Source organism: Schistocerca gregaria, chromosome 1, assembly GCF_023897955.1.
Source record: "Schistocerca gregaria isolate iqSchGreg1 chromosome 1, iqSchGreg1.2, whole genome shotgun sequence".
NCBI lineage: Eukaryota > Metazoa > Arthropoda > Insecta > Orthoptera > Acrididae > Schistocerca > Schistocerca gregaria.
The window spans coordinates 1,100,400,509-1,100,472,597 of record NC_064920.1 but is presented as its reverse complement, the minus strand read 5'-3'; the positions used below and the strand labels follow the sequence as shown (position 1 = coordinate 1,100,472,597).

General features: G+C 43.4%; 1 protein-coding gene across 1 annotated transcript; it reads left to right on the top strand.

Moving 5' to 3' along the window:
- The first annotated feature begins 18,773 nt into the window (after positions 1-18,773).
- LOC126315565 (uncharacterized) lies at positions 18,774-71,130 on the top strand. The gene is made up of 5 exons (XM_049992705.1): positions 18,774-18,866; positions 51,013-51,133; positions 60,403-60,485; positions 60,580-60,709; positions 70,639-71,130. Exons 1-5 carry the CDS (start codon positions 18,792-18,794, stop codon positions 70,752-70,754), a joined length of 525 nt encoding a protein of 174 aa, XP_049848662.1. The 5' UTR covers positions 18,774-18,791; the 3' UTR covers positions 70,755-71,130.
- Positions 71,131-72,089: the final 959 nt, after the last annotated feature.

Here is a 72,089-nt window from a genome sequence, read left to right as displayed (position 1 = left end):
GCTAATATGCCACTTGGCGGAAGTAGGCTGTTCCAAATGAAATGACGTTAGCCACACCACTTTTGCAGTCCAAAACACTTAAATGCCACTTTGGTATTAAATAACCCACTGTTTATGGCCAAATCGAGTGTCACTCGCTACAACTTAGGCACAGTTGAAAGGTGGGCCACAAACTACACTCGACTGATCTCTTGCAGTGTAGGTTGTTCGAGCACAGGCCGACCGTGGTGGCCACGCGGTTCTAGGCGCTGCAGTCCGAAACCGCGCTGCTGCTACGGTCGCAGGTTCGAATCCTGCCTCGGGCATGGATGTGTGTGATGTCCTTAGGTTAGTTAGGTTTAAGTAGTTCTAAGTTCTAGGGGACTGATGACCTCAGATGTTAAGTCCCATAGTGCGGCGAGCCATTTGAACCATTTTTTTCGAGCGCAGTAAACTGACGTAGGTGCACTGATTAACGATAACCGACATGTTGCAAGCATATCACTAATTCATTCGCTGATTACACTGTGCTTCAAAGTAGATATTCACGTCAAGAACGAAAAATACGTGCACGGTAAGTATAATTTGGAAATAACACAGTTCACCGTCCAGCAGTATTGTCACAGTTTATAGAACGCATTATTGAAGTTCGACACAGTCCTTAATTATTAAATACAGTCACTGAATAAAGTCTCTAACGCGAAATTTAGGTAACGTGCAGTACTTTTTCGACTTGTATTCCGTATTAAATCATCTGCAGTACACTGCGCAGTAATATCTGGAACATACTTTGTTCGTTTAATAACCTTTCACAAACTGATTAAAATGGCTCCCGAAACGCTTCTTTTATAAGTTTACAATAATTAAGGCTACTCTCAGATATTGTTGTCCACTGCCTTTTTACAAGTCACAATTAAACTTTTGGAATCCTGATTAAGTGAATACTTTTCTTCTGAACGTGAACTTTAAGGTACAACAACAATTGCTACTGAACTGTACTGCGTAAGTTGCCAGAACTTGGGATTCTACTTTAGCAACAAAGTTTTAGATAAGAATGCTAATTACACTGAACCTAATTGAGGGCAAAAGTTACTACCACGTTACCAACATTTAGCTCTGTAAATGCTATAATTATTCATCTGTCTTTTTCCTCTACTCCGTCCAAAAGTTAGTAACAGGTTATATGTTTGCATGTGAACAGTGACAACGAAGTATTTTGCAGATAGCACAGTTCTTAGGTAAACTGATCACACTTACAAGGGTTCTAAGCACTATGAGACTTAACTTCTGAGGTCATCAGTTGCCTAGAACTCAGAACTAATTAAACCTAACTAACCTAAGGACATCACACACATCCATGCCCGAGACAGGATTTGAACCTGCGACCGTAGCAGTCGCTCGGCTCCAGACTGCAGCGCCTAGAACCGCACGGCCACTCCGACCGGCAATCGCACTTACAGATTCTGATTAACTAAATGAATGTACTGGATAATAAAGTCGGGTTGGCTAAACCCTGAGTTAACAATCAAGATTTTGTGTACCGTGCAGGTGCCATATAAGTGATAACCTCGAGGGTGTTTGAAAAAAGAAAGAGGGGAGAAAAAAGAACAGGGGAAAAGCATTCACTTGCGTTACTACAACCACGTAATTCTGTACTGAAAAATTATTCTGTGCAGTAAAAAAAGCTGTAAAACAGTGCTCTGGAGCGGCATATGAACCTGGAAGCATTGCGTTTCACGGACAAGCACTGAACCAACTGAGCATGACGGAAAACCCGTGCTTACAGCTTTACTTCCGCCAGTACCTCATATCCTTTCTTCCATACTTCACGGAGGTTCTCCTGCGAAACTTGCCAGGCTAGCACTCGTGGAGGGAAGGATACAGCGGAGGCTTGGCTCAGCTGCAGCCTAGGAGATTGTTTCCAGAACCAATTTTGGCTCTGCAGCAGCGGCGAGCGCACAGGCGCACGTGGCGAGTCATCTGCACCTCTCGCTGCCAGCACGTTCATACTCCAGCGATGTTGAGATTTACGGGCAGCACCGACGGTATAGCTCGCGATGAATTTAATAACCCGCAGTAATTTCAGTCAGGCTCTACTCGGCCCCTGGGGCTGGCGCAGTTGCAAAACAGCTTCAGTTGTATTCCATGCGCAAATGCAATCACTTTTGCCGAGTCGCAGGTCTGAGCCAATTAGAATTTAATATCATAAGCTGCGACATTGTCGCGAAAAAACAGTGACCCGTATATGTAATAAGTTTCCTTTAATTTACCTCTATGGTCACAAACTTTTTGTTAACAGATTACCGGTTTCGGTCTTTAATGACCATCATCAGACCTGCAGCAAAAATGGGAAAAAACACAAATGCACTCGCAAACTGTCTACAGCTTAAGAACTATGCATAGACCATAATGAAAAGTAGTACTGGCAAAATTTACATTTGTGCGCTTTAAATATGAAGAGGCATATCTGTTTCATAAAAAACAAAGTCCTAATGTACTGCAGTCATAGCGGCATCATCAAATACGTGTAAATAACATCACATGTTCCAGACATGGTGTCAGTAGTAGTACTGTTTAAAACAAGCTGCCGTACAGCAGCCACAAGATGTTTGTGTTGTAAGTTAGGACTTTGTTTTTATGAAACAGGTATGCCTCTTCATATTTAAAGCGCACAAATGTAAATTTGGTCAGTACTACTTTTCATTATGGTCTGTGTATTGTTCTTAAGCTGTAGACAGTTTGCGAGTGTATTTGTGTTTTTTTCCCATTTTTGCTGCAGATCTGATGATGGTAATTAAAGACAGAAACCGGTAATCTGTTAACAAAAAGTTTGTGGCCATAGACGTAAATGAAAAGAAACTTATTAGAAAATGTCCAAATGTGTGTGAAATCTTATGGGACTTAACTGCTAAGTTCATGAGTCTCTAAGCTTACACACCACTTAACCTAAATTATCATAAGGACAAACACACACACCCATGTCCGAGGGAGGACTCGAACCTCCGCCGGGACCAGCCGAACAGTCCGTGACTGCAGCGGCGCAGACCGCTCGGCTAATCCCGCGCGGCGAAACGTATTAGAATTTAAAATGTTACAGAGCTCAAGTATCGGGTGTTTTCTTTCCCCAACTTCGCCAACCGTACGTCACTTCTTGAGTTTATTATTTTTCTCGTTACATCTGGAGTAACTTTTACTGAACTACTTGACAATGTTTTTAATGAAATCAGTTTGTTAGTTTATTAGTAAACTCAGGAATTTGTCGTAACTTTGAATTTTGTTTCTTAGCTCGCCATCCCTGTTCATATTAAGGAAACTATGTGATGTTACCACACCAACTGATCTATTGATGGGCCGAAAATTAGCGTTTATTAACTCTATTTCACACAGATTAATCAGCGTCGTTCATTGGGGGAAAAATCTAGATAGATAACTAACTAGCTTTAATGGCGACAGGGGGAGGGTTCGCATAAATTGGCCGATCCTGGTTAGGATTTCGGGTATTTATGTGATCCTTTGTGAGACAGTTAAGGTATAAACATTCAACTGACAACATATATTTAATGGTAACGAGTTAAAATTGCTTTTTACTGGAGTATATTGTAGATACATTTCAACTGTGTTATTATACACACATCAAAAAAGTTTTGCATCACCACGCTTCCTAGAGTTCCAAAAACTGTACACACAATTGGAATAGAGATCAACATAAACATCATTTCCGCACTTTTTTACTGCCCATGAAAATCACACGTTGCATGTTGTACCAGCATACGGCGAGACCTCCAGAGGTGTTGGTCCAGATTGCGGTACACACCGGTACCTCTAATGCCCAGTAGAACGTCCTCTTGCATTGATGCATGCCTGTATTCGTCGTGGCACACTATCCACAAGTTCATCAAGGCACTCTTAAAGGGCGATTCGGTGTAGATCCCTCAGAGTGGCTGGTGGGTCACGTCGTCAATAAACAGCCCTTTTCAATCTGCCCCAGGCATGTTCGGTAGGGTTCATGTCTGGGGAACATGCTGGCCACTCTAGTCGAGCGATGTCGTTATCCTGAACGAAGTCATTCACAATATGTGAATGGGGGCGCGAATTGTCGTCCATGAAGACGAATGCCTCGCCAATATGCTGCCGATATGGTTGCACTACCGGTCGGAGGATGGCATTTACGTATCGTTACGGCGCCTTCCATGACCACCAGCGGCGTACGTCAGCCTCACATGATGCCACCCCTACACAGCAAGGAACATCCACCTTGCTGCACTCGCTGGACACTGTGTCTAAGGCGTTGAGCCTGACCGGGTTGCCTCCAAACACGTCTCCGACGATTATCTGGTTGAAGGCATATGCGACACTCATCGGTGAAGAGAACGTGATGCCAATCCTGAGCCGTCCATTCGGCATGTTGTTGGGCCCACCTGTACTGCGCTGTATTGTGTCGTGGTTGCAAAGATGCACCTCGCCATGGACGTCGGGAGTGAAGTTGTGCAACATGCAGCCTATTACGCACAATTTGAGTCGTAACACAACGTCCTGTGGCTGCACGAAAAGCATTACTCAACATGGTGGCGTTGCTGTCAGGGTTCCTCCTAGCCGTAATCCGTAGGTAGCGGTCATCCACTGCAGTAGTAGCCCTTGGACGCCCTAAGTGAGGCATGTCAGCTACAGTTCCTGTCTCTCTGGATCTCCTCCATGTCCGAACAATGTCGCTTTGGTTCACTCCGAGACGTCTGGACACCTCCCTAGATAAGAGCCCTTCCTGACACAAAGTAACAATGCTATCTCGATCGAACCGCGGTATTGGCCGTCAAGGCATCGTTGAACTACATACAACACGAGCCGTGTACCTCCTTCCTGGTGTAATGACTGGAACTGATCGGCTGTCGGACCCCCTCCGTCTAATAGGCGCTGCTAATGCACGGTTGTTAACATCTTTGGGCGGGTTTAGTGATATCTCTGAACAGTCTGTGATACAATATCCACAGTCAACGTCTAGCTTCAGGACTTCTGGGAGCAAAACTTTTTTTGATGTGTGTAGTTTCAGTTTAAGTTGCTGGCGCCAATGCTTAACTGATGTATCTTTCTTACAGATTTTCTCTTGTTTTGTGGACTTTCCTCCTCATGTTGTGATTATCGGCATCGACCCAGCATTGAAACTTTTGGACTGGTTTATAAACGATGTTAAAAAAAAAGTGTCGTATACTTTGAGACGTGTTAGTACTCATCCAAACAAGGAAAGTTAGCCAAGTAAACATGGGTCCAGAAATGCATACTTTTTGCGTTAATGTTTTTTTTTTTTTTTTTTTTTTTTTTTTTTACTGGATGTGTTCAACGTGGCGTCCATTAATGACAATGCACCCCTCTGCTCTCCGGCGTAAGGAATGATGCACCCTTCGAAGTATACCCGGTTGTTATTCTAACTGCTGGCACGCATTGAGGGCGCGAACCTGTAGTGTCAGAATATCGTTGATTGGAATATTGCAGACTAACTCCTTCAAGTGATTCCATAACCAAAAGTCTAAGGGTTGAGGTCTGGGGAACGAGCAGGCCGTGTGCCCCCCCCCCCCCCCCCTTTCTTTCGATAATCCGGCGTCCTGAAAAGTTTGTGTCAGATATTCGCACATGTTGTGACGAAAGTGTGCTGGTGCCCCATCATACATGAACCACATTGGTATTCGTTGCTGCAGTAGCACAGCCTCCTGCAAGATGGGCAATACATGAATGAGGAAGTCCAGATAATGCGCCCCAGTTAACCTTTCTGGTAGCATGTATGACCCTATTAATCTATCACCAAGTACATCTGTCCATATGTTGATCGAGTATCGGTGTTGGTGCTCTCTTTCCTGAATTGCTTGGGGATTTACATCTGTCCACACTTGCCGGTTATGGAAATTAACAAAATCACCTCTTGTGAACATTGCCTCATCGGTAAATAAAATTTTGGACGTGAACAACGGATCTACGACACACTTCTGCAACAGCTATTGACAGGAACGCCGTCTGCCATGATGATCCTGTGGCCATAGCGCCTGAACGCGCTGTAGATGATGTGGGCACAGCAACTGTTCATGTAGTACCCTCCCAGATAAGGGCGTGAGAGACTCCATCTGCTGCTGCTAATCGTCGCACAGTCGCCTCAGGGGTTTCTCCCACAGAACGTAGCTCACACTCCTTCATGTCAGGCGTGCGGATCGTGCGGGGTCTTCCACTATCAGTTTTCCGAGGTGCAAAGGTACCTGTAACCCTCAGACGCTGGAAAATTCTGCCGAACAGCTTACCAGAGGATACCCTGTTCTATTGATTTTTTCAGTGTAGAAGGGCAAGGGCTCGAAGGCTACTTTCATTTGCCAAATCATAGCAGAATATCATATCTGCCGTTTCGCTTGTCGAGTAGCAGGCTTCCATCGCTAATAAGTGGTGGAAGAGAGAAAATGTAAATGGACTATACCATTTGTACGTACAAACGGCGCAATAACAGCAGACACAAAAGTGAATCCGCGTTTGGAAGAATGGAAACACCATGACATGTATCCACAGTTGGGAAACACCGTGACATGTATCCACGGTTGCAGTACCATACAATAAGGCACACAAACGCGACGAAAACTAACGTAGCCTACAACACGACGCGAACCACACAACTAACTGCAGACCATCTAATGGTAGGTATGGTGTTGTGTGTATGACATCACAATACCCTGCCGACACGTTTGTCGGAGAGCCACTGCAACGACTGTGCTAATATCCGCACCCAAGCATCTCGCAGCCCTTCCTATAATCATGTGTTTCTCTCGGAAGGTTTCTGGACTCATGTCTATTGGACTTGTTTTTCTTGTTTCAATGAGTACTACCACCTCTAAAAGTATTCTTAACTTTTTTTTACAACTTCTATATGTGTCTTACCCATTGTCCTTATTTGTAATTTTATTGTGATTCATTTCTTCAAACATATTTAAGAAGTTTGTGATTTGAATGAAAACGAGAAGCTAAACGAGGTTAGCAAGGGACTAGGCTAATGTTTGTCAGGTAACAAACGTGGAGCAAAGTCAGGATAAGGAAAAAAATGGAATATCAGAGCGCATCCGAAAATGAAACAGGGAGAGAAGAAAGCGTGGAGTTAGCAGGCACTGTGGATTATGACATCTAGGGAGAGGCCACGGTCGCGTTGGACGCATCGACACTAGTAAAAATCAGCGATTACGAGGTGGAGCAAAGCGATAGCCCAGACACGCCACAACAGCCGCATACTCGATTCAGTTTGTGGGTGTCAGCTCTTAGTAGAAGAGATGAGCAGCGAGACATAGATTGTACTGTATTAGAATTGGATGAGATGGTCAGTAAGGCTTGGGTGGTAGACATCAAGAAGTTGACACAAAAATTAGAAGAGTTTAGGAAAGAAATGATGGAAAGGGTAAAAAAGGCAACGAGGGAAATCAAGGCAGAAACAGAAAAGACTAGGAGAGAAGCAGAAGAAATTAGGAAACGTGGCAGAGGAGGCAAGAGGAGAGGCTAGGGAGGTGAGAAAAGAAGCAGAACACGAGAGAAATGAAGGCAAGAGCTAAGGAAAGAAGCGAGAGAGTAAGCTAAAACGCCCAGAAAAGAAATAGGGAAAAGTGGATAATACGATGGCTATCCACAGAGTAGTGCCTAAATTTAAATGGCAACTATGTAGAAAAGTAGTATTTAAGTGTGGCTTTCATCTGTATACAATAAAAAAATTTCAATACTTTATTTATTTTTAATTCCAAAACGTAATGTAATTTGTGGATAGCCCTCGTAATAACATCAGAAACGAAAGAGGCCAGAAAAGTAGCGAAGAAAGCAAAAGATGAAGTTACAGAGGCTTGGAAAGAAGCCCAAGGAGCTAAAGGTTTGGCCAGGGAGACAAAAGAGGCGCAGGAACAAACGAATGTTAGGTTAGCACAACTTACATTCATAGAGTGAGACCTTTAGCAGATTAGAGGTAAGCAGGAAGAGCAGGGCAAGTGGTTAGGCAGGGCAGAAGGGCGGCTAGACAGCACTGACGAATGTATAATCAGCAAACTAGGCGAACCCATGCAACAGCGAGAGTCGTGTAATCAGGAAATGATGGAGCGAGAATTGTGCAGGAGTGGTGTGTGGTCAGACAGCTCAAACACAGTTTTGGCTGCAGTATCAGAAGGAGTTTAGTCTCTACTACGTTCCAAAAAGATACAAGAGTGAAGAAACCAGTATGTTGACGAATTCACAGATCAAGTAACACATATGCTACATTAGAGGCAGACACAAGGGGAAAACAGAATTGTATGCCGCTACAGGAAGAAATAAATAAGTTTAATGTAAGGGCAAGCCACAGTAACGAATGCAACGTGGGAGGCAGGTGCACCAGAGAGGTAGAGGTGTTTGATTTCTGCATGGTGTAAAAAATGGCAGTTGACCCTAAATAACGAAAAGAGTGAAGTCATCCACATGAGTGCTACAAGGACTCCGTTAAACTTCGTATACACGATAAATCAATCAAATATAAAGGCCGTAAATTCAACTGAATACCTAGGAATTACAATTACGAACAACTTAAATTGGAAGGCTCAAATGGGTCTGAGCACTATGGGACTTAACATCTGAGGTCATCAGTCCCCTAGAACTTAGAACTACTTAAACCTAACTAACCTAAGGACATCACACACATTCATGCCCGAGGCAGGATTCGAACCTGCGACCGTAGCGGTCGCGTGGTTCCAGACAGAAGCGCCTAGAACCGCTCAACACCGAGACCGGCAAATCGGAAGGAACGCATAGAAAATGTTGTGGGGAAGACTAACCAAAGACAGCGTTTTATTGGCAGGACACTTAGAAAATGTAACAGATCTGCTAAGGAGACTGCCTACACTACGCATGTCCGTCCTCTTTTAGAATACTGCTTCGCAGTGTGGGATCCTTACCAGACAGGACTGACGGAGTACATCGAAAAAGTTCAAAGAAGGGCAGCACGTTTTGTATTATCGTGAAACATGGGAGAGAGTGTCACTGAAATGATACAGAATTTGGGGTGGACATAATTAAAAGAAAGGCGTTTTTCGTTGCGCTCGTACGGAAAGATATAGGTGTTCGTTCTTTCCGCGCGCTATACGAGATTAGAACAATAGATAATTGTGAAGGTGGTTCGATGAACCCTCTGCCAGTCACTTAAATGTGATTTGCAGAGTATCCATGTCGATGCAGATAAAAACATTTCTTTTCTGTATGTTAACTTCAAGTGTACAAGGAATTTGGGAACACTCTCCACCCGATTGTAGACACAGTTATTTAGATTACACTGTATGGCACCACAAAGTGGCTGGATGTTGCTGTAGATGGGTGTGGAGGCACTACTATCTGCTGACACGTTGTGTGCATTAGAAATACTGCATAAGAACTATTTAGTAGACGCATCACAGTGTTTCATTCACGGAGGTATTGTACACATACTGGATGTGTGGCTGGATTGAAGAGTTTTTAGCAAAAAGAACACAGCATGTTGTTATCATTGGAGAGACGTCTACAGACGTTAAAGTAACCTCTGGTGTGCCACCATTGCTTTTCACAATATATATAAATGACCTAGAAGATAGTGTCGGAAGTTCCATGCGGCTTTTCGCGGATGATGCTGTAGTATACAGAGAAGTTCCAGCATTAGAAAATTGTAGCGAAATGCAGGAAGATCTGCGGATAGGCACTTGGTGCAGGGAGTGGCAACTGACCCTTAACATAGACAAATGTAATGTATTGCGAATACATAGAAAGAAGGATCCTTTATTGTATGATTATATGATAGTGCAACAAACACTGGTAGCAGTTACTTCTGTAAAATATCTGGGAGTATGCGCGCGGAACGATTTGAAGTGGAATGATCATATAAAATTAATTGTTGGTAAGGCGGGTACCAGGTTGAGATTCATTGGGAGAGTCCTTAAAAAATGTAGTCCATTAACAAAGGAGGTGGCTTACAAAACACTCGTTCGACCTATACTTGAGTATTGCTCATCAGTGTGGGATCCGTACCAGATCGGGTTGACGGAGGAGATAGAGAAGATCCAAAGAAGAGCGGCGCGTTTCGTCACAGGGTTATTTGGTAGCCGTGATAGCGTTACGGAGATGTTTATCAAACTCAAGTGACAAACTCTGCAAGAGAGGCGCTCTGCATCGCAGGGTAGCTTGTTCGCCAGGTTTCGAGAGGGTGCGTTTCTGGATGAGGTATCGAATATATTGCTTCCCCCTACTTATACCTCCCGAGGAGATCACGAATGTAAAATGAGAGAGATTAGAGCGCGCACGGAGGCTTTCAGACAGTCGTTCTTCCCGCGAACCATACGAGACTGGAACAGGAAAGAGAGGTAATGACAGTGGCACGAAAAGTGCCCTCCGCCACACACCGTTGGGTGGCTTGCGGAGTATAAATGTAGATGTAGATATAGATAGGTGAAGAGTGCGCCATATAATGCAAAGCAAATGCTCTACAAAGCTGCAATTTCAGAGAACAGTATAAATCACACCGCCGAAATATTTAATATAATTGTGCACGGAAGGCAGTGCAAGACATGTTTCCTCATAACATTGCTTTCTGTCTCGTAGTTAGAGTGGGTATTTGTGTAATAATTCTGCTACAATCTTAGCAAATTACAGAAAATGTGCAATACTTTTCTCTTACTTAAGGCCTGAAGCTTGAAGGTAGTCAACAATTATGGTAAGATTAGCTAGCAATTTTAGGTGGGATAGCACCATATCACACTTGCAGCTCGCCTAGGGGACAAACATTTTTGTGGAATTTGTTACATTGTTAATTTATACAATGCACTGTACTGTCAAAGTCTCTTATATAAATATTTACCACCATGATGTCATTAATTTATACTGTCAGAGTATATTAAATTATTAAATTATGGTAATATTTGCAGGTAAGATAACTCCACGGTCAATGGCCCTTCAAGCAGCATACAGATAGCGAATAAAAAAACTGACATAACTGCAATAATAATAATAAAACTGATTTCTTATTTTAAAGAAATATCCACAGCCTGATTCCCTCACTACAAGGCACGGAGCTAGCATCAAGAGCAGACTGCCTGAGAGTGGTGGGGCTCTCGGGCAACTGTTGAGAAGAACATGATACTGCTGGCAGAGAGCAATGCGTGGGTAAGGATGAGAGGTCAGTGACCTCAAATACACTAGTTAGCCAGAACATTAAGGCCACATGCTTAATAGCCAGTACGTCCAACATTGGCACAGATAAGACCAGTGATACATTGAGGAATGGAAGCAATGATGCGTTGGTAGTTCACTGGAGGGAGTCGGCACCTCATTTGCACACATAAATCTCCCAATTCCGTAAATTCTGGGAAGGGGGCATTGAGCTCTGACACCATGTTCAGTCACATCCTAGGTGTTTTCATTTCGGTTCAGCTGGGGCGTCCGCACATCAACAGGAACTTATCACTGTCTTCCTCAAACCACTATATCACACTCCTGTGACATGGCGCATTATCTTGTTGAAAAATGCTACTGCTATTGGGAAATATCATCATCATGAAGGGGTGTACATGGTCCGCAACCAGTGCACAATACTCCTTGGCCATCACATTGCCATGCACAAGCTCCACTTGACCCAGGGATCCTCATGTGAATGTTTCCCAGACTTCTGCCAGCTTGTCTCTGTCCCACAGTACAGGTATCAAGGAGTTGTTCCCCCAGAAGATGCTGGTTCATGCCTTCCCATCAACATGATGAAGAGGTTATCAGGAGTCATCAGACTGTGCAACGCTGTATCAGTGCGCCAACATCCAGTTCCAACAGTCATGTGCCCATTTCATTCATAGTTGCTGATGTTGTGGTGTTAACATTGGCTCTTGCATGGGTCATTGGCTGCAGAGGCCCATAGTTAGAGCTGTTCAGTGCACAGCATGTTCAGGCACACTTTTATGCTTCCCAGCGTTATGTCTGTAAGTTCGATCGCAGTGTGCCACCTATCCTGTTTTGCCAGTCTGCTCAGCCTAGGACAGCCAACATCTGTAATGAGTGGTGGGCATTAAACCCCATGATGCCTGGATGTGGTTTCACCTTGGTTTCGCCACATGCTGAAGACACTCACTGCAGCACTCCTCAAACACCCAAAAAGTTCTGCAGTTTCCGAAATACTCATGCCAAGTCTTTTAGCCATCACAATATGCCCTCAGTCAAAGTCAGATAGCTCACACACGTCCTGCACTCTACATTTGGGTACCACACTCTCTGGTCCTACATGCCAGGTGACGCAGCTGTCAGCTGGATGGGTTTATATCAGTAATGGGTTGGTGGAAATAATGTTCTGGCTGATCAGAGTATAACAACCATAATTACCTCAGAAGTGCAACTGACAGGAAGCTTGCACTGGAATGCGCTGATGTCGCCAGTCCCTGTAATGCTGACACCAGTAAAGTGCTGACAGTAGAATTTATGGACAGAACCTGATTTGCCCTACTACTAACTGTGATGCTACATTCTCGGAATATTTAAGCTATACTGAAGGAGAATATTATCGAAATGTGCATGATGTCAACCGCAGAAAAGCACATGGCAACATGCAGCATATCATGATCAAGGAGTTCACATATGTGCTACCCATCACGCCTGGAACTTCATAATATGACTCTATGTGAGGCAAAAACCGCACATCACTCTATTAAATTATTATAGCTCTTTCATGCAAGTGATACAGGTGTGTGCATGAAGAAATAGAAGAAGGCAAACAAGGAAAAGTTCTTCAAAAGACTCTCTGAAATCGTGAAATTCCTTGTTCTGAACTTTCTCTGTGAGAGGGTTTCTAGCTCACTAGCTCACTCGCTAGCTCAATACCACGATTTCTGACTAATTCCACCGATGTTTTAGATTCAGTCTATTTAAATCATTCCCACCGATTTCTGAGCTCTAGATCCTCAATTTTTGAGTAACTCCAGCGATTTTAGCTATTTACCTCAGTTTTTCGTTCACCAGCCGATTTCTGAGTTCTTTATTTCATATAAAAGGTGAATGTAAGAGAAAAAAGTGAACGTCAAATTCACCCATTTTACATCATTCTATAGAAGGTGACCATAAGAAAATAAATAAAATGAATTTGTTAACAAATGTAAATTATTTAAAAATTATAAAATTTAATGGGAATTCACATCATGAACTCTATATCATGAAATTCATTATTTTTATTTATAAGTTACAGCATTCCCTTATATTTCAGTTTTAAGCCCCTTTCTTTCAAATAATTAAAATCCCAATTAGTAATTAATTTAGAAAATCTGTCTGGTAAAATAATCTCAAAATCATTATTGAGCTCTACACAAAGTTTCTCTCCACATCTAGTATTAAGATATTCAGTTCCTGTAACATAATACAAAACATCTATATCTAGCTTACTTATTTTTTAAATCTCTTTCGATGCATTTGCATTGTTGAGATTCTTAATTAGAGTCTCCATTTATACAGAAAAAAATTGTATTAGATTTATATAGAAATTTTCTTATTAGGTTTCAGTAATGAGTAATGTCGATAAGGTAATGTATCTATTCCATTTTTCAAGACATATCTCTTGTTGTCATGTGTACTCAAAGGTTTCTTGTTTATTTCAACTGTGTAGATTTCATTTTCCTCACTTCAAATCATATTAGTTCTTCTGTACTGTTCTCTATTGTTAAACAAACAATCTTCTAGAGCTTCTAAACATACATATTCTGTTTTTAACAACACATTTCTTAACTCCTTTTTCACTGTTTTGTCGCCTACTTTATAAGCACACATATTTTTGCTCTCAAACCACAAAACTCTACCATTTTTTTCCATTACATTCATCCATCATTTTTCTAACAACTTTCTTGTTTACTCGTGGAATGCCCATAAATATTATCTACTGGATAGTCACTTGTATCAAATTTATCAATCATTGATTTCATGTCTTCATAGAAATCTTTAGTTTTAATGTTGTAAATATAATTGTCCTTATCATGGCAGTTACAATAACAGATTTTATAAATTGCAAAGGAGAAATAAAAAAAGGAAAATTTCTTGTAAAAGACAAAGCTTGTGGTGGTCTTAATAGTATTTTAAGATCTAGATTTTTCTAAATTTAATTTGGCAAGACATGGAGTTAAAGCAAAAATTCCATATTTATTAGATTCCACTACACAAACAATTAAAGGTACTAAACAAATTATTAACACAGATATAAAAATTATAGAACAAAAGTACAAAAATCTTGTTGTTATTCCTTACAAAATAGAATTAGCAGATGTTAAACTCGATACACCTTTACAAGAATTATCAGAAATTTTAGAAGAACTTAAAAAGGAACACTTTTATTTATTAGATTTAGATATAATACAATATTTTGCAGGAATTTTTAATAAAGAAGAAATGTGCAAATGCTTAACAAATAATTTTAATTTTCGAATGCAAGGAGAATATAAAGAGGAATGTAATGTTATAGTTAACAACAACAGTTCTGCTGGAAAAGACTGTTTAACATGGATAAATTGTAATTCTAGAGTTAAAATCTACAATAAATATATTTGCCAGTTATCGAGTCCTGGAGTTAATAAACCACCACCATTTGTATTCTTTCTTTTTCTAATGTTCATCCCCAGTAGCTGAGTGGTCAGCGTGACAGAATGTCAATCCTATGGGCCTGGGTTCGAATCCTGGCTGGGTTGGAGATTTTCTCCGCTCAGGGGCTAGGTGTTGTGTTGTCCTGATCATCATAATTTCATCCCCATCGATGCGTAAGTCAACGAAGTGGCGTCATATCGAAAGACTTCCACCCGACTAATGGTCTTCCCGACGGGAGACCCTAGTCACACAATATTTATTTTGTTTTATATTTCTAATTTGAAATGAGTTTCTTAAACTTACAAGGGACATCTGTTATGCAAAATGCGTAAATAAAGTATGAAGGTTGCACGAACATTTTTTTGCTTATTTTGCTTTACCGCTATGTATTTTCTCAGGAAACTAAAAATCGCGTTGCAGTTTTCGGGAATCATTTTAGATAAGAGCACTGAATTTGAGGTCCTCGTAACCTCTGCCAAAAATCGTAATCTAGCCAACAGCTCCTCCTCGCAGTTTACAACACCTTTCATGACTGTATTCTTTAACGCTGGAAATGGTTTGATGATGTTCAGCAGCTCCTAAATGCATGTTTCATCCATTCTTAGATAGTTACGAAAATCATCGGCTTCCAACACCTTAACTAGCACAACGTGGGTGAATTTCTTACTCTGCATTAGCCACTTCTTCACCCACAGTTTTCTCTCGGCTTATTTTTTTTTGGTCTTGTTACAGCTAAAACACCAAGCCAAACTCCAGTCTTTCTTCCTGTGTCAAACCAAGCGGGGTGTCGTAGAACGTGGGCTCAGTGAACGTAAGATAAACAAATCACAACGACAGGGCGGCGCTGTCATCGCTGTGTGTTTTCGGTCGGGACGTGTGTAAGCTATAAAAAATTGGTTGATCTGTTGGTCGTCCGATAAACTGGTGCGTGTTTAGGGCCCTTTAATCATGCATGCTGGTCAAGCTTGCAGTTGCGTGTGTGGCCGCAACCAGTCGGAACAAAACACATTCCTTATTAATTTATGTATGGTTGTAACATAAAAGATGACCTGTAAGAATAAGAAACTCATTTCAAATTGGAAGAAGAAAAAGTACACACATTGGTGGTGAACATCATCTAATAAATATGAGAGACACGTAAGAAATGAACCATTTAGCAACTGTTAGATTCGAAAAAAAAGAAATCCCATACTTTTCTCATCATAGCAGAGGTCTTGAATACACATCGGCTGGACTTTTTTAACACTTATATCAATGAAGCAGGTATATTTCAGTTTTTAGATTTTATTTCCGAAAAGTATTGGAAATAAAACCTAAAAACAGAAATACGAAAAGTCAAAGGGCTCTTATTCTCTCACTGTGCCACATGGAACAGTTGAATCACTGATGGAAAAAGGAAGGAAGTCCATTTTTCTTCGGAAATAAGCTGAGATATACATTTAATTTTGGAGCTGTCCACTTGTCGATATGTGGAAACAGGAAGAAAAAAAACAGTAATAATACAGATAGTACAGCCTTTTAAAGTCTGTAATTAGTGAAACAGAATCCGCCTCCGTAACGTAGCAGCAGCGTTACCGCCTACCACGTAGGGGTCCATCATCATTGACTCGCAAGTCGCCGATGTGGCGTCACGTAAAAAGGACTTGCAATACGGCTGCCAACTCCCCCGAATGGGGCCTCCCGGGCAACAATGCCATGCAATCATTTCCATTTTTTTAGTGGAACAGAGAAGAATGTCCGGACATTCTTCTATTTTCAACTCACTAGTGTAAGCAGCATCACCAGATGCCGGGCAAAGAATGTTACAACAATACTACAAAGTGGCATTTAAACACATTGTTTCAGTTTTACTGTCCCACATTATTATCGGTGTGTTTACGTAAGTTACTGTTTATAGACTCGTAGCATAATGAGTGAAAGTGACTCTGAAATTGAAAAAGTGCATTGGAGAAGAAAAGGTGTAGGAAATGTAGATGACTATGTCAAAGAAAGGCGCAAGAGATCTAGATCACTAGGACAAGAATACGTTACCTCTGAAGGATTAGTTGTGGTAGCAAAACTGTCTGGTCCACCATGCAAGTAAGTTTTATGTAAATGCTTTCATGTGATATTGGTCTTCATTTTACTGCTAAATATTTAAGTGAAGTACATTGTATCTTGTTCCATCACTCTGTTTTGATGCAGTTGTTACAAAATGTGTTTTTAACATTTCAAAGATGAGGATAAAATGGAAATAATTTGGAGATTGTACGATGGTAAAACTAAGGAGGAGAAACATCTGTATTTAAGGGGACTGATAGAGCATTCACCTGTACAAACGAGAAGGAGCTGAAAAGAAATTCCGACATTTGTGAAGAAAGATACATACAGAGTCTTTATTACGAAACAGACTGAAAGGATACAGGTATGTCGCAAAACATTTTGCAATTTGCGTGCAGTGAGTGATAAAGCTGTTGTACGCTTAACATCGCTCCGTGTTAATGGTCAGTCTCCTGTTGACTGTAGAGGAAAGCATATTAACAGGCGAAATACAATTGGATCTGATGTCATTGCTAAGATCGCTGCTCATATTCGATCTTTCCCATCGATCAACCCATCAGTCACGCTAGAGTGGCAAAAATATTGTGTATTTGGATTGTAACTTAAATGTGAAAAAGATGCACTACTTGTTTCGCGATAAAAACCCAGAATTGACAGTGAAGTATGAATATTATCTCAGTAAATTCAATGAATATTTTCATTATAGATTCGGTCTCCGAGAAGTAGATGTATGTTCTGCCTGTGAGGAACTTCTAGCCAAAATTAAATCTCCGTTCCTGAATGAAACTGCAAAACAAGTGGCCGTCGCAGAATTGATGGTTCACAAGCGACGAGGATCTAAGTTTTATAAAAAACAACAAGAGGTGATAAAACTGTGTGCTGAAAGGAATGATGTAGTCGGACTGTCTTCCTGTACATGAAATGTTCTACTTATGAAAACTGTGGCTTTTTGTGTTCGAAATCCAAAACCTGAAAGACAATACAGCACAGTTTTACTGCCACCATAAAGGACAAGACAATCGAGGTCCCAATGAAGTGTGCACACTTCTCAATGACTACATAAGTGACTACGTGACTCAGTGAAAGAACTACATGTGTTCAGCGATTCTTGTGGCGGGCAAAATAAAATGAACACTGTTGTACAGTACCTGATGTATCTTGCAATGACTGGGAAATTTCAAATAATTCAGCATTATTTTCCTTTCGAGGTCACTCCTTTCTCTCATGTGATAGGGATTTTGCTGTAATTAAGTGATTCATACGACAACAAGGTAGAATCTACTCTGTCAAACAGTACGTTGAAATGATACCTAATTCAAGAAAACACTGAATTCGTTTCAAGTCAAAATTATTGAACATTAAGATATTAACGACTTCAATTGCCACAAATTATCAAGCATAGGAAAGATTTTCGCTTGCCAAATTTCGGCATTTGACCTATAAGCATCAGAATTCCAGCTATGCCGTTTGTTGGGATTGGATAGATGGACTGCTTCGCAATACGTACAGGGTTTTTAAAGGAAAACAAATACCTGATTATCCCAGAACTATGGCATACAGCAAAAACATTCCTATAAATACGAAGAAGCTGCAAGATCTTAATAAAATAATGAAGTACACTCGATTAGAGTATCAAGAGTTTTTTAACAACATTCTTTAGTGGCCCACAGGAAATAATGATTTCCAGTCTGATGGAGAAGATTAGCACTTCCAAAACGACAATTAGTACAACCTGATGAAGAAGATTAAAATGTGTTAAAGAATATTGTTAATCAAAATTATTTTATATTATACACAGTACATTGTTATTCTTAAGATGTTTTACTAAATAAATATCAATGTTTTCAAATGGTTAGTAACAAAAATAAAAATAATTAGCTGTGTAAACCCATGTTACACACGGAAAAATTTGTCGGGTGGTGTTGTGTGTGTGTGTAAGGGGGAATGTTGGCTGTTTTGCTATCCTACCCTCCCTATATCCGGAGGAGGAATTTTTGGTTGGTTGGTTGGTGCCTCTGTAGGGCCCTTAACATGTGTGGCCGCAACCAGGCGGAAGTCCCCCGTGACGAAGCGTAGCTTTGCGTTTCCGTAGCACGGGGGCGCTCCAATAGCAGCCACGTCACGTGTCCAAACACCAGGACCTAGAGTCGAGTAGTCACGAGACAACGGCCTTCAGTGAGCACAAAATGTGCAGATTTGGGCGAGTGTGCTGGCGCGCTTGCCAGGAAAGTGCAGTCTTGTGGTTTGCGCTGACCGCCTGTGTGAGTATCGTCATATGATGTCATTCCCTATCATAAGCCTTGACAAAACGAATATAACTTTATGGAAACTCCAGAATCCCTGCTACGAATAAAAGTGTGTTACTTCACCGTCTACTACATCAATTTCTGAACTATGGAATCACCTAACGTAAATTCCGTTTTAGGCACAGTCCAAAAGGAAAACTGCTGTATCACATCCGATTTAGATTGTGTTCTACTGTACCTGCTGCTGAAGTTGTCAAAACTAACGTGCATTCACGAAATCCACGTTAGTTCGCCGCTGACGAATCATACTTTCATTCAATTCGGTAGGTTGTTTGGGTCACGAGTACTAGTTAATGACACAAGATAAAATGAAGAGGCGTAGTTCTCGAACTTCGCATTCTTTTGCCTCCATTGCACGAGATGGCCGTCGCGATACTTAGAGGGTTGTGTGTTACTTAGGATTTCTCTTTACTTACTTGGGTAGCATATCTGGATGAAAACTCGCACAGGCTTTCGTTATTGAAGAGAAAATCACACTTATGTTGCCTTTGGCTCAGTTCCGCGTACTTCTGAGAAAACAAACAGCTTTCTTTGTTATATGTCAATGACGACCGCTCATCAGAGGTAACCGCATCATGCAGCAATTCGACAACCGTGGTTTAATTCTGCCTCCCGATGTTGAAACCTTTTCTTGATCTAACGTAGTAGATAAAGGCGGTTATTCCAGAGCTATAGTTATTGATTGCACGAGGGAGAGTTTCTAATCCGGCATTCATTTGCAACTTTTCGTGGAGCGGAGGGTCATTTCTATTTTTGTAGCATACTCACGAAATTAGGCTTACTGAATGCGCAGTTTAGACATATGACAAATGTATTACCAGTAAATCTCATGTTGTTCAAAGGATGAAACTCCACCCTACAAGAGATTAAAATTTCGGTTTTTTCATGCTTTCGTGAATACATATTATACATTGGTTACCTGTAAGTTGCCCTAGGCTGAACAATTTACAAATTACAAGCGTGTAGCCATAATCTTTGCGCTACGTATTCGTGTTGTAATGAAACTTCCGTGAAATGTCCATCTGGCGCATTTGTATTAGCAGTTGTCATGGGTGTTTGTATTTCCCCAGTCAAAAACGTTGCACTGCATTATAAACCACTTTCGTTCCGTCACAAAACATGACAAAGCTAGATCTTTTATATGCCTATACTAACAAAACTGTAAGACCGCCGTGTCTGTCTGACCACGCTAATCTCCAAAGCTACTACGTAGACGAATTTTCAAAGGAAACCTGAGCGTAGGTTGGGATCACAAGAAAAAAGTAGTTGTAAGTTTTAGGAGTCTGCCCAGCTTAGTAGTTCGGGTCATTATTACTGCCGCCTTAGTACACCAAAGAACCAATAGCTGGTGTCGGTCGTTAACCTCAGTGACAGCAGTATTTCTCGAATTTTACGTCAGTGATAGAAATAAGTGCCGCACTCTTATCTTTACGAATAGAAAGTAACATTGAACCAGGGGAGAAATGTACCTATTGGAACACAAAAAAAGGCTAATATGCTCTTGTTTAAATGAAAACTAGGGTACCAACTGCCAAAAAATAAATTCCTCAGCACCTACAAAATTGTTTCCAATAATTTTAGCATGCGAAGATATTCGCACTTTTAACATGGATCTCACCTCGCACTTCAACAGCCTCCCTAATTAACTCGTTGGCACCCAATAATCTATCGCTATAAGCCGCTCATATCCATCCACTCCCACTTGCCCATTTCCCCTCATTCAGCTCAACTCATTATCTCTGTCTACTGTATCACAGTCCTTTCGTTCCGTCCTACTGCTACCATCATTCGTTCCTTTCCACTGTTTCCTCTCCCTCGTCACTGCCACAGACCGCCTCTGTCATTGGCTCAACCATTCCTCTTTCTCCTCTTTATTCCTGTCGCACTAGTGCTGTCTCCTTCATATTTTTCCTAGCACTGTTCTGTCAGTCAATTATCTCTCACCACACACACACACACACACACACACACACACACACACACACACACACACACACACACACACACTCTGTCTTCTGTCTTCAAGTATTAAATTTCGGCCTCTTTCCTACTCATGCTGTGTCCTTCTCACCATAAAGTGAAAATATGTTCGCATGCAAGGAACGTTTGGGAAAATTTTTTAAAGGTATCGAGGCAGCTGGTGCTCTGTCTTTTAAACAGGAGAATATTCGGGTTTTTTCTTCGATGGGCGAGTTTTCCGCTGGTTCCCTTTTCCTTGCTACTGCAGGGCATGTACTCATAAGGAAATATCTTAATAGATGAATAAAATTGATACTTTATACTTCTGTGGACTTGAAGAAATGCAATACTAATCGTACACTTCAACTGGATTTTAAGTGCAAAAGAATTTGCGTGTGCTTTAGTACAAAGTGAGGTTTCCACAAACCTGATAAAGGAGACACTTTACAGCATATTTCTCTTTGCTGCATAACTTTATAAACTAAATCTTCGACTCACACCAGGTTTTATGTGGCTATATTTCGTGTACGTGTAGTGTAACTTCAAACCTCTGTATATCAGAAACGGATAAAAATATAAAAACTTTCCAAGGTTGCTCGACATTGGGATGTGAGGAATAAATTGCAGCCATTTCCCGTGCACACGCCGTCTTGAAATCTGCGGTTCGGGTTTCATACCCAAAAACTATGTAGTGGTCTTTTCAGTTAATGGGTAAAGATTTCTGAAAACGAGAAGATAGCACTTCTGGATAAATTCCTAGAGAACATACCATCAAAATTTAAGCCATTTTCTGCTGACGACAAAAAATGGTTAAAAGGTTCTTTTCGGGTTTTCTAAGGAACTGTCCAGGGACTAAATGGCACCTCCACAAGCCTCTTAAGGCGCATCGTAGGTCGTATCTAGAGCAAGAAGAACCAACCAATTTGCTCCATTTGCCGAAGATTGTGGAAGTGTGTAATATTCAAACTTTCATACTGTACTGTTGGTTAGTTACAGTAGGACGACACTTCTACTGGATAGACAAATCGTCTCTAGCCCAAAGACTAAGCGAAACAATTGACCCTACCTTTGTATCAACAGAACCAGAGGTATGAGCATCGGAAAGTCCCTTGTCTATGCGCGTCGTTTTTGGACATATTCGGGTGATCAAAAAGTCAGTATAAATTTGAAAACTGAATAAATCACGGAATAATGTAGAGAGAGAGGTACAAATTGACACATGCTTGGAATGACATGGGGTTTTATTAGAACCAAAAGTTCAATAAATGTCAGACAGATGGCGCTTCGTCTGATCAGAATAGCAATAATTAGCATAACAAAGTAAGAAAAAGCAGAGATTTTACAGGAAATGCTCACTTGTCCATCTTTCAACAATAGCTGTAGTCGAGGAATAATGTTGTGAACAGCATTGTAAACCATGTCCGGAGTTATGGTGGGGCATTGGCGTCGGACGTTGTCTTTCAGCATCGCTAGAGATGTCTGTCGATCACGATACACTTGCGACTTCAGGTAACTCCAAAGCCAATAATCGTAAGAACTGAGGTCTGGAGACCTGGGAGACCAAGCATGACGAAAGTGGCGGCTGAGCACACTATCACCAAACGAAGCGCGCAAGAAATCTTTCAAACGTCTAGCAATATGTGGTGGTGCGCCATCCTGCATAAACATCGTACGTTCCAGCAGGTGTTTGTCAGCCAGGAATACCTCTCACCCGTCGCGGTAGCAGTTTTTCTGTCCAGCGCCATCTCTCTGACATTTTATGAACTTTGTTTTTTTTGTTTGTTCTAATAATACCTCATGTCATTCCAAGCATGTGTGTCAATTTGTACCTCTCTATATACATTATTTCGTGGTTTATTAAGTTTTCAAATTTATACTGACTTTTTGATCCTGTAGATAGTGCATATTGCATGCGTACCGTTTACATGCCTAGGATATACAGATTTGTTTGATTATACTTTGTGTATTAAACACTTAAATTTATTTCGATAGGTTTCATTTTTACTGCAGTTCTTGACTAGGAAAAACTAATTTGACGAAGTGATACTATAATTTCCGTTTTTATCGATTGAGGTATGGACTTTTAAAAAGCGACGGTATGCGAAGGCCCTCAGCCAGTTTAAATAAATAAAACTTCGTATATGAATGCATGGGGGGGGGGGGGGGGGGGGGCTGGCTGGCTGTGTGGATATTTGACTGTAGTTCAGTGTAATTTCTACATACAAAAAGAATTAGTGGTAGAAAAGACTAATTAAAAGACTATCTTAAAAAGGGTTAGTAAGTTGTCATATTTTTCGCTATTAACGGGCATTATGAGTGTACAATAACTCGGTCGACATTACAGGGAGATACCGTATTTATAATCCATTGCACAAGCAAACAACCATTATCTGCGAATAACTCCAGGGAATGATGACCGATAACATCGAAAACCACCGATATCTCGACAAGTAGCAGTTACTGTCATTTTAGGGCCTTGTCCAGTTCGTGCCTTGAAAATGGCAGGGGTTTATATGAGGAAATATCGGACTTTTGACGAGTTTATCCAGCTGAATTCTCGCTTGTTATTAGAGCATACAACATGGTGAGAGAAGCTTAACTTCTCCTTGGGCAATAAGTTGAATATTATAGTCTGCATTATTCAAAAGATACGAAGTCCTAATGAAAAAAGCTAGGAGGTTCTCATTATGTAAGCAAATGTTATCTTGACACACACATTTTTAAACCATAAGTCTTTCAAACTAGTAAATATTACTTTGTTCCGAAGTCTTCATAGCAATACGACCGATACTTCTATTTGTTTCCGAACAATCTGATCGTAAATTTACGATGATAGGTTCAAGGCTTGTATCATCACTTCCCTGTCAAATTGTTCGTTCTGAAGCTTCCCAGCCTGTCACACAGACTGTGTCCACGCTACAGCTGGGTTGTTGTCTACTGCCTCATGCACAAGCGATTCAGTGAATGTTATCTTAAATGTGTTTTTTCTCCCACATAGCCATGTCCTTTGCCCAAATTAATTCAATAGATCTAAATTGACAGTGACTCGTGGGTAAACGCAAAACTGTGACCCTATTCACGTGCAAGGAAGTAAAGTTTGTACGTTCTGTCACGTGACTTGTTTATATTAACGAACTGCAGGAGATCGACATGAGTGGTTTATACTGTGCTTAATATTTTTATTTTTAAGCTAGGGAAAAATATCTGCTTTGCTGGTGTTAATAGTCGTTTTCTCTTGAATTATTTGGCGAGGACCGACTTCCAAGCAAAGTATGACAATAATTGTGAATCAGGTCACGAAACAGACAGCGCTAATTTCCGAATGGTAGTCCTTGCTGTTTTTCTTACATGTAAATAAAAGTTTACAAAACCAGAAGAGTCGGCATGCCGAATAATTATCCCAGGACCAATTTCTTTGAAAACTTTAAAACCGTCAGTACCATCACTCATTTTCCAGCAGATCTTCTTGGAATTATACTAATTGACCCATGTTTCATCAAGGTTTCTCTGTTGAAATATCTCCTCTTATATCGTGAATCTTTGTGTGAGTTTGTGCTGTACCTATGTCATTTCTTTGAACTAAAATCTCTTCTTAACATGTCTGGAACGAACGTCTTTTAAAAGTCTTTGCATTGACGAAGCGCTTACCATTGAAGCTAATTTTCTCCTCCTCATCTGTAACACTTTTTTGTGATGTGATGCATTCATCATTCACATGGAGCACTTTAAAACATCGTTGTTGTTGTTGTTGTTGTTGTTGTGGTCTTCAGTCCTGAGACTGGTTTGATGCAGCTCTCCATGCTACTCTATCCTGTGCAAGCTTCTTCATCTCCCAGTACCTACTGCAACCTACATCCTTCTGAATCTGCTTAGCGTATTCATCTCTTGGTCTCCCTCTACGATTTTTACCCTCCACGCTGCCCTCCAATACTAAATTGGTGATCCCTTGATGCCTCAGAACATGTCCTACCAACCGATCCCTTCTTCTGGTCAAGTTGTGCCACAAACGTCTCTTATCTCCAATCCTATTCAATACTTCCTCTTTAGTTATGTGATCTACCCATCTAATCTTCAGCATTCTTCTGTAGCACCACATTTCGAAAGCTTCTATTCTCTTCTTGTCCAAACTATTTATCGTCCATGTTTCACTTCCATACATGGCTACATTCCATACAAATACTTTCAGAAAAAACTTCCTGACACTTAAATCTATACTCGATGTTAACAAATTTCTCTTCTTCAGAAACGCTTTCCTTGCCATTGCCAGTCTACATTTTATATCCTCTCTACTTCAACCACCATCAGTTATTTTGCTCCCCAAATAGCAAAACTCCTATACTACTTTAAGTGTCTCATTTCCTAATCTAATTCCCTCAGCATCACTCGACTTAATTCTACGACATTCCATTATCCTAGTTTTGCTTTAGTTGATTTTCATCTTACATACTCCTCTCAAGACACTGTCCATTCCATTCAACTGCTCTTCCGAGTCCTTTGCTGTCTCTGACAGAATTACAATGTCATCGGCGAACCTCAGAGTTATTATTTCTTCTCCATGGATTTCAGTACCTACTCCGAATTTTTCTTTTGTTTCCTTTACTGCTTGCTCAATATACAGATTGAATAACATCGGGGAGAGGCTACAACCCTGTCTCACTCCTTTCCCAACCACTGCTTCCCTTTCATGACCCTCGACTCTTATGACTGCCATCTGGTTTCTGTACAAATTGTAAATAGCCTTTCGCTCCCTGTATTTTACCCCTGCCACCTTTAGAATTTGAAAAAGAGTATTCCAGTCAACATTGTCAAAAGCTTTCTCTAAGTCTACAAATGCTAGAAACGTAGGTTTGCCTTTCCTTAATCTTTCTTCTAAGATAAGTCGTAAGGTCAGTATTGCCTCACGTGTTCCAACATTTCGACGGAATCCAAACTGATCCTCCCCGAGGTCCGCATCTACCAGTTTTTCCATTCGTCTGTAAAGAATTCGCGTTAGTATTTTGCAGCTGTGACTTATTAAACTGATAGTTCGGTAATTTTCACATCTGTCAGCACCTGCTTTCTTTGGGATTGGAATTATTATATTCTTCTTGAAGTCTGAGGGTATTTGGCCTGTCTCATACATCTTGCTCACCAGCTGGTAGAGTTTTGTCATGACTGGCTCTCCCAAGGCCGTCAGTAGTTCTAATGGAATGTTGTCTACTCCGGGGGCCTTGTTCCGACTCAGGTCTTTCAGTGCTCTGTCAAACTCTTCACGCAATATCGTATCACCCATTTCGTCTTCATCTACATCCTCTTCCATTTCCATAATATTGTCCTCAAGTACATCACCCTTGTATAAACCCTCTATATACTCCTTCCACCTTTCTGCCTTCCCTTCCTTGCCCAGAACTGGGTTGCCATCTGAGCTCTTGATATTCATACACGTGGTTCTCTTCTCTCCAAAGGTCTCTTTAATTTTCCTGTAGGCAGTATCTATCTTACCCCAGTGAGACAAGCCTCTACATCCCTACATCTATCCTCCAGCCATCCCTGTTTAGCCATTTTGCACTTCCTCTCGATCTCATTTTTGAGACGTTTATATTCCTTTTTGCCTGCTTCATTTACTGCATTTTTATATTTTCTCCTTTCATCAATTAAATTCAATATTTCTTCTGTTACCCAAGGATTTCTAGCAGCCCTCGTCTTTTTACCTACTTTATCCTCTGCTGCCTTCACTACTTCATCCCTCAGAGCCACCCACCCTTCCTATACTGTATTTCTTTCCCCCATTCATGTCAATTGTTCCCTTATGCTCTCCCTGAAACTCTGTACAACCTCTGGTTCTTTCAGTTTATCCAGGTCCCATCTCCTTAATTTCCCACATTTTTGCAGTTTCTTCAGTTTTAATCTACAGGTCATAACCAATAGATTGTGGTCAGTCCACATCTGCCCCTGGAAATGTCTTACAACTTAAAACCTGGTTCCTAAATCTCTGTCTTACCGTTATATAATCTATCTGATACCTTTTAGTATCTCCAGGGCTCCTCCACGTATACAACCTTCTTTCATGATTCTTAAACCAAGTGTTACCTATGACTAATTTGTGCTCTGTACAAAATTCTACTAGGCGGCTTCCTCTTTCATTTCTTAGCCCTAATCCATATTCACCTACTATGTTTCCTTCTCTCCCTTTTCCTACACTCGAATTCCAGTCACCCATTACTATTAAATTTTCGTCTCCCTTCACTATCTGAACAATTTCTTTTATTTCATCGTACATTTCTTCAATTTCTTCGTCATCTGCAGAGCTAGTTGGCATATAAACTTGCACTACTGTAGTAGGTGTGGGCTTCGTATCTATCTTGGCCACAATAATGCGTTCACTATGCTGTTTGTAGTAGCTTACCCGCATTCCTATTTTCCTATTCATTATTAAACCTACTCCTGCATTACCCCTATTTGATTTTGTGTTTATAACCCTGTAATCACCTGACCAGAAGTCTTGTTCCTCCTGCCACCGAACTTCACTAATTCCCACTATATCTAACTTTAACCTATCCATTTCCCTTTTTAAATTTTCTAACCTACCTGCCCCCCCCAGGGGGCTCGCGGTCCTTTCGTGAGTACGTGCGTGGCGAGCACGGGGCCCCGAGCTATTGCAGCCTTCCTTCTTTTTCCGGGCTACATTTCCTTTCCCTTCCCCTCCTTTCCTGTCCTTCATCCTTCCCTCCGACCTCTCCTCTCCCTTTCTTGGTGTCCCTACTTATGGTGTCCCTCCTTATGTTGGCCCTGCTATTCTTCTGGTTCTGTTGACCTTGCAATTCGGCCTTGTTCTGTAATTCCTTCATCCTTTTGGTATTCTCTGGTCCCCTCTGGGGTTTGACCTCCATCACTAAATTTTCTTCCGTAGTGTGAGCCATTTGGGGAAGAGCACCTTACCTAGTGTCTCCGGCGTGTGCCATCATCATTGATTCCATCGTTTCCTTTACGTTGTTTGACGCTAGGGTCCATAGCCAGCACGGTAGCCAGCCCGTGTGGTGGGGTCGCTATGTACCCTTTTGGTTGAGCCCCCTGAAAACACAGGGGTCACACGTCTGATACCTGAGCTGTGACCTCCTCATGTAAGCCTAGGAGTGGTTGCTTGTCGTCCTGGAGCATCGGAACTCCCAGCAATGGCCGTCGTGCCAGACGGCCCTTGCTGTGGCTGGGTGGCGCCCATGAGGAGAGCCCCTGATCGGAGTGGGTGGTATCAGGGCGGACACTATGCTCATGAAACGCATAAGAGTCCACAACTCTGGCCGTTCTCCGGCCGTCTCTTTGACTGGAAAAGATTCTTCACGTGCTGCTTCCTCTGTCCCTTCCGCCTTCCCTTCCGTGGCTACCCCCTGGGAGGAGGGCCAGGCTCGTCGGCTGGGGGCGAAACCTTTCCCTCGCTATCTGGTTTGCGCCAGAACTGATGGGGATACTTTTACTCATACGAAACCTATGTTTTTTGTTGAACACATCGAAGACAAGTTTGGCGAGGTGGACTCTATCAGCAAGATGCGGTCTGGGTCGCTGTTGATTAAAACTGCTTCAGCTACCCAGTCTGCAGCTCTCTGTGCCTGTACCCATCTTGGTACGATTCCTGTGTCAATTACCCCACACCAGTCCTTGAACATGGTGCAAGGTGTAATTTTCCATAGAGACCTCCTCCTTCAATCTGATGAGGAACTTCGGGACAATCTAAGCCGGCGGGGGTTCACTTTGTTCGGCGGGTTCAGAGGGGTCCGAAGGACAACCGCGTTGACGCTGGTGCCTTTATCTTGGCCTTTGAAGGGGACACCCTCCCTGAGAAGGTCAAGATTATGGTCTATCGGTGTGACGTGAAGCCATACATCCCACCACCTATGCGATGTTTCAAGTGTTTGCGTTTTGGCCACATGTCTTCGCGCTGTTCGCAGGCCCCCCTCTGTGGTGACTGTGGACATCCGTTCCATGAGGGAAGTTCCTGTGTTCCCCCTCCTGTGTGCGTAAATTGTCGTGGGAATCATTCTTCACGGTCACTGGATTGCCCAGTGTATCAGAAAGAAAAAAAGATACAGGAGTATAAGACTCTTGATCGTCTCACCTATACCGAGGCCCGTAAAAAGTATACACGCCTTCATCCGGTGACCCTGACAACTAGTTATGCTTCAGTAGTATCTTCACCCCCTCCTCCTCATTCCTTACCCCAGTCCCGAACCCCTTTCCTCCCCCCTCCCCCTGCGGTTCCCACACCATCCCCTCCGGGCACCGCTTCCTCTCCCCGGCTGGAGAAGTGTCCTGCTTCTTCGGCGTCTGCCGGTCATGGGCGCCCCTCGCGGGATCCCCCTTCCCGGCACCTTCCAGGCCAAAGGTCTGCTGCCACGCGGCCACCACGAGAACCACGGTCTGCGGGCCCCCAGATCGCCCGCTCTCTTTCTGTTCCCGATCTTGCTGTGGCTGGCTCCATTTTGTTGCACAGCCCTCCACGATCCCAAACAGAAAGAAAGAAGAAGGGTTAGGGTTGGTACAGTTTTAAGTTCTCCGCGAACCCAGGAGAATGGCATCCCTCAGGGTTCCGTATTGAGTGTACTTCTGTTCCTCATTGCTATAGATGGACTTGTGGCCTCCGTCGGTCCTTTGGTCACTCCTGCTCTGTATGTGGATGATTTCTGCATTTGGGTTAGTTCCTCTTCGATGGCCGCTGCAGAGCGGCAGCTCCAGGGTGCTATACGGCGTGCCTCTGCATGGACCATCTCACACGGATTTCAGTTTTCTCCTTTAAAATCGCGAGTGGTCCACTTTTGTCGCCGTGTGACAGTCCACCCCGATCCAGAGCTCTATCTCAATGCACAACGATTACCTGTGGTCCCACAGTTTCGTTTCCTTGGCCTTCTTTTCGACAACAAGCTCACTTGGCTGCCTCATATCAGACGCCTGAAGATAGGATGTTTCCGTAAACTAAACGTCCTTCGCTTCCTTGCCCACACCTCTTGGGGTGCTGACCGTTCCACTCTCCTCCACCTTTATCGGGCCTTAGTGTTGTCTCGCTTGGACTATGGTTGTCAAGTTTACGGTTCAGCTGCCCCTTCTACATTGCGCCTCTTGGATCCGGTCCACCATCGTGGTATCCGTTTGGCCATCGGTGCCTTCCCGACTAGCCCTGTTGATAGTCTCCTGGTTGAGGCTGGGATCCCCCCCCCCCCCCTTCCGTTCGGCGCTCCCAGCTTCTGGTTTCGTATGCAATCGCTGTCCGTTCCTCTCCCACTCATCCTTCCTATTCTATCCTGTTCCCTGCCCAAGGAAGTCGCCCACCTGACTCCCGCCCTCGGGCGGGTTTACCGGTTGGGCTCCGCCTAGCGTCTCTTCGCCGTGATTTTCAGCTTCCTTCCTTTTCCTGTATCCCACGTTCCCTCCCCAACACACCTCCTTGGTTAGTTCCTCGGCCCCGAGTTCGGATGGATCTCTGCCGAGGTCCGAAAGATTCCGTTCCCCCGATGGTGTTCCGTTGTTTTTTCCGCCGCATTTTATCTGAGTTTCGGGATGCTGTTTTTTACACTGATGGCTCTAAATCTGCTGATCGTGTGGGCTATGCCTTCACCTCCTCTGTAGGCATGGAAAATCATCTCCTGCCAAATGCATGTGGGGTGTTCACTGCGGAATTGATGGCGGTCTCTCGGGCCCTGGCCTTTATTAAACAGTCCAAGCTCAATCGCGTTTTGTTATGTACAGACTCAATGAGTGGCCTTCAGGCACTTGACCAGTGTTTCTCCCGTCATCCCTTGGTCTCCTCCATCCATGACCATCTCGCTGATCTCCACCATGCTGCTTGTTCTGTTAGCTTCCTTTGGGTCCCTGGCCATGTGGGCATCCAAGGAAATGAGCTTGCTGATCGTTTGGCTGGGGGAGCAGTCACTTATCCCCCATTCCCTGTCACCCCTCCTGTGGCGGATTTACGGCTTCATCTCAAATCCCTCTTTGCGCAATCATGGGCCACATCCTGGGAGGCTACCTCCTTGTCTAATAAACTTCGTGCGATTAAGGTGACACCTGTCCCATGGCGTTCTTCCTTACGCCTCTCGCGAAAGGACTCAACCACCCTCTGTCGTCTTCGCATCGGCCATACCAGGCTGACCCATGGTTTTCTTTTGCGTGGTGAGCCACCCCCACTTTGTGGTTGTGGAGCTTTCCAGTCAGTGGCCCACATTTTGGTGGAATGCCCCCTCCTTTTAGCTTTGCGTACTAAGTACAGACTTCCCTGCACTTTACCCTTAATATTAGCAGACGATTCCCGGATGGTTGAACTGGTTCTCAGTTTCCTCCGTGAAAGTGGTTTTTATTCTCAGTTTTAAGGATTTTCATCTCCCTCTGGAGTAGGGGCAGGGCGGTGAGGGTTGGGATGTCTCCCACTGTAGGCTGTGCTTGGAGATTCCTGACTCCCCTCCCTGGCCATGTTCCTTCTTTTTTCCCTTTTACTGTTTTTATCGCCTTTTAGGTTTGTTTAATCCCTTCTACAATCCGCCCTTTTACACTCTGGCGGTTGAACGCTTTTAAATAGCATGTGGTCTTGCTTGTACTGCATCACAGGTGGGATATTTCCTCTCTTGAGGTTGCCCATTTACTGACTTCCCTCCTTGTGTCTTTATCATTGACGACACAACTGCACTTTTTTAGCCTTTTACCTTTTACCTTTTACCTTTTATCGTTTTTGACTCTTCTGAGCTGTCCCTCTGTCGGAACTGACCGCCTTTGTAACAAGGGACTGATGACCTTGCTGTTTGGTCCCTTCAACCCCAATCAACCAACCAACTAACCTACCTGCCCGATTAAGGGATCTGACATTCCACGCTCCGATCCGTAGAACGCCAGTTTTCTTTCTCCTGATAACGACATCCTCCTGAGTAGTCCCCGCCCGGAGATCCGAATGGGGGACTATTTTACCTCCGGAATATTTTACCCAAGAGGATGCCATCATCATTTAATCATACAGTAAAGCTGCATGTCCTCGGGAAAAATTACGGCTGTAGTTTCCCCTTGCTTTCAGCCATTCGCAGTACCAGCACAGCAAGGCCGTTTTGGTTAATGTTGCAAGGCCAGATCAGTCAATCATCCAGACTGTTCCCCCTGCAACTACTGAAAAGGCTGCTGCCCCTCATCAGGAACCACACGTTTGTCTGGCCTCTCAACAGATACCCCTCCGTTGTGGTTGCACCTACGGTACGGCCATCTGTATCGCTGAGGCACGCAAGCCTCCCCACCAACGGCAAGGTCCATGGTTCATGGGGGGAGGACACATCGTTGTTAAAAAGATATATTTGTTCCAGTTTCCTTGCGATATCGATGCTTTCCACGCGACACGAAACCAACTTTTCTATGATTCCCATAGCTCTGACACTTTCGTTTCCAATTCTCTTGGCAGTTATTTTGCCGACACCATATGTCTCTGGAGTCCGTTCTTGTCTTTAAACGTCAACAGTAGAAGACCTGTTTTCAAATTCACGTTTGAAAAAGTTATAAATGAGGTAAATAATCACCCTCGCCTGCCTGTGAAGCACTTCACATTTATTGCCGTCACCTGGCTTTTTTTAATCGCACTGAAACATTTAGATACTTTCACACCTATACTGCTACAAGAAAATAATACAAAAACTGACATTTGAATAAATAATTCGGTCGTCGCGAAGTCGGCAACAGTGCAGCATGTAGGAGCGAGTCTCGCTGTCTAGGTGTAATTAGCTGCTAGCCTATCAGAAAGATTATTGTTGGCCGCCAGTGGCTAGTGGAGGGGGATGCGCAGAACGGCTAAAACTGGGCCGCCTTCTAACGTGACGAGGACTTTAGGCAGTTGGTTAACCACTACTCTATCTGGACACAGTCTTGGCTGCAAATGCGCGCACTCTCTCAGCACGCTCCCCAGCCAACTCACCTAGACCCACCTCTCCGCAGTTTCCATGTGCTGGGTTCCCGTCGGAGGTCGAACGATATTGTGCATCTGCATGAACTCCTGATGTAGCTGGTATCATCAGTTTCTTCTTTCCCTTTCTCCCCTCCACTTTGATTACTTAAACTTCATAATACTGAAGTGATATTTTTCTGAAATACATTTCCACAAGTCATCAAAATCGGCGTCCGGATTGCAATCTGTCCTCCTCGGAGCATGTCACTGTGCAAAAGTAACAAATGCTTCTACTCATCAGATCTTTCGCAACATAGGAACATTCATGTAGATTCACTAAGTACGAAGTGTTGGGCCGACAGCCAAAATAAATAAAAATTCACGATTTCTATGCAAAATTAAATACAAATTGTAATCACTGCTGGTGGCTTCCCATTGTTACTTCCACAAGGAGCTTCCTTCGAAAATTTTGTAATCATGCAGACTATCTAACCAGACTGCTAGCATGTGTGGGCTAAACTTAGGTAGTAGTTCAGAACGAAAGAAAACAGAAAAACAGACTGTGGGCTGTAGTAGTTCCCCTTGCGGATTATATGCGAATTAGGGCAACAAACCGACGGAAGTAGCATGCCTGCCGGTAATGTGCGAATGTGGTGACACTGCTCAGAAGCGTTTAAGGTAAGGTTAGGTTGGATTGTGCCAGACCAGTCTTTCACTCTCAGCAATCACATTTAAAATTATAGTTTCAAAACCATTGTGGGATATTTTCAGAATATCCGTCAGTGAGGTGGTGGTTAGGCAGGAACCTAAGAGTACATCTTTAAATTTATGGAGCATTCAGTTCTACTTTATAGCTTTCTGCATAACTGTTTCACTATGTCGCCAAGCATTTTCATACTCTCGACATTCCGATGTTTATCACACTCTATTTTCTAATTGGTTCCATCAACGTAAACTAATCACATTTCGTGTAATTTTCGTAGAATATAATTTTCAATGCACTGTATGGTAATGTTTAAGCTTTGTCAAGAGATTCTTACCTACATTTAAGTACGCTACATATGATACATGACAGTCTCTTTATTTGGCTCCAGGTGTTTTCTAATGTTCTGATGCGTTTCTTTAAATGATTCCTGCCTAGTGTAGTACTCGTGTGATATGTGAACTAAGACTGCAAACAATTTTACTTTTTCTTATTTTCGTTACTTCTTGGTAAACAATTCTATATTAAGAGATGCAATCGACTTGAGCAGAACTTGTTTTCAACGTTGTGTGCAAGTCGATTGTATCTTTGCTTATGTTTGGTGACATCGGACCTAGTACCCCTTGTGGATGCTATTCAGTTGTTTCCTGAAGGGGGCTCAGTAATCCGAAAACTAGTTAGATATAAACAAAAATCAGTAGAACAAAAAGTGCGCTTGCTATTCAACCTTAAATTTTAAAAAAAATCGTTTTCGTTGTGGCTAAGTAATTTGTAAACTGGAGAACTGCGTTTGTTCTTGGCATTTTGCTGCTCTCCAGTTTTAGAAATACAACTTAACTATGGCGGATGGTGTTTCTTTTAGGTTGAGAGGTGATTTAGACTCTGTGAAATTTCAATTTTGTCATTGTTGTTGCGCTGTACGCGGAATCTGATACCTGCTTCGAATGTTAAGTTGTTTATTGCACATTTCTTGCTTGTGCGATCTTTAGAATACGTTAATTTGTAGTAACTACTTTCCTCGCCAGTTTATGGCGACTATTTAGCCAATTTGTGAAGTAGTTGGTAAAGTATTTGGACATTCATGCTACGTTTGAAGCTTTTACTATTTTAATTAGTTGTCATTGAATTGTCCATAGGGACAAATAATTGAAACTGAGATGGAAAATTGTTTAACTACAAAGAAGTTTCGGTTATTCAGGTCGGGAAAGTCACTAAAAATATAGCATTAAAAATGCAAAACCTTCTAAATTCAATGTTCAGTAATGTAAGACATTTGCTGTAAAGTATACATACACTGTAACCTTAAATTTTTTATACAAACTTGTTAATCTCATGCTATTGTAAAACCAGTATTTAGTACATGAAGACATGGAACTCAGTTGATATTGCTGACACTGAACGTTATGGGGTTTGAGGTGTGTTGGTGCATGTCAGAGTATGGTGCAGCGAGTAAGGATGCAGAAGTTTTCAGACTGCTAATAGCGACTGTCTTGAAAATGGTTCAAAGAACACACATTGATGACGCTATGAGGGGTAGAATACTAGGGCGACTGGAGGCTGGTAAAACACAGCAGTTCGTACCACGGGCCCTCCGTGTGCCACAAAGTGCGATCTCAAGATTATGTTAACGATTCCAGCAGACGGGAAAGGTGTCCAGGCGCTACAGTACGGGACGTCCACAGTGTACACCACAAGACGACCGATATCTCACCATTAGTGCCCGCAGACGGCCACAGAGTACTGCAGGCAGGCTTGCTCGGGACCTTACCGCAGCCACTGGAACAGTTGTCTGCAGACACACAGTCTACAGACGAGTGAACACACATGGATTATTCGCCCGGAGACCTGCAAGGTGCATTCCTCTGTCCCCTGGTCACAGGAGAGCCCATAAAAACCTGGTATCAACAACACAGTACATGGTCATTGGAACAGTGGTCCCAGGTTATGTTCACGGACGAGTCCAGGTATAGTCTGAACAGTGATTATCGCCGGGTTTTCATCTGGCGTGAACCAGGAACCACATACCAACTCCTTAATGTTCTTGAAAGAGACCTGTATGGAGGTCATGGTTTGATGGTGTGGCGCGGGATTATGATTGGTGCACGTACACCCCTGCAAGTCTAACAGAGGAACTGTAACAGTTCAGGCGTATCGGGACGTCAATTTACACCAGTATGTCCGCCTTTTCAGGGATGCAGTAGGTCTCATAATCCTCCGGGCGGATGATAAATGTGTAATCAGAATAATTGCTGGAGCCCACCCACGGTCATCCTGCAGACATCTATTTAAGGATCTAGGGATCCTCACAGTAATGTCACAGTATATATATTCACTCATGAAATTCGTTGTTAATAATCCAACCCAGTTCTAAAGTAATAGCAGTGTGCATAGCTGTAACACCAGGAGAAAGGATGATCTTCGGTATGCAGGGTTAAATCTGACTTTGGCACAGAAAGGGGTAAATTATGCTGCCACAAAAGTCTTTGGTCACCTACCAAACAGCATTAAAAGCCTGATAGTCAACCAACATTTAAAAATAAATTAAAAGAATTTCTAGATGACAACTCCTACTCATTGGTTGAATTTTTAGATATAAATTAAAGGAGGGAAAAAACTAACTTAAGCATTAGTGTCATGCAATATTTTGTGTAATGTAATATCTTGTACAGACATCTTTTATTAACCTCACACGTTCCACATCATTACGAAATGTCGTATTCATGATCTATGGAACAAGTATTAATCTAATCTAATCACCGTAAGACCTTAAAGGCGAGAAACTTTTCTGATTTGATAGCTATGCATTTAAAAAAAATCACTTTGTAGAAGGGAAACTTTCTGACAGTTCCCCTAAACTCACCGACCTAGAAGAAAATGAGGTTTTAAGACTTCATTATGACCCTGAAAGAGTTGAAAGAATAATTTCCTAAACGTTTTGAGGACACAGCCAGTCTTAAATCTGTTTGAGCTTTTTGGGACGATTTGCCGTTTCAATTGTAAGCGTCGCTGTGCATGTGCAGTTGTAGCTAATCAATCTGAACGGCAATTCCCATATTAAAGACAAATGCTTTTCTGTTAACTGACCGGGACGTCTACGTAGCTTTCTGGTGATTTCACTATAACGTGTTTGCAAAAGTGCTACAGTATTACGATCAACATACGTGTGTCAAAGACCTTTTCGATTATGAAACCAAATAAGTAACGATGAAGTGGCATCCTGAGTGCAAAAATTTGTGAAATTGTCTGCGTATGTATGTCGACTGTTTGCACTAGATACAAATTGTCTCCAGTGCATCAAAAAAGTTGAATAAAACTGTAAATTTCTCTCGTCAGTTATCTTGAGGAAGGATGCGAAATATAAACAAAGTCGTATGTTCTACGTGACGTAGCGGATCAGTCATCAGTGCCACGAAATATTTGATATACTTAAAAGCTCCTCTCTCACACTAAGAAGATACTCGAACATAATCTTGATGACAGGTTGTGGAACATGGTTCAGCTCTCAAAAAATCAATGTTTGTCAAGGGATGTGGCACGACAGAAGGAATTTTAGCTGTGTGCTGATGGAAAAATCCATCAACATGATGAAATACTCCTCCATCTTGACTTTTTTGACCTTGAGGAAAAATTTGACAGAGTAAGATTGTCACCGAATTTGTACGCCTTGGGTATAGACAACCCTGTTCTGTGTGGTGTAATATTGGTTGCCGGCCCTCAGGGACTACCTTGGCTCCGGCATAACAAGTACTGCGTCACGTGATTTGCTACGAATTTCGTAAAAAAGTTTCTGAAACTTACATAAACTGGGTAAAAAATTTGTACAAAAACATCAGCAGCCGTGTGCGATGTTCTGCAGCACCCACTGACGGCTTCCTGCGACAGTTGGCGTTCAAGGCTTAGCCGTTTCCGCTGTTCTTTGTTACCGTAATGGGCAATGTATGACACGACTTACAGAAGTGGGTACCATTGAAAATGCTATACACTGTTTTGCTTGCGGCGGATACCGTGGAGAAACTTGAAACTAGTCCAAAGGTTTGGCCTCAATTTAAACATCCACAGCACTGAGTACCTCCAAACGATTCCGTCTCCTGGAACTGTAGAAATTAATAATCATCTATTACCAAGAATGCTCTCGGCTACAGAATAACGGTTATTTGGTTCAGGATATGCTAGTAAGAATCATGACCTGAATCTGATACGTCACTGGTATTATTTGTGATAAAACGTCTGTTCATCAAAAACCAAAGAATTCCGCACAGTGCTGAGTCCAATTGCATTGTATGATACCGTTCGTTGGTCACATCTAGAAGTGCTGAGCACTCACTAATTCTCATGGAAATGCTGATACAGAGATCATTAGGCGTTTCCCTGCTTGATCACATCAATATGACGATCCGACAACTAGCTGGAGTGGCTTCAGTCGGCGAGAAAACGCAAGAATGGAGGCATCGATGGGCTGGACACAGAATGCGGGCACCACCTATTTGTGATCAGCTCAGCCTTTCGTCTCACTGTCGAAGGCCAGAAACAACGTGGAAGAACTAAATTACGGGGCTAGACACTAGAAATGCAGACCTAACGTAAGGAAACCTGAATCAGCAGGAAGCGTTAGACTGTAAAAAATGAAGTGCCTCACTGACAGGAACAGATGGACCAGTTCCTAGCCTCCACGTTCTTCGGATCTGAACCACTAGACATTAGTTTTCTGGGACATACGAAAATTGAGTCTTGGTGTCAGGCGGAGTGCTCGTGCCCGTATTGTGGAATACTGCGAAGTCACAGGTAGCGTTCCAATGGTACATTAGAGCGTTAGATATTGATGGGTGCAGTCAACGGTTACGCATATTCTGACCATTTAATGTGAGTTCGTGTGAGACGCTGGTGTGTTCTGTTTCTGTGTCGCATGATGAATGTACTATGGAGGCGTGTAGAGTGAGTTCTGTTACGGAAATAAAGCTTTTTCCGGACCGATGTCGATATGACGCATTTCGTTGTTTGTGAGGAACGTGCCGGTACTTTTCGTAACACCATCTATATTTGCAGATTCCTGTCTTGAGCAAACATGTTTCTACTGCAAACCTATCTCAGCTTGTGGGACGGTGCCATTTCACGATTCTTTTTAATTTACTCGTTTCAGTCTTATCACTGGTTCAATAAGGGTTGTCACGAATACGAATTTGACGCAAACTGTTCGAATGTTAATCGAGCTCAAGAACACACTACGAGCAGCCATAAAGTCACACATTGCATATAACGTAGGTTTGATCGAAATTCCGTGCTATCAGCGAAAGACCATTGCTATTTGCCACCCAATAAAGCTCGACCGAGCCCCTACGTATACCGGCCTTCTGCACAACAGATCAGTCAGGCGGGTCCCGGACTGAGTAGGGGTCAGCCGTCAAGCAGAAGGCACGTCAAGCTGGCTGCAGCCAGGTGTCAGATACGCCGCTACAGGTTGCGACCTAGACAAGTACAGTCAGATTAAAATAACGTGATAGGTGACGTCTGTCACTTGGCGCTACAGCGTTGCCACATCGTCTACCGCTCGGTTAAAGGTGACACGCAAACACGGTGGGTCACTTCGCAAGCCCTAATTGCTGTTGGTGTAACTGAGGCGTAGCGATTTACATCATGCCTATGGAGATCGCAACAGCAGTGAACAGACGTGCAGTATGAGCCACGCGCAGAAAAATTGGCATCAGATGCCGGGTTGTGGTTCCTATGCAACTGGTAGAGATCATTAGCTGACGAGCACAGTTCGAGCAGCAGTCAAAATAGTAATTTTTATTTGCAGTTCTGTTTAATTTTCAAATAGTTTTTTAATTACTGCCATAATTGTGGTTAGTTATGAGAGTGAGTTTCATACTGTACGTTGAAGTAGCTGGTCCCATCAGGCATGTTAGAGAAAGACGCGTGTGGTTCGTCAGTTTATGGTACTAGGGAAATGAAATTGATTTCGTTAAAGTAGTTTTGTTAAGGGGTTTTCAAAATTTATGGTAATTTATTGTTCCGATTCAGTGACAAATTTGGATTGTTTCTGTACATACGAGCGGCATTGAGCGGGTTTGATGCTGCTTTCCGATAGGCTGTGATTCTGACATTCAGAAATTAGCATACTCGCGTTTTTTGGGGAACTGGGAAGTTTTGTGTAGAGAGATGAGTAGGGTATGGGATTGGATCTCATGGCGATCAGACGATCTGCTCCGATGAAAATAATAATAATAATAATAATAATTATTATTATTATTATTATTATTATTATTATTATTATTATTATTATTATTATTATTATTATTATTATTATTATTTTGATATTTCGGTACCAAAACGTTCTAGAAACGCCATAAAGTGGTGAACAGTTTGTTTTGATGTACGGTGTGAAATTTTACGTATGAAGATGGTATCTGTTCCCGAAAAACAGATACGACTGATTACCGTGCAGCTTCACTAGAATGAAACGATAATTAAATCGAAACCCCCAGCTGCCGTCAGGTGGTGTTGATATGTCAATGGGGACAGCTGAAAATGTGTGCCCCGACCGGGATTGTTCTTTCGGGAACAGATACCATCTTCATATAGTTAAAGGCTACTCGGCCATTTACCTTCTACGCGTATGCACACTGTTTGTCCGAACTCTTACGGGACTCATCAGCTTCGTCTGGCGAGATTGAGTGAATGGGCAAATATCTATTAGTAACACTACGAATGTAAGTTGTGGACAGTTGGGAATGTGGGTCTCACGGGAAGCGTGCAAGAGATAAGTCCCTGCAGTCGCACTATCCTCTGTGCCCTCGATGGCCCCGATTCATAGAGCGTCTCCCATGGAAGCAGGAGATCCCGGTCGGGGCACACATTTTAAGCTGTCTCCATTGATGTATATAACAACAGCTGTCGGCGGCTAAGGGTTTCGGTTTAATTATCATTACATTTTATGTAACTAAATTCCCGTGGCGTGCTGCTTACTCGCCTACTTGAACTTTTGCTACGTGAGACTGATTACAGCAATATTTGAGGGAGCTATCCTAAAAAAAATCCGTTTATAAACTTTCAGTGAAGGATAATTAAAAACGTAAATTGGCTACGGTTATGAATGTCAGCATGTGGACCTTTCAGACTTTGTACGACTTAGAGTAAGGCTTGGTAGTAACTGGTGTACGCAAGCTTACCGTAATAGAGTAGAATTTTACGCGGTTAAATACTTTCATTTAACTATTCCTTCCACCGATAGAACAATTCTTAGTGAGACTTGGGATTACGAGGTGTGCAGCTGCTCTTTCTATTGCTATCTCTGGCTGAGAACTGTGTTTCAGTAACTTTAAGGAGGCGTGCTTGCGAAAAAATTCGCCACCAGAGGAGCGGAAGTTTGCATCGCAACGCGCCAGCACATAAATCGGAGCAATGTTTGAAGCTGCTGCCATCAGGTACGGCGCGAACACGAGGTGCTCTGTCTACAACTGATTTTAAACGACCAGTGACTGAAGTGCGGCAGACAACGCGTTTTGTAGCCCTGCATTTACACTCGTGTCCTAACCTAACCAAAACCTTTTGATGGGTAATGCACCCGAAATAACGGCGGTCAGAAAACTGCGGCATAAATATTAATCACGCGCTTTGCTTACGTCGATTAATGCTGACATGTACGAGCAAACTCAATACGGAAAAGAAAATTGTTTTACTGCTAAAGGCGAACTGTAACTCGTCGCTTTCGTTGCTTTTGTTGACTCGACAAGTTTCGAACCCATGTCCTACTGCTCCCCAACCTGTAACTTTACCATTGCGTTACAGAAGACCTTCGCATTATACTGTTATCTTCGTTTATTTGCAGATGCAGTTCCAACAATCCTTTTCTGCCTTTGAAAAGTTCGATTTTACACGATGTCGTTTGTTTACCTCTGTAGGCCGATCTCTGTGACGCATAGACATGATGGAAAATAGTGTAAAGAATATTGTGCGGCGGGTAGTCAACTTACGGCCTCGCACAAACCATGCAATATTCCTCCTTTTGACTTGTGTGTGTTATTTACCATCCTGATATGTAAAACCAGATGTAATACTTGCGTGTATTTTGTATACTGAGTTGGTTTACAAAACATATTGTCATGCAAAGCCAACTGTAATATTCTTATAATATACTGTTAATAATAAGCAATGTAACAAACAGAAGTATAGTTACCTATCCGGATAGCAAACCACAAAAACAAGTGTAATAAGCGTGTGTGTTAACCTAAGGAATAAGCATCAGACTTGTTTCTTCAAATATGTCATTAATTCAGAGGTATGGCAAATAACAATATATGTGATTGGTGGTACACTATTATTCGCCAGTCTAATTAAGCACACGTAATGAAGCTGAGTAGGACAGCGGAAAAGATTGCAACTCCCTACTTACTTAAGACTTCACTTTAGGTTTAGATAAGATGATTCATCAATACAAGAAAAGTTTAGCCGCTCGAAACAATACTACAGCACCCAGTTGCTTAATCAGACTTATTTCATGAAAACAAAAGTAAATTTGGACAGGGGGGGTTTCTACATGAACATATTTGGTACTCAACATTTCATTGATTCACTATAAACTTTTAACGTTACTATTTATCACCATCAATCGTCACTTATTATTTCCTTTCATTAATACGTAATGTGAAAGCAGCAAACAATTTGTCTAATGTGTTCTCAGAATATGGCATAACATCACGTAATCATTTTAACACAAAAAATACTAGCAATGTTAATTATGAAATTCTCAGTTTTTCTTTTCATCAATTATTTCACTGATTAATCACTGCTTTGCCAACAATATATTAAAGATTTCACAGTCTTGGCTGAATACAGGTCAATTGTTAATTTGGATGATGGTTATTATTCTTAAAGTACATTTCAACTTCCTGGCACACACTATAATACACAGCTAAAATGTAGTACCCTGTAATCTGTGATCAGCGATGGTGGCGTTGGTGGCAACAACTGCTTTAATATCAGAACGGCCAAGAGCATTTATCCATGTCGGACTTATTTCCTCTTCATAACGGTGATCCATGTTATACTCAACAGCCCGTTTTTCCTCCTCATACCAGGCCGTGATAAACTGCAGTTTCCAACCGAGGCAAGATGCAACAATACGGCGCACTCCACACTATGCTGGCGCTGTACGTGCTGCCTCTAAGATCACTGGCCACCGACTGACTTTGTTCGCGCCCGCCAAAGCGCGTCAAACGTTTCCGCTCCCACCTTTTCCTACGCTTACACAGCTTTCCGTTCCTGACGGAACTACTCCATCTTTTATGCTACGTATCGATTTCGCTTCAATGTGTCTACTTCTTTAACAGTTTCAATAAAATATTTAGAAATTATTTTTTAAAAATACGAACAATGTCACAACCGCAGAGGACAATCTCCACCGAGTAAGCCGCTGGGCCAGGCGCAGAGAGCCCCCCCCCCCCCCCCTACAAACAAGGCCCTTTATGCGGTGTATCCAGGAAGACGGATCGCAGTCCGACCTCCAGCGACGCCGTAGTTGTCTTCCCTGGGAAGCCGCAAGACTGCAGATCCACCAGTCGGCATGTGGCATACTACGCTGTGTCAACAGTTCGGACTCGTAATTAATACTGGTTGTTAACTTTGGCTACACCGAACTCTAAATTCTCTGACCCATCGTAGGCCTTGACTTTGTGATTGGTGTTCAACTCCAGAAACAGTAATTGACCTACTTGTTGTGAGTTAACGAGCATTTCGCTCTCATTTAAATATATGTCAGAAAGAATCAGCCTTCAAGAATTGTAAAACGAATCCTGTCGCCCAGGACTGTGTGCCACAAAGAACGCAGTTTCGCCACGAGACGGCGAAATTCGCAGGCGTCTATTGTGCTGTAGAGTGAGGCAGACGAGAAGCTACGTCATTGGGAAACCCTGTAGAAACAGTTTGTCGCCAAGGAGACGTAGCAGTGTTAAATATGTCGGACCTAAGATCGATAGTAATCCAGGGAACGAAGCCACAGTACTTTTAATCTACCATCCTTCATAAATTTTCATGGTAATCCCAATAAAACTTGAATATTGTTCATATCTATAATAGTTTAGGATTAACAAATTTTGTAACAGAGCTGAATACTAAAATCTGAACGCTTTGGTCGATCTTAACGACCGACATTTCATATAGAAGTGAATCATTAAAATGACAAATGTTGTAAATATCAACTATAACTTTGTTTAAAAATATAGTAAATTATCAGAATTTTCAGTTTAAGCTTTTGATCATCATTTCCTCCACAAAACACATTGAACGATGACAGCACGACACCTTGTTGAATCATTAGCCAATACAATATTTGTTCTAAAGTTTAGTGCATAATAGTTACTTCTGTTCTTTATTTATCAGAAAGCACACTGGTGCAAGGCTTCCTGCACTGACATTAAAAGTTAAGAAGGAAATTGTATTGGTTTTATGTAAAAGAATTTAACGTTTATTTTGTAACGGATATTATTATTACTTTAATTAGAACGTGAAAGTGGTCAAGCTTCGATTATTTAAATACGTTAAAATGTAAAAAATGTAGAATAATCTGTAATCAATCAGATGGACGGCTTCAGGATAAGGCACTGCCCTAGTCAGTTGAGCGAGGAGGTTCGGCGCGCGGGAAACAGTTCGGATTAAGACGCGAATACGGGCAGTCTGTCTTTAGGTAGCTAGGAAGTGAATCGACGTAGAAAATTTCGCGTAGGACCTGAAAGAGCTGTTGAACGGAATGGACAGTGTCTTGAAAGGAGGATATAAAATTAACATAAAAAAAAGCAAAACGAGGATAATGGGATGTAGTCGAATTAAGTCGGGTGATGCTGAGGGAATTAGATTAGGAAATGAGACACTTAAAGTAGTAGATGAGTTTTGCTATTTGGGGAGCAAAATAACTGATGATGGTCGAAGTAGAGAGGATATAAAACGTAGACTGGTAATAGGAAGGAAAGCGTTTCTGAATAAGAAAAATTTAACATCGCGTATAGAGTTAAATGTCAGGAAGTAGTTTCTAAAATTATTTGTATGGAGTGTAGCCATGTATGGAAGTGATACATGGACTACAAATAGTTTGAACAAGAAGAGAGTAGAAGCTTTCGAAATGTGGTGCTACAGAAGAATGCTGAAAATTAGATGTGTAGATCACATAACTAACGAGAAGGTATTGAGTAGAAATGGGAAGAGGAGGAGCTTGTGGCACAACGTGACTAGAAGAAGGAATCGTTTGGTAGAACATGTTCTGAGACGTCGAGGGAGCACCAATTTAGTATTGGAGGGCAGCGTGGAGGGTAAAAATCGGAGAGAGGGCAAGAGATGAATACACTAAGCAGATTCAGAAGGATGTGGGCTGCAGTAGGTACTGGGAGATGAAGAAGGTTGCACAGGTTAGAGTAGCATGGAGAGCTGCATCAAGCCAGTCTCAGGACTGAAGACCACGACAGCAACATATTAAAAATAAGAGATAACAAAGAACTTTCACGTCTGTACTGGTACAATTTGGTATTGTAAAAGTACGACCTGTCTTAGTAACAAGGTGGCGGGTTATTTCTTAATGGCAGCAAGTATATAACTATTTAACTAGAAATTTTGTACTTGCCATAATCCGGCCTTCGGTCTAATTTTTATTTCCTAATTAGCCCTCCAGCTCACTAGTCACCACCTTGTGGAAAGGGACTTGGGTTTACTCGCAAGAAATAAATTTTCTTTTACATCTTGAGAATCGTTCTTGGCCGCTGACAGCCGATACAACGCCACCCAAGTGCGATCAGCGGACGGATCACACTGCCTGTTGAAGGATCGCTTATATCCGTCGCTCGTGTGCGTGGGAGCACCGGAGCGTTTGGCAGTACTACCACCACCTTCCTCTTTCTCACAAGAAAATTGGCCAGGGTGGCTGGGTAACCAGTTTGGTTTGACGGGTTACATATTGTGGAATCTGGAGTGTTTCTGTTGCAGCAAGACGTCAGGCAGGATGTGCTGTGAAAATGCGCCCAGCCTTAAATGAGTGGCTTTTCGTTCGTTATTGATTTAACTTCTTCAATCGTTTAAGCTTTCTGCTTTTAGTACAAGAAAGTACAGCTGAATTGTTCAGAGATTTTGGAACTGCACTTCGTTAGAGTGCTGACTGCATAGAATAGTGGAGTTTTATACGTTGCAACATTATTTTTCGTTTAGAGTGTCACTTTGTTTGGCGAGAGAGAATCCTGCGTCGCAGAAACTTGGAAGAACTGAACAATATTAGCTTTATCAGCAATGCTAGTAAACTATGTTTCTAGGGGGCATGCTTCACCATCATATTCGACAGCCGAACTTAGATTTAAAATTCGTGAGCACTTGGGAAAATCTTTTATCAGATCTGCTCATAAACTTTGGGCACTGCTTCATAAACAGTGACTGTGCAGAGCTTGATATCGCAAAAAGTCCACATGGCAAATATCGGATAATGGAACTTGAGGAATGCATTGACATTTCAGTTCAGTAGATGGGCTGAGCCGGAATGTTTTCAGTGAGGCAAATGGGATATTCATCTACAGTTAACACTGCTGCAGACGCGAAACTGACAGGTAACAAAGATACGACTACATGTTGCGGGCTTCCTCGTAATGAAATGTGATGGTTTGGTGGTGGCCCTCAGCTACGTACCCTCCGACTCAACGTTGTAATATTAAGTTTTGGCTGATTTCGTTGTCTAGGGTGTGGGATACGTAGTTGCCGCATTACAGGCCAAATACTGCTGAGTCTACAGTATACGATAAGAGTAGACACGTGAATCGAATGGTAGGTTTCTATCACTCGGCAATTGGGAATTGTGAATGCAACATATAAATTCACAAATGAGAGATTGCAATTAAATAAAATCTGAAGGTACTATCTTAACGATTTTAAATAATGGATACGATAGTAGTACTTTTGAGAATGACGTATATTTCTGCAAAACACTTATTGGTGTCGATGGTTCAGCAATTAAACAAAATATAAGTTAAATAACAGGGAAACAATAGATTCCTACTGCACGTAATTAGTTACAAAAAACATAGCTCGTGAGATATTCACTTCTAAATGCACACTACGCCTTCACTGCAGAAGCCACGGAAATCGCACAAGTCGGCACTATTTCTATCTGCCGCGACCGCGCGCAAAACCGCTCCACACTCTCTCTGCCGCGACTGAGCGTCCGTCGCACCATCACGTCCAGAACCCTTTGTGTTGGGTGTTGGGTGTTGTTACCGCCAACCAGGTTCCACTGTGACACTTCTAGGCGGATAGTCGTCTTTGGTTCATTGGTAGAATTTTGGGAAGATGTGGTTCATATGAAAAGGAGACCGCTTATAAAACACTAATACGACCTAATCTTAAGTACTGCTCGAGCATTTGGGATTCCTATCAGGTCGGATTGAGGGAGAACATAGAAGCAATTCAGAGGCGGGCTGCTAGATTTGTTACTGGTAGTTTTGATCATCACGCGAGTGTTACGGAAATGCTTCAGGAACTCAGGTGGGAGTCTCTAGATGAAAGGAGGCGTTCTTTTCGAGAATTTAGAGAACCAGCACTGGAGGCTGACTGCAGCACAATTTTATTGCCGCGAACTTACATTTCGCGGAAAAACCACAAAGGTAAGAGATTAGGGTTCGTACAGAAGCATATAGGCAGTCATTTTTCCCTCGTTCTGTTTGGGAGTGGAACAGGGAGAGATAATGCTAGTTTGGTACGAGGTACCCTCCGCCACGCACCGTATGGTGGATTGCGGAGTATGTATGTAGATGTCCTGTCCCATCCTCCAGCACTCTCCACCCGAACTCGCTTCCATCTAGTCTCCCCATTCGCGAACGCTGTCATTGGCTAAATCGCTCGCGCCATGTCTTCATGCAAATGCACCCATACAGACGTAAAGAAACACATTCCAAGTACTGGATTTACATAAAAATAACTTCAAATTATATAAATATTTCTACGGCTGGACCATAAGCACGCTCTCACACACATTATTAGTTACATAAACAAATTAAATAAACATATATCAAAGGAATAGAACAAAAGGTGGGCCAGTGGCCTAATGTTTATGTGCTTTCTAAAACACAGTAAATATATAACCAATTCCTTCATGAAAAGTATATATCTGATATAACCAAGACATAGATGAATAAATATATTTATAAGCATGCTGCTACCGTTTTTTCGTGTAACTCTGGAGTACTTACGGCCTGACGCGATCGATAATAATCGGCCACTTTGACCTCCAATAACTCATGTACTATTCGAGTTACATACCTGTAATGTATACCAATTTGGGTTTACACCAGTAGCTATCTATAGACATGGCGATCGACAAAATCGGATGAAACGTTTGTATTTTGGAAATTCGCTGTTGGGTGTTACTCGTTTAATTTACCGTCAGAGACTAAACTTTAATAAAGATCATACAATGTAGGCTTTCACGGCCGGCGTTGTCTTCGGTTGAAACTTCCGGGCTGAGAGGCCGTGGTAGATGTATAAATTTTCCACCTGACGTTTCTTCTCCATCTGCAGGAGACCTCTTCTGAGGTCGTCCGGCTACTGCCACTGAGGCTCCAGGTAGTCTCGCATTTATATATTGCATGGAGGGTACCACCATTCGTCACGTGATACCGACGGTGTGCCTATCTGCGAGCCGGCTTACTTACAAGATGAACTGAATCACCTACGGTCTGCCTTAATGAAAAACGCATATAGCAGCAAGGAAATTGATGGAGCCCTCCATCAAAGAAGAAAAGAAGCCAGCAGTCCAGAGCAACAAGTTGAAAATTTTTCCTACCGTTCATTAATAACGTCACGGACCATACCGGGAAAGTGGTGGCCAAGTATGGGATCGAAACAATCTTCAGAGCGACCAAGAAGATTAAGGAATATTTAAGAATTACAAAAGACGCCCGATATCCCCTAGCAACACATGGGGTATACAACATTCCATGCAGTTGTGGACAGTATATATTGGAACAATGGGAAGAAGTGTAAACACCTGCTTAGCCGAACATAAAGAAACTGTCGCTTAGGACACATCGAAAAACCGGCCGTACCTGAGCATGTTTTTAGAGATGGGAATCACTAAATTAAATTTTAATGAGACAAGGGTTCTATCACGAACATCCCGTTATCATGCTCGCATGTATAGAGAAGCAATAGAAATTCACAAACACCATAGCAATTTTAATAGAAAATAAGTTTTAAAGTTGGACAAAATATGGATGTGGACGTTGCGCCAGCAGAATGACAATCGACTACTCTTAATCGAGAATTATGACGCCTTCCAAAGATAGGCATACCGTCGGCATGGCGTGACGAATGGTGGTGCCCTCTGGAGCCTCAGTGGCAGTAGCCGGACGACCTCAGATGTCTCCCTCAGATGGAGACGAAACGTCAGGTGGAAATTTTGTACATAGACCATGGCCTCTCAGCCCAGAAGTTTCAAGTGAAGAGTTTAATAAAGATACTGAAAACCTGATGACACCATCAGAATCGACGTGCAAATAATAGTAATGTACATGTTTCTTTTTGAGATGATTCATCTGGCTACTATTAATTTCTATACTAACTGTGAAATGTCTGCCATTAAGGTTTCGCAAAGTCCGCCATCTTTGGCCCTACCGGCGCGCAGCGTCACCAAGGAATTCTCAGCCACGTGCTCGATGACCACGCGCTGGGGCTACTCTCTCGTCTGGCTAACGTTCCACACCCCATGTTTGCTGCCGGGCCTCGGCTAGGGGAGCGGCCCGTACAGCCACTGCTTCGTCCTAACTTACATTTTCAGGGCGCGACGACTCGCCCGTTACCTCACACTATTTACATCTACACTCAGCAAGCCACCCAACGGTGCGTGGCGGAGGGCACTTTTCGTGCCACTGTCATTACCTCCCTTTCCTGTTCCGGTCGCGTATGGTTCGCGGGAAGAAAGGCTGTCTGAAAGCCTCCATGCGCGCTCTAATCTAATTTTACATTCGTGATATCCTCGGGAGGTACAAGTAGGGGGAAGCAATACATTCGATACCTCATCCAGAAACGCACCCTCTCGAAACCTGGCGAGCAAGCTACACCGCGATGCAGAGCGCCTCTCTTGCAGAGTCTGCCACTTCAGTTTGTTAAAAATCTCCGTAACGCTATCACGCTTACCAAATAACCCTGTGACGAAACGCGCCGCTCTTCTTTGGATCTTCTCTATCTCCCCGTCAACCCGATGTGCTACAGATCCCACACTGATGAGCAATACTCAAGTATAGGTCGAACGAGTGTTTTGTAAGCCACCTCCTTTGTTGGTGGACTACATTTTCTAAGGACTCTCCCAATGAATCTCAACCTGGTACCCACCTTACCAACAATTAATTTTATATGATCATTCCACTTCAAATCGTTCCGCACGCATACTCCCAGATATTTTACAGAAGTAACTGCTACCAGTGTTTGTTCCGCCATCACATAATCATACAATAAAGGATCTTTCTGTCAATGTATTCCCAATACATTACATTTGTCTATGTTAAGGGTCAGTTGCCACTCCCTGCACCAAGTGCCTATCCGCTGCAGATCTTCCTGCATTTCGCTGCAATTTTCTAATGCTGCAATTTCTCTGTATCTACTAGGTCATTTCTATATATTGTGAAAAGCAATGGTCCCATAACACTCCCCTGTGGCACGCCAGACGTTACTTTAACGTCTGTAGACGTCTCTCCATTGATAACAACATGCTGTGTTCTATTTGCTAAAAACTCTTCAATCCAGCCACACAGCTGGTCTGATATTCCGTAGGCTCTTACTTTATCAGGCGACAGTGCGGAACTGTATCCGGAAGTCACGAAAAATAGCATCTACCTGGGAGACTGTATCTAATATTTTCTGGGTCTCATAAACAAATAAAGCGAGTTGCGTCTCACACGATCGCTGTTTCCGGAATCCATGTTGATTCCTACAGAGTAGATTCTGGGTTTCCAAAAACGACATGATACTCGAGCAGAAAACATGTTCTAAAATTCTACAACAGATCGATGTCAGAGATATAGGTCTATAGTTTCGCGCAACTGCTCGACGACCCTTCTTGAAGACTGGGACTACCTGTACTCTTTTCCAATCATTTGGAACCTTCCGTTCCTCTAGAGACTTGAGGTACATGGCTGTTAGAAGGGGGGGAGGGCAAGTTCTTTCGCGTACTCTGTGTAGAATCGAATTTGTACCCCGTCAGGTCCAGTGGACTTTCCTGTGTTGAATGATTCCAGTTATTTTTCTATTCCTTGCACACTTATTTCCTCGCCTTCATTATCGAGCAGAGAACTGGAATTCTAATTTACTACAATGTGTTGAAAGTTGACTCGCGTTACCCATTTCTAGTGTCGGTAGCACATTTAACTAAAGTGAACACGTAACACCGCGTTCACCCATCCGCTGCATGTGTAAACACACGTGACAAATTTTTCTGTCTAAGAAACCTTCTTTCAGTTGTAGAATATGTTTGTAATGCAATTCCTATTACAACAAAACGGAGCTGGAGGAACTATTAAGATCGGTTTTATTCTCCTGCTATGTTACAGGTATTCGCTTTCGCTATATTGATTGAGCTGTGGCGCGTTCTTACCAATCGCACTAAAGTAGGATGGTCTCCACTTTGGCTCCTGGGCCGTTTCGACTGTATTCCTGTGTCAACCAGAACAGGTAACTGTGGAGTAATATTACAGCTGCACTGTAGAACCACACTAGAGCTGCAGAAGTAGTCTAAAAGCATCGCTATGTACAGGGTGTTACAAAAAGGTACGGCCATACTTTCAGGAAACATTCCTCACACACAAATAAAGAAATGATGTTATGTGGACACGTGTCCGGGAACGCTTAATTTCCATGTTAGAGCTTATTTTAGTTTCGTCAGTATGTACTGTACTTCCTCGATTCACCGCCAATTGGCCCAATTGAAGGAAGGTAATGTTGACTTCGGTGCTTGTTGACATGCGACTCATTGCTCTACAGTAATAGCATCAAGCACATCAGTACGTAGCATCAACAGGTTAGTGTTCATCACGAACGTGGTTTTGCAGTCAGTGCAATGTTTACAAATGCGGAGTTGGCAGATGCCCATTTGATGTATGGATTAGCACGGGGCAACAGCCGTGGCGTGGTAAGTTTGCATAGAGACAGATTTCCAGAACGAAGGTATCCCGACAGGAAGACGTTCGAAGCAATTGATCGGCGTCTTAGGAAGCACGGAACATTCCAGGCTATGACTGGTGACTGGGGAAGACCTAGAACGATGAGGACACCTGCAATGGACGAGGCAATTTTTCGTGCAGTTGACGATAACCCCAATGTCAGCGTCAGAGAAGTTGCTGCTGTACAACGTAACGTTGACCACGTTACTGTATGGAGAGTGCTACGGGAGAACCAGCTGTTTCCGTACCATGTACAGCGTGTGCAGGCACTATCAGCAGCTGATTGGCCTCCACGGGTACACTTCTGCGAATGGTTCATCCAACAATGTGTCAATCCTCATTTCAGTGCAAAAGTTCTCTTTAAGGACGAGGCTTCATTCCACCGTGATCAAATTGTAAATTTTCACAATCCACATGTGTGGGCTGACGAGAATCCGCACGAATTGTGCAATCACGTCATCAACACAGATTTTCTGTGAACGTTTGGGCAGGCATTGTTGTCTTGATTGGGTCCCATTTTCTTCCACCTACGCTCAATGGAGCGCGTTATCATGATTTCATACGGGATACTCTACCTGTGCTGCTAGAACATCTGCCTTTACAATTACGACACATGTGGTTCACGCACGATGGAGCTCCTGCACATTTCAGACGAAGTGTTCGTATGCTTCTCAACAACAGGTTCGGTGACCGATGGATTGGTAGAGGCGGACCAATTCCATGGCCTCCACGCTCTCCTGACCTCAACCGTCTTGACTTTAATCTATGGGGGCAATTGAAAGCTCTTGCCTACGCAACCCCGGTACCAAATGTAGAGACTCTTCGTGCTCGTATTGTGGACGGCTGTGATACAATACGCCATTCTCCAGGGCTGCATCAGCGCATCAGGGATTCCATGCGACGGAGGGTGGATGCATATATCCTCGCTAACGGAGGACTTTTGAACATTTCCTGTAACAACGTGTTTGAAGTCACGCTGGTACGTTCTGTTGCTATGTGTTTACATTCCATGATTAATGTGATTTGAAGAGAAGTAAAAAAATGAACTCTGAGATTTTCTTTCTTTGTGTGTGAGGAATGTTTCCGGAAAGTTTGTCCGTACCTTTTTGTAACACCCTGTATACCATTTGTGTACGCAATGAATGGTATCCATGCATTAAAAGTAATTTGATGCGATAGTACGTAGCTTTGTCATTAAAGCCTTAACAATTTGACAAGGAAACAGCCCTCGTAAGGGGGTTGGGAGAGGGGGGAGTGGGTGGTGACGGTGACTTCCATAGCTCTGTAGTGCGTCAGGGGTGGAATAGTCACTGTGAGGAAGGACCAACTTGCTGTTTAATCTTAACAATCTACTTCGCAGTTGAGTTTATCCTAAAATCATGCCGATTGTACCTTGCGGCACAGTATCATTTGCAGCAGTTTGTTTCGGCTGAGACAGCGTTTCCTGTAAATCTTCTTTCTCGTAGCTTTTCAGCTATCGCACTCGAGCATGGAAGCTTTACACACAGAACGTTTCGTTACTAAATAATCCTGACCGTGTACCTAATACGGACATTGACCGATAAGGTTCTTGGATGTGCTCCTGAGGGATATCGTGTCCAACTGGCCCGTTAGATCGTCAAAATCCCGAGCCGGTTGGAGGACCCAGCCCGTAATGCTTCAAACATTCTCAATTGGTGATAGATCTGGCGACCTCGCTGGCAAAGCTTGGGTTTGGCAAGTGCAACAAAAGGAAGCATAGAGTATCCTTGACGTACCACTGCTTTAACGGTGCCGTGGATGACAACCAAAGTGTTCGTGCTATGAGATGAAATGGCACCCCAAATCGCTCATGATTATTGGGTGAGTCAGGTAGGTATTCCATGTCTGTCTGGGGCGTTTCCAGACACATCTCCACTAGTCGTCGGGCCTCAGTTTGCAGTGGGAATCGCCATTGAAGACAATTCTGCTCCAGTCATTGAGATTCTTAGCTGAAGAATGTCTGGAGACGCCCTGGCCAGCAGTGGGATACCAGTCTGACAGTCGCCCGCCATATAAACCGAGAGTCGGGAGTGTTGGTCTGGGGTGCCATTCCTTTTGACAGCAAGACCACTTCGGTTGTCATCTACGGTACCCTTCACAGCACTGTGGCACGTCGACAATTTTTTATGCCCCGTTGTTGCTCTTCATGGCAAGCCATCCTAGGCTTACATTTCAGCAAGATAATGCCATCTCTCACACAGTGACGGTTTCTACTGCTCGTATTCGTGTTTGCCAGGCCCTGTCTTCGCCAGCAACTTCGCCGAATCTCTTCCCAATTGAGAACGTTTGGAGCATTATGGGCAGGACCCTCAAACTTGCTCATGATTTTGACGATCTAACATACCAGTTGACAGAATCTGGCATGACATCCATCAGGAGAACAATCCAATAACAATAAATACCAAGCTGAATAACTACTTACGTAAGGCCCAGAAGTGGAAAACACGTTATCTACTTGCTCAATTCGTGAAGTTCTGTCACTGGAATGAATCAAATTTTTCTGAAATTATAATCATTTGCATTTGTACATCACATCTACCGATTTCCTTTCCATTCAGATAATTCCTTCGTGGAGCATCCTTTTTGTATTGTATTTATGGCCGTTATCTACATCTTACAAGGGGAGGCCGCCAATTGTGAAATTCAGATTCGATTCATACTGCACATAATAAAAGCTCATGGCCAAAGGTGTAATGTGGCAAAGCACCAAGATGCACTTATCAGCTGTTGTCGAGAAAATCGACAGTTAAAAGAAACCGTTGCGGTGAAATACTCTCTACGATTTATAATTTCCTGCAGCGTCGTGGCACAGCGGTAAGCGCTTGGGTTCGTAATCCGAAGGTAGAATACTAAAAAAAAAGTTGCATGGCGCGAGATTCGATCCCGCGACCTTCGGATTACGAACCCGAGCGCTTACTGCTGCTCCACGACGCTGTAGGAAATTATAAATCGTAAAGAGTATTGCACCGCAACGGTTTCTTTTAATTGTCGATTTTCTCGACAACGGCTGAGAAGTGCATCTTGGTGCTTTGCCACATCACACCTCTGGCCATGAGCTTTTATTATGCGCAGTATGAATCGAATCTGAATTTCACAATTGGCGGCCCCCCTTGTTAGTCCAAAACTTCTTCCAGTTGTCACATTTTCCAGTACACGGGTGTTTAGATGACCGATTCCTACAACTGCGAGGGCCTCAGCTGAGACCCTTTGGGTTGCATGATTACGAGGCGTGGAATATGGTGGTGGAGGCTAGTTGACACTTGGTGTGCTAAAAGCTCAGCATTAGCAAAACATACATTTTAAGCGTGCCTCTACTGCTGTGGCAAGGGCAGTGTATGCAGCTTGCAGCCTTGGAACATACTGACTCACCCACATCAGCAGTGTCTTAAAGCCATTGTCTATCGTGGCTGCTCATGTAACTCTTTGGTCCTGTGCAGGGAAGTGGGCAGCAGGCGTAGCTCGTACAGTGGCGTAGACTGCTTGCTCCTAGTGCACTCTTGGGTGTATCAAAGGAGTATGCCTGAGTAAACTACAACTACTCTGCACCAGAGGTAGTCTGGGTTGCAGTGTCTGCCCACAGATGAGTCAGGTTACAGCGACAGGCTGACTATTCACCAAAAACCATTAGTTCAGCTTTTTCCGGAGGTAGGAGCTCTCAGGACTTCACATCAGTGGATGTGATGTGGCCACCTCACAGCAACCAGGTTCGACAGACCAGGTAGCAGCCTCCTCAAAGGTAGAAGCCATCTGTCGAATGGGGGGCAGGGGCGTGACAGGGGCTGCATCGTAGCTCGTCCACTGGAGCTGAAGGGAGTATGCGGTTGGAAGCCTGAGACTGCCTGCCTGAGGCAATGTGACCTCTCTTGCCGAGAATAACCGAATTTGTCGCAGTTTCTGGGATCATCAGTCACACCTTAGTGTGTCCAGTCAGTAGGCTGATGGGTGGTGTTATGGAAAATTTACTTGTTGTAGTGGTACCATGCTGTGCTGTCAGAATGTTATAGTCCATTTTCGGTGAGGTCATGCTGCTGAATTGATAGTTGACTTCTAGCTGGAGTGAGGCGGAGCAATAGCTTCTGGAGTGTGCCATGTTATTTACGGTATTGGCTGTCTGTCTGTCATTATGCTTTTCTGCAGATCCCACTGGACTGGTTTTTACGTGGCGTAGCACTGGATGGAGAAAACTTTAAGAAAATTTTGTATTTGCCCACGATATATTTCGCAGTGCAATAAAACTTATGAGGACTGTTGTAGACAAGGTGAAATTTCTTAATTTCCTTGAGTCTTCTTCAACTGAACATGTGCCCAGAGTAAGACGAGGTCTCGTTTCTATATACAACCGGGTTCACCTTCCATCTTGCTGATCTACTACCATGTTTCTCCTTGATTACGTACTATAATTACTCTGATTACACTGTTGGTTGGTTGATTTGGGGAGGCAACAAAGCAGCAACAGCATCAATCCCATCAGATAAGGGAAGGCTGCCGAAGGAAGGTGGCTATGGTCTTTCAGACAAAGCATTGCAGCATTTGCCTGAAGCGGTTTAGGGAAATCAGGGAAATTGTATATCAGGATGGCCGGACACGAGTTTCAACCGTCTTCCTCCCGAATTCGAGTCCAGTGTACTATCCACTGGGCCACCTCGCTCGGTGATTAGACTGTCAGGTCTTTTTATGAAAGCGAAATTCTGTCGATGTGTATCTTGTAGAATCATGTAGCATATTACCGATCACGTCTTGAAAACTACCAATCAACTGGCCTCATTTTCGACATTATTATGACAGTATACGTGACACTTAAGATTTCCTTCATGCACGCTGGCCACTGTGGCCGAGCGGTTCTAGGTGCTTCAGTCCGGAACCGCGGTGCTGCTGCGGTCGCAGGTTATAATCCTGCCTCGGGCATGGATGTGTGTGATGTCCTTGGGTTAAGTTTAAGCAGTTGTAAGTCTAGGGGACTGATCAGCTCAGATGTTAAGTCCCGTAGTGCTTAGAGCCATTTGAACCTTCATGCACTGAAAATGTGCGCATTTCCTCCTCTCCAGTACACCCGTATTTTCTCTTCACCAACAGTCATTCATGTCGTTTAGTTCACAACGTACGTTTTGTTGCATTCTACGGACTCTCCTTCAATGAGCCACAACTTCCGAGAGTATTGTGCTCTTCTCTCGCGCCGGTAGTTCTGGTCTTCGTTCCTTTAAACCAAATGGTGCTAGAGTGTGCCCACAACTAAATTCTGTTCTCCCAGCATGTGACCCACTTAGAAGTGAATTCCTTACATAGCTGAAGTCCATCTTACGGGGTTCCATGGTGCAGTTTGAGGACAAGGCCCAGTGACAGGTAACTATTGTACGTTTTCTCCCAGCTACATAGGAGCAGAATCCAAATAATGTAGTCGGCGCTTTTTCTATTACTGAACAGCTTGTCAACATTCTCCTTCTGAAAGTGATCTTCATATTGTTCTCCTCCTTCCCCTTTCCATTGGGATACAGATGCACTCCCACAGCATAATCGGAAGCATCGCAGGCCAAGTAGTTTTTGTTGTTCTGGTAATGTCACTATTGGCGCGCTAACACTGTTTTGATCCGTTGTAATGCTTCCTCGTTTCTCTTAAGTATATTGTGCTGACTTGTTATTAAGCACCTGTTCATTTATTTAACGTTGAACGAAGCGGCACAGACCATAAGAACTCCCTAAGTTGCTACCTGCAGGTAGGTGTCAAAGTGACATGCTGCTTTCAGTATTTCCTAGTCTTCTTTTACCCTATCCGGTGTAAATAAGTACCCTGAACATTTAGGTTCCTGCCTATTGAACTCTGATTTTCGCAAGTTCAGTTTAGCATCTGCAGCTTCAAATTTCTGAATAACTTCCTTTAACGTTGCCAAAAGTTCATTCCGTGTACGGCTTGCAACCAGAATGTCATCTACTGTATTATGAGGTGATGCATTTCAATAGACTTTCACCGAGGACTCTATCCAATAGGGAATAAATACTGATGTGGCCACGTTTAGCCCAAAGGGACGCTTTTGATGCCGATAGCATACTGCATTCATTTGTGAACTGCTGTGCTGTCTGCATCGAACACCACCCGATGATACACTGAAGTCAGGTCGAAACATTTAAATTCCTTAGCACCATTAACATTCTGTAATCATACACCCCTGGAAATGGAAAAAAAACACATTGACACCGGTGTGTCAGACCCACCATACTTGCTCCGGACACTGCGAGAAGGCTGCACAAGCAATGATCACACGCACGGCACAGCGGATACACCAGGAACCGCGGTGTTGGCCGTCGAATGGCGCTAGCTGCGCAGCATTTGTGCACCGCCGCCGTCAGTGTCAGCCAGTTTTCAGTGGCATACGGAGCTCCACCGCAGCCTTCAACACTGGTAGCATGCCGCGACAGCGTGGTCGTGAACCGTATGTGCAGTTGACGGACTTTGAGCGAAGGCGTATAGTGGGCATGCGGGAGGCCGGGTGGACGTACCGCCGAATTGCTCAACACGTGGGGCGTGAGGTCTCCACAGTACATCGATGTTGTCGCCGGTGGTCGGCGGAAGGTGCACATGCCCGTCGACCTGGGACCGGACCGCAACGACGCACGGATGCACGCCAAGACCGTAGGATCCTACGCAGTGCCGTAGGGGACCGCACCGCCACTTCCCAGCAAATTAGGGACACTGTTGCTCCTGGGGTATCGGCGAGGACCATTCGCAACAGTCTCCATGAAGCTGGGCTACGGTCCCGCACACCGTTAGGCCGTCTTCCGCTCACGCCCCAACATCGTGCAGCCCGCCTCCAGTGGTGTCGAGACAGGCGTGAATGGAGGGACGAATGGAGACGTGTCGTCTTCAGCGATGAGAGTCGCTTCTGCCTTGGTGCCAATGATGGTCGTATGCGTGTTTGGCGCCGTGCAGGTGAGCGCCACAATCAGGACTGCATACGACCGAGGCACACAGGGCCAACACCCGGCATCATGGTGTGGGGAGCGATCTTCTACACTGGCCGTACACCTCTGGTGATCGTCGAGGGGACACTGAATAGTGCACGGTACATCCAAACCGTCATCGAACCCATCGTTCTACCATTCCTAGATCGGCAAGGGAACTTGCTGTTCCAACAGGACAATGCACGTCCGCATGTATCCCGTGCCACCCAACGTGCTCTAGAAGATGTAAGTCAATTACCCTGGCCAGCAAGATCTCCGGATCTGTCCCCCATTGAGCATGTTTGGGACTGGATGAAGCGTCGTCTCACGCGATCTGCACGTCCAGCACGAACGCTGGTCCAACTGAGGCGCCAGGTGGAAATGGCATGGCAAGCCATTCCACAGGACTACATCCAGCATCTCTACGATCGTCTCCATGGGGGAATAGCTGCCTGCATTGCTGCGAAAGGTGGATATACACTGTACTAGTGCCGACATTGTGCATGCTCTATTGCCTGTGTCTGCCTGTGGTTCAGTCAGTGTGATCATGTCATGTATCTGTCCCCAGGAATGTGTCAATAAAGTTTCCCCTTCCTGGGACAATGAATTCACGGTGTTCTTATTTCAATTTCCAGGAGTGTATTTCATCGTTTTCTGGTCTTTCTTTCTGTTCAGATATGTTATTCGTTAAGTATGACTCGCACGTCTCGTCCCTTGTGTGCAGTGAAGAAGAGGTTGTGGTGTTAGCTACACTTGCGTTAGCTACACTTGCGTTAGCTACACTTGCGTTAGCTACACTTGCGTTAGCTACACTTGCGTTAGCTACACTTGCGTTAGCTACACTTGCGTTAGCTACACTTGCGTTAGCTACACTTGCGTTAGCTACACTTGCGTTAGCTACACTTGCGTTAGCTACACTTGCGTTAGCTACACTTGCGTTAGCTACACTTGCGTTAGCTACACTTGCGTTAGCTACACTTGCGTTAGCTACACTTGCGTTAGCTACACTTGCGTTAGCTACACTTGCGTTAGCTACACTTGCGTTAGCTACACTTGCGTTAGCTACACTTGCGTTAGCTACACTTGCGTTAGCTACACTTGCGTTAGCTACACTTGCGTTAGCTACACTTGCGTTAGCTACACTTGCGTTAGCTACACTTGCGTTAGCTACACTTGCGTTAGCTACACTTGCGTTAGCTACACTTGCGTTAGCTACACTTGCGTTAGCTACACTTGCGTTAGCTACACTTGCGTTAGCTACACTTGCGTTAGCTACACTTGCGTTAGCTACACTTGCGTTAGCTACACTTGCGTTAGCTACACTTGCGTTAGCTACACTTGCGTTAGCTACACTTGCGTTAGCTACACTTCCGTTAGCTACACATATTTTGCAGTTCCCTTTTAAAAGGTTCCCTTTTTTACTGATATGGAGACGTGAAATGCTGTGTGCGTGGCTTAATTTTCATTTCTTAAGGTGTTCGTTTAATTGTTACTAGCTTCCATGAAATAACGTGTTTGTAGCTTAGCTCCACTGCCGCACCTGCTAGAAATTCTTCTGCAACCGCTACCTTTGCTTTTATTTCCTCTTCGGGCAGTTGTACTCCATCTTCCTCCTGTGGTAGATATGCTAAGATACAATGAACACGCTTTTATCATCACTGGCTGCCTTGCCACAAAACTGTACCTTTGTCTATCTCCATGCTGCATTCTTACTTCATTTCGTATTTATACTGACACCTCTAGTTCAAACTTGATAGTTTAGTGTTGCCTGATTTTTCTATGTCCCCTGAAACTGATGGTCATATAACAGTCAGTAAACTGTTGCAGGAATGCTCATCGCCTTACAAGTTTCGATACTCTGTGCCATGTATTTTGTAACGTGTTGGTATCTTATACAAGGATATAGAAAGGTAAGTCCTGTTCATATGCCTGTATACAACTAGTAACACGAAGAAGTGAAAATGAGTTACTGACTTATGGTAATTTCTGAAAACTCTTTTCCAGGCCAATTACCGGTTGGTGGTCCCATGGTACAAGATGCATACTTTACTTCTAATGTATCAACTAATTTTAATTTATAGCCATGTAAAAGAAAGTAGATCTACAGACGTCTTCTTAGTTACTGGTGGCACAGGTGAGTACTGAATTGAGTGGAACCACGTTGTAATGGATGGGCAGTAGACAAAACTAAGTTTTTCTCAGTGTTCGATAGGTCATTAAACCCTATGTCTTCCCCTTTAACTAAAGTACCTCCTTTGTACATTTACGCAAGGTATGAATAATCAAACGATAGGATAATTTAGTGAACATACCCAGTGACGCATTTTTCATTAAGAACATTGTACAGCAAGGTGTCTAACTCCTTGCTGTTGGCCCTTGAAGAGAGTCCCAGGTTTCAAAACATACAAATGAAACGAGTGAAATGGATTAGATAATAATATCTAGTTCATCTGCTGTCAAAATTTAATTTTAATCAATGCCGCCCCCCCCCCCCCGCCCCCATGAACCATGGACCTTGCCGTTGGTGGGCAGCCTTGCGTGCCTCAGCGATACAGATGGCCGTGGGGCAGCAGCCTTTTCAGTAGTTGCAGGGCAACAGTCTGGATGACTGACTGATCTGGCCTTGCAACATTAACCAAAACGGCCTTGCTGTGCTGGTACTGCGAACGGCTGAAAGTAAGGAAAAAACTACAGCCGTAATTTTTCCCGAGGACATGCAGCTATACTGTATGATTAAATTATGGCGTCCTCTTGGGTAAAATATTCCGGAGGTAAAATAGTCCCCCATTCGGATCTCCGGGCGAGGACTACTCAAGAGGACGTCGTTATCAGGAGAAAGAAAATTGGCGTTCTACGGATCAGAGCGTGGAATGTCAGATCCCTTAACCGGGCAGGTAGGTTAGAAAATTTAAAAAGGGAAATGGATAGGTTAACATTAGATATAGTGGGAATTAGTGAAGTTCGGTGGCAGGAGGAACAAGACTTTTGGTCAGGTCAATACAGGGTTATAAATACAAAATCAAATATGCGTAATGCAGGAGTAGGTTTAATAATGAATAAAAAAATAGGAGTGCAGGTAAGCTACTACAAACAGCATAGTGAACGCATTATTGTGGCCAAGATACACACAAAGCCCACAATTACTACAGTAGTAAAAGTTTACATGCGAACTAGCTCTGCAGATGACGAAGAAATTGAAGAAATGTATGAGCAAATAAAAGAAATTATTCAGATAGTGAAGGGGGACGAAAATTTAATAGTCATGGGTGACTGGAATTCGTCAGTAGGAAAAGGGAGAGAAGGAAACATAGTAGGTGAATATGGATTGGGGGTAAGAAATGAAAGAGGAAGCCGCCTGTTAGAATTTTGCACAGAGCATAACTTAATCATAGCTAACACTTGGTTCAAGAATCATGAAAGAATGTTGTAAACATGGAAGTATCCTGGAGATACTAAAAGGTATCAGATTATATAATGGTAAGACAGAGATTTAAGAATCAAGTTTTAAACTGTAGGACATTTCCAGGGGCAGATGTGGACTCTGACCACAATCTATTGGTTATGACCTGTAGGATAAAAGCGAAGAAACTGCAAAAACGTGGGAATTTAAGGACATGGGATCTGGATAAGCTGAAAGAACCAGAGGTTGTACAGAGTTTCAGGGAGAGCATAAGAGAGCATTTGACAGGAATGGGGGAAAGAAACACAGTAGAAGAAGAATGGGTAGCTTTGAGGGATGAAGTAGTGAAGGCAGCAGAGGATAAAGTAGGTAAAAAGACGAGGGCTGCTAGAAATCCTTGGGTAACAGAAGAAATATTGAATTTAATTGATGAAAGGAGAAAATATAAAAATGCAGTAAATGAAGCAGGCAAAAAGGAATACAAACGTCTCAAAAATGAGATCGACAGGAAGTGCAAAATGGCTAAGCAGGGATGGCTAGAGGACAAATGTAAGGATGTAGAAGCTTATCTCACTAGGGGTAAGATAGATACTGCCTACAGGAAAATTAGACCTTTAGGGAAAAGAGAACCACTTGTATGAATATCAAAAGCTCAGATGGAAAACCAGTTCTAAGCAAAGAAGGGAAAGCAGAAAGGTTGAAAGAGTATATAGAGGGTTTATACAAGGGCGATGTACTTGAGGAAAATATTATGGAAATGGAAGAGGATGCAGATGAAGATGAAATGGGAGATACGATACTGCGTGAAAGACATGAGTCGAAACAAGGCCCCCGGAGTAGACAACATTCCATTAGAACTAGTGACGGGCTTGGGAGAGCCAGTCATGACAAAACTCTACCAGCTGGTGAGCAAGATGTATGAGACAGGCGAAATACCCTCAGACTTCAAGAATAATATAATAATTCCAATTCCAAAGAAAGCAGGTGTTGACAGATGTGAAAATTACCGAACTATCAGTTTAATAAGCCACGGTTGCAAAATACTAACGCGAATTCTTTACAGACGAATGGAAAAACTGGTAGAAGCGGATCTTGGGAAGATAAATTTGGATTCCGCAGTAATGTTGGAACACGTGAGGAAATACTAACCTTACGACTTATCTTAGAAGAAAGATTAAGAAAAGGCAAACCTACATTTATAGCATTTGTAGACTTAGAGAAAGCTTTTGACAATGTTGACTGGAATACTCTCTTTCAAATTCTAAAGGTGGCAGGGGTAAAATACAGGGAGCGTAACGCTATTTACAATTTGTACAGAAACCAGATGGCAGTTATAAGAGTCGAGGAGCATGAAAGGGAAGCAGTGGTTGGGAAGGGGGTGAGACAGGGTTGTAGTCTCTCCCCGATGTTATTCAATCTGTATATTGAGCAAGCAGTAAAGGAAACAAAAGAAAAATTTGGAGTAGGTATTAAAATTCATGGAGAAGAAGTAAAAAATTTGAGGTTCGCCGATGACATTGTAATTCTGTCAGAGACGGCAAAGGACTTGGAAGAGCAGTTGAACGGAATGGACAGTGTCTTGAAAGGAGGGTATAAGATGAACGTCAACAAAAGCAAAACGAGGATAATGGAATGTAGTCAAATTAAATCGGGTGATGCTGAGGGAATTAGATTAGGAAATGAGGTATTGAATAGGATTGGGGAGAAGAGAAGTTTGTGGCACAACTTGACTAGAAGGGATCGGTTGGTAGGACATGTTCTGAGGCATCAAGGGATCACAAATTTAGCATTGGAGGGCAGCGTGGAGGGTAAAAATCGTAGAGGGAGACCAAGAGATGAATACACAAAGCAGATTCAGAAGGATGTAGGTTGCAGTAGGTACTGGGAGATGAAGCTTGCACATGATAGAGTAGCATGGAGAGCTGCATCAAACCAGTCTCAGGACTGAAGACAACAACAACAACGACAACAAAAACAACGTCAATGCTGATATTACAGAAGTCAAAGTAAACTGAGGTCGTAAATATAACAGAGGCAGTGTCATGAAAGAATAAGAATGCAATCCAGTCAGATTGAGGTGGAGGTGTTTTTGGCTGAAGAGTAAATATGAGCAAAAACAGTAGTCTCTTAGTATGAGCACCCCCAGTACAGGGTCGAAGTGAAATAGTGACACGAGACCGTGGTACGGCAGATTCGAATCCTGATAACAGGCCAAAATGGTGTAACAAAAGCTGCATACCACAACCTCCTGATCACCCGACTATATGACCCACGTGGATTAAAATAAAAACCTCAGCACTGAGTCCTGGTCATTGATACACCGCTTACAGATTCTGCAGGTCATCCTCAAGATAAGCATTATGGAGGGCAACAGTCATCTTGATATTTACACAAAGTTTGTTAAGTCGTACTATTAAATACAACCTAGTTACAGATAAATACTCCATAACTCTTTCGCTGGTATGGTTATTCTACGACTTGGGCTACAAATGTTGATAGCGGAATCTTGGTTGTAATAGAATCACCTTTCCTGCCGTTTGCTTTCCTGGCCACTTCGACTTGCCTTACAGAAATTCTTCCATTCAGATTGTTCTAAAAGGCACTAACAGGTTTTCATAAACACAAGTTCAGATAAAATATTAATACAGAAAAATAACAAATATTACTGTTTTTAGTGTTTCCCTTCAACATTTGAAGAGAGACCTAACAGCTCCTGAGAAGAGACTATCAGTTCATACGTATAATAAAGTTCATTGGACTATACTAGCAAAAGAAGCGTGATAGTACTATCAATTGTTTGCCATAAAAATTTCGAAAGAAAAAGGACAAACTTGTCCTAAAAAAGCTTCGCTTGCTACAAGAAATTACACGAACGAAACAGAAGGAACTTAATTTTTTTTGCAAGTGGGAGCTGTGCTAACTAAAAGTGTGCCCCCAGGTGGCCACAGCACTTTTGGGGGTACATGTGCGGTACGTGTGGTACGGACGAGGACCGAACTATTGCAGCACATTCTTCCTTCCCTGCCCCCCTCCTTCCCCACTGCCCCCCTCCTTCCCTGACCGAGCGAGGTGGCGCAGTGGTTAGCACACTGGACTCGCATTCGGGAGGAGGACGGTTCAATCCCGCTTCTGGCCATCCTGATTTAGGTTTTCGGTGATTTCCCTTAGTCGCTCAACGCAAATGCCGGGATGGTTCCTTTCAAAGGGCACAGCCACCTTCTTTCCCTGTCTTTCCCTAATTGGATGAGACCAAGTACCTTGATCTCTGGTTTCCTCCCCCACACAACTCAACCTTTCTGCTTCCCCTCCTCTCTATGTTCTGACTTACGTCGATCTGGCTATCCACCTGGTTTCCTGTATTCCTTGCGTTTTTGTTCCCCTTACCTTTTCTCTTCCACTCTTACTTTCTGGCGCTTTTGGTCCTCCTTTGGGGTTTGCCCTAAAATTCTAAATTTTCTGTTCATAAGGTGAGCAATTTGGTGAAAAACTACCCCCTTACGTCTATGGTGTGGATTCCTCCACCCCCCCCCCCCCCCGCCCCCCCGAACCTGTGTAGCCATTCCATGCGGTGGGGCTGAGCCTCCCGATAACTTCTAATACCTGAGCTTTTGTCTCCCCATGTATGCTTGGGAGTGGTTGCTTGTCATTCTGGCCAGATGGCCCTTGCTGTGGCTAGGTGGCGCCCATGGGGAGGGCCCCTTATAGGAGTGGTATCAGGGTGGATGCTTTGGGATGAAACATATCAAGCTCCAAAAAATCTGGGCTTTCTTCTACGGCCATCTTCTCAAATGGTCAGTGGACATCGAATGCTGCTTCTTATGACGCTGGAGGCTTCCCTTCCATGGCTACTCCCCTGAGAGGACCAGGATCACTGAATTGGAGTGAAACACTTTTCCCGCTGCCTGGTCTGCGTTAGGACGGATTATGGCACATTCAGCGCCAAAAAATATTTTTTTGTTAAAAATGTCGGAGACAGGTTTCGTGAAATGAAATCTCTCAGTAAGATGCGGTAGGGTTCCCTGTTGATCAAAACATCCTCTGCTGTCCAACCTGTCGCACTTCATGCAAGTGATCGTCTTTGCGACGTCCCAGGCTCCATGACACCTCACCAGTCTTATATCATCCAGGGAGTAATGTTTCATAGGGACCTTTTTCTTCAAACTGATGAGTATGGACAGACCGTTCATTTTGTTCGGCATGTAAAGAAAGGTCGTAAGGACGACCGCACCGATAGTGGCGCCTTTATTGTGGCATTTGACAGGGATAATCTCCCAGAGGAGGTCAATGTTGAGTGTTATTGGCGTGATGTGAAGCCGTACGTCCCACCACCCATGAGGCGCTTTCGGTGCTTGCGTTTCAGGCACATGCCTTACCAATGCACGGCACACTCTCTATGTGGTGACTGGACACCCACTCAGTGAGGGAAGCCCCTGTGTTCTGCCACCCATTTTCGTTAATTGTCAGACAATCACTCTCGCTGCTCACCAGGTTTTCTGGCTTAAAAGAAAGAAGATAAGAGTAAAAGACCCTGTCTTGTCTTAAGCTCAGGTTCACTAAAATTTGACAGACTTCTTGTGTTGATGACTCTTGCCTCTGTTACATCCTTTCTCCACTCCCTCTTCCTAGCCCCAGTCCTCCACCCCCTCCTTTCCCCCTTCCCTGTGGTTCCCATGCCCTCCCCCGTGTGTGATGCTCCCCCTCCCCAGCACCTGCCGGTGATGGAGCTCCTTCCATGTACACCTCCCCCTGGGGTGTCACATTCTGGAGGCCTGCTGCCATGTCTCAGCCACAGGACACACAGTCTGTGTCCCCCACGGCCACTTGTTTTCTTTAATTCAGGATCTTGCAGAAGCCACCTCTCCCTTTGTGCCCTGTCTTCCTCAGCCTATGATGAAGAAGGGAAGAAGAAGAAGGGAAGAAGAAGAAAAAACAAAAGTCCCCACACAAGACTTCTCTGGTGCCCCTGGAGGTGTTGTCTCCCACCTTGCAACATGAGCCTGACTTTTTATTTACGTTTGTCACCCAATCCTTATTGGTGATAGACGGTAACTCAGCAGTGAGTTTGGCTCGAGCAAATTCATCCCCACTCTGCGGCAATTCAATGTAACTGTAATGGATACTCATCTCATATCCACTTATTACCATTTACTGTGCAACTTGGGTCGTTCTCCAGGAATCTCATTTACTAATGCTCACTCACTGACCCTTCGTGACTTCCATGATTTGTCGGAATTGAGTCGGCCCTTTGGTGGTTTAAAGTGGCGTCTGTACGTTAGTCTGTATGGATATTGTTAGTACATGGATCACATTTCAAACCCTGTTGAAGCAATTGGTGTCTGGGGACTCCACAGTCAGTTTGCATTCTCTAGCTCTCTTGACAGGCCACCTTCATCTGGTGCCTTAACTGCCCTCTTTCACCAGCTTCCCCCTCCTTCCTTCTCCTTGGCGATTTTAATGCACGTCATTTGTGGGGGAAGCGCTTTATCATCTAGTTGGGGCGCCTTATTGGCCAGTTTCTTGTGGACCACGACCTGTGATTTCTTAAAAGTAGTCCTCCAAATTTTCGTCCCATGTATTGAACTTTCTCCGCCATTGATCTTTCGCTCTTCTTCGCTCTTTACAATGGTCGCAACACAATGACCTCTGTGATTGTGACCACTTCTCGTTGATTCTCTCGTACACTTCCTGCCTCCTGATGACCAGGGTACCTTGCTGATTGGTCTCTATATACCTCCAGGACGTTCTGCCACTTTCTTTGTCGAAATGTATTGAGAAAGTCGTCTATGATCCATCCAATAAAAAACCCGCGCTGGCGGCGTTACTGTTCCCCACTTGATAGGCCCCATTAATTGTTGTCCAGTACCATGGTGTACAGCCATTCCCACCGCCGTCTGATCATCGACGCATCATGCAACATCTTACGTGACGTCCATGCTCCGTCGATCATATTACCTTCAAATGTCTTCACAACAAAGCCCATTACTTAATCAAACAGAACAAATGTGTGTTCGGAATGCTTCCCTCCTCCCTACATTCTTCTGCACCTTTGTCACAGGTGTGGGCTACACCCCACATACTGCAAGGTAGTCAGCAGCAGTCTTCCATCAGTTCTCGCGGAAAACACCTCACGTCCCTTACTGCGACGGATTCAGCGGAGTAGAAAGTGGGCTGAAGTCTCTTTCTTATATTTTTCCTCTTGTTAGGAGGAATCCTACAATGAACCATTCACTGAGTAGGTGCATCTTCTTGAGCTATCTCCTCCCCACGATTCAGTTGCTGGCCCTGATTCCATACACAACCAATTGCTTCAACACTGTAATCCTCCACAATGACAATAGCTCTTCCAGGTGTTTAATCATATTTGGCCCCAAGGCATTTTCCCGTCTCAAGGTGTGAGGTGAGTCGACGCCGTGTGTGTGTGTGTGTGTGTGTGTGTGTGTGTGTGTGTGTGTGTGTGTGTGTGTGTGTGTGTTAAATAGTGGCAACTATTTATTCACAACCGATACAGAAGAGATACATGATTGCACCTGTTACTGTTCTTGTTTAGAACCCGTTGCCAGCGATGTGGACTTAAGTCTTATTACTGATCGTTTTTGGAGCATCACCTGCGACCAGGTTTGCGAAAGAAGCGGTGACACTTTCTCCGCAACCCACCTGTCATTTTTGCACGACAATGTGGGGGCGCAAGCTTTAGCTGCTCTGTTAGGTCGATGGGACTGGGAAATACTGGACCATTCACCAGTCTGCGGACTTAAGTCCTTGTGACATTGATTTCATTCCGAAGATGAAGGAACCACTTCGTGGCATTCGCTTCAGAACTGTTCCAGAGATTCGACAGGCAGTAGACCGCTCCATTCGCAGCATCAACAGAACAGGCTCTGCTAACAGTATACTACTCCTTCCACATCGCTGGCAACGGGTTCTACAAAACCCTGGTGACTACTTTGAAGGACAGTAAGAGGTGCAAACATGTATCTCTTTGTATCGGTTGTTAATAAATAGTTGCCATAATTTAAGTTACAACCCTCGTATTTAAATACTCGTATAAACACAAGGCTTATTATCTGTAATGACTGTAAACCAGAAAGACTGATACAGTAAAATACACTATTAGCTATTAAAATTACTACACCACGAAGACGTGCGACAAACGCGAAATTTAACCGACAGGAAGAAGATGCTGTGATATGCAATTGATTAGCTTTTCAGAGCATTCACGTAAGGTTGGCGCCGGTGGAGACACCTACAATGTACTGACATGAGGAAGTTTCCAACCGATTTCTCATACACAAACACCAGTTGACCGGCGTTGCTTGGTGAAACGTTGTGATGCCTCGTGTAAGGAGGAGAAACGCGTACCATCACGTTTCCGACATTGATAAAGGTCGGATTGTAGCCTATCGCGATGGCAGTTCATCGTATCGAGACACTGCTTCTCGCGTTGGTCGAGATCCAATGACTGTTAGCAGAATATGGAATCGGTGGGTTCAGGAGGGTAATACGGAACGCCGTGCGGTATCCCAACGGCTTCGTATCACTAACAGTCGAGATGACAGGCATCTTATCCGCATGGCTGTAAAGGATCGTGCAGCCACGTCTCGATCCCTGAGTCAACAGATGGGGACGTTTGCAAGACGACAACCATCTGCCCGAATCGTTCGACGACGTTTGCAGCAGGATGGACTATCAGCTCGGAGACCACAGCTGCGGTTACCCTTGACGCTGCATCACAGACGACGAACCTGGGTGGACGAATGGCAAAACGTAATTTTTTCGGATGAATTCATGTTCTGTTTATAGCATCATGATGGTCGCATCCGTATTTGGCGACATCGCGCTGAATGCCCATTGGAAGCGTGTATTCGTCATCGCCATACTGGCGTATCACCCGGCGTGGTGGTATGGGGTGCCATTGGTTACACGTCGCGGTCACCTCTTGTTCGCATTGACGGCGCTTTGAACAGTTGTCGTTACATTTCAGATGTGTTACGACCCGTGGCTCTACCCTTCATTCGATTCCTGCGAAACCTTACATTTCAGCAGAATAATGCACGACCGCATGTTGCAGGTCCTGTACGGGCCTTTCTGGATACAGAAAATGTTCGACTGCTGCCCTGGCCAGCACATTCTCCAGATCTCTCAGCAATTGAAAACGTCTGGTCAGCGGTGGCCGAGCAACTGGCTCGTCACAATACGCCAGTCACTACTCTTGATGAACTGTGGTATAGTGTTGAAGCTGCATGGGCAGCTGTACCTGTGCACGCCATACAAGCTGTTTGACTGAATGCCCAGGCGTATCAAGGCCGTTATTACGGCCAGAGGTGGTTGTTCTGGGTACTGATTTCTCAGGATCTATACACCCAAATTGCGTGAAAATGTAATCACATGTCAGTTCTAGTATAATATATTTGTCCAATGAATATCCGTTTATCATCTGCATTTCTTCTTGGTGTAGCAATTTTAATGGACAGTAGTGTAAATTATGACGGTTGAGAGAGTATTAATAAACCTACAGAGAAAAGGTACTAAGAGAGAAACTTTATGGAGGGTTTATTTACAGTAACTGGTGGCTGATAAACCACAAGAAAATAAATTATAATTCTAGTTAATATGTAATAGGAAAAGTGTATTAAATTGTAATGTATTCTTCTTTCTCTTGGCAGTTACAAATGTACTGTTGGTGGCGGGAGCGTTCGGGGTTATGAAATGGGCGGACGCAATGGGAATACCTCAGAGCTCCTCCGCTATAGCCCAGATGGCACGGAATCGTATGAGATAGAAGTTAATCCGATACAATCGGCGGCAAGGGCGAAGGCTTTAGTGGCGGTGTGGAATGCATAGTGACGTAACTTGAGCCAGTGCTATGCATCTGTGTTGAATTGGCGTTAATCTGCAAAAACTGTGCCTGGAAGACGTATGCTGTTCATGTTGCAGCTGTAAAATTACATCGTCGCTAATGTTAAGACTTGCCGAAGCTTGGCCAAGAGCATGTTAAGTCCACACAGCCAAATGCGACTAAAGAGCAGCCCGTTAACGTCAGGAAAATACTTCGCTCAAGTTACGTTTTTATCGAAATCGGGATTTTGATGCTTTTTTATTAAAATTTCTGTTTATGCATGTCACACTACTGAAGAAAAACGCGTCCAGTATCTGTAGCCAAACTGTGAGAAATAAATGTTTTTAACACAGTGTGTTTTGCAAGTTTTTTCCTCTCTAGTCTTCCCACAGCTGTCACCGCACCCCATGTAGCCACGTAGGTCGCCATTGGTTTGTGTCCCCCCTCTTCCTTCATCCCATTTACCCGTGTAACCTTCGGTATTTCTCTTCTTACTTTCCTGAGGATAGTGCAGGATGGTGTAATTAAATGTTCTCTATTTGAGCCAGTGTAGACGGAAAAGTTACCGTATTGGAACCCAGCTTAGTAGGAACGATGTTAAAGTTGTGCGCTGCAGGATTTGCGTTCTTAGTAGCGTTAGTGCCATGACTTACTGTCAAGTGGGGGTACTGATACAGCGACGTACGAGGGACTTGGACTCAAAGGATCAAGAACATGCAGCGTGAACTGCACACACTTCGCCGATATGTGATCCCCGCTCAATGGAGAGATGTGCATTGGATCCGGCTGTTTTGATGTACGATGGAGCCTCCACCTCACTCCTCGTGAGGTCACTCGGATTTTCTATACCTGGAGAAAACCAAAACACTGGTCGATCGTCCAAAATTGCATGGCCACAAAGGTCACCAGATGGGAATCCATGTGGCTTCTGGCTGTGAGGTTACCTCAAGGACAGCGTATATTAGCGGGACACTAACACGATGGATGTTCCCAGAATGAGATTTTCACTCTGCAGTAGTGTGTGCGCTGATATGAAACTTCCTGGCAGATTAAAACTGTGTGCCCGACCGAGACTCGAACTTGGGACCTTTGCCTTTCGCGGACAAATGCTCTACCAGTTGAGCTACCGAAGCACGACTCACGCCCGGTACTCACAGCTTTACTTCTGCCAGTATCCGTCTCCTACCTTCCAAACTTTACAGAAGCTCTTCTGCGAACCTTGCAGAACTAGCACTCCTGAAAGAAAGGATATTGCGGAGACATGGCTTAGCCACAGCC

Bases quoted from the DNA above. Each gene is read 5' to 3' on its own strand.
- LOC126315565 (XM_049992705.1), top strand. From the start codon at position 18,792: ATGTGCAGATTTGGGCGAGTGTGCTGGCGCGCTTGCCAGGAAAGTGCA. The intron at 51,134-60,402 runs GTAACTGTGGAG...AAACTGTTGCAG, and splicing joins TCCTGTGTCAACCAGAACAG to GAATGCTCATCGCCTTACAA. The intron at 60,710-70,638 runs GTGAGTACTGAA...TTCTCTTGGCAG, and splicing joins CTTAGTTACTGGTGGCACAG to TTACAAATGTACTGTTGGTG.